General features: G+C 35.3%; 1 protein-coding gene and 1 pseudogene across 1 annotated transcript; one reads left to right on the forward strand and one right to left on the reverse strand.

The window, feature by feature from the left end:
- LOC141514470 (katanin p60 ATPase-containing subunit A-like 2 pseudogene) overlaps positions 1–1407 on the forward strand; it is a 1501-nt pseudogene extending 94 nt beyond the window's left edge.
- A 34883-nt stretch (positions 1408–36290) lies between these two features.
- LOC141514474 (L-threonine 3-dehydrogenase, mitochondrial-like) lies at positions 36291–50241 on the reverse strand. The gene is made up of 8 exons (XM_074225341.1): positions 50061–50241; positions 49035–49077; positions 44710–44780; positions 42629–42778; positions 42340–42512; positions 40112–40202; positions 38319–38588; positions 36291–36968 (listed from the first exon to the last, which is right to left on the reverse strand). Exons 1-8 carry the CDS (start codon positions 50239–50241, stop codon positions 36829–36831), a joined length of 1119 nt encoding a protein of 372 aa, XP_074081442.1. The 3' UTR covers positions 36291–36828.
- Positions 50242–60948: the final 10707 nt, after the last annotated feature.

The following is a 60948-nucleotide window of genomic DNA, read 5'->3' on the forward strand; positions in this document are numbered from 1 at the left end:
TCATTTTAATTTTGCATTATTTAACACAGGAAGGACACATTAGTGCTGCCAATGCTTTGGAACAAGAAACCCAACAAGGTTTACAGCATTTTGAAGTTTGTGACAATACTGATTTTGAAACTATTTTGAAGGAATATGAGAGCTATTATTTTGTAAAATTCCAGAAATACCCCCCAAATTGTCAGCAAGGCAATTGAAACTGAAGAAAACAAGATGCCGTTTTATAATGGAAAGTCCAGAAGGGTGGTGATACTTCTCAGAATCTTCCTAGCATCCCTCAGCACTGGCCACAGTCAAAGACAACATCAGGGAAGACATTGGAGCCTAAGCACCCCAATAAGGCTAACTCTAAACAGGAGATTGACAATATAGCTTCTGTAGAGATTCCTGACTTTGGTTTAAATATATCAACAAAAGCATGTGGTGTGAAAATGCCCAACCAAGAAGGGAATGGTTGCTAAAACCTCTTAGTACATTTGTTGGCATGAATAGTGAGATGAAGAGAACTAGCGGCTGTTGTGAGCAGGGACATTTATCTCCAAAATCCCAACATCAAATGGAATGACATTATTGTACTTGATGCAGCCAAGCAGTTAGTCAAAGAGGCTGTTATATCCTATAAGGTATTCACAAGTGTTTACTGGATATTTTTTCTCCTTGGAAAGGACTGTTACTTTATGGCCCTCCAGGTACCAGTAAGACTTTGTTGGCTAAAGCTGTGGATACCAAATGCAAAATATTAATATTTCGGCATCCACCATTGTCAGCAAATGGAGGGGTGATTCAGAAAAACTCATCCAGGTGTTATTTGAACTTGCTTGGTATCATGCCCCTTCAACAATCTTTCTGGATGAGCTAGAGTCAGTAATGAGTCAGAGAGGCACTTCTCTGAGGGGAGAACATGAATGTTTTCAGATGAAAACAGAATTGCTAATGCAGATGGATGGCTTGGCCCAATCTGAAGATCTTGTCTTTGTTCTAGCAGCTTCCAATCTGCCTTGGGAGTTAGACTATGCAATGTTATGCTGCCTGGAGAAAAGGATTCTGGTGGATCTCCCCAGCAAGGAGGTGGGACAGGCCATGATCTTCCATTGGCTGCCTGCTGTGAGCAGTAGTGGTGGCATAGAGCTCCATACTGAACTGGAGTATGGTCTGCTGGACCAGGAGACTGAGGGCTACTCTGGCTCAGACATCAAGCTAGTCTGCAAGGAAGCAGCCATGCAGTCCATGAGAAAAATATTCAAGACACTTGAGAATCTCTGATCAGGGAACAGCAATTTATATGCCATCTGGCTGGACACCATGACTACTGCAGACTTTCTGGATGTGATGTCTTACACCGAACCTTCTGTTAAGAATTTGATTCAGAAATATTCAGCCTGAGAAAGCAACTATGAATCTGTCTGAATTTACCCTTGCCCCTTCCCTGCCATCCTTAGGAGACACCATAGTGTTAAAGGACTATTACTACCTGTTTTATAAGTGTGATATACTGATCGACTACAAAAGTGAAAAGAATTCATTCGCTTGTTGGAAAAAGTCTTATTTCAGAAAACTAGAGTTTAGTATATTTTAATTGGAAATATGAGATGCCTTTTATATTTTATATGATAAATATCAATATATTGTATAATCCAATTACATGTGTGTAATATTGTTTATCTTCTACAATGGAGATCGAATTAAAAAAAAACACTACGGAAGTGTTCAGTCCATCTCTTGAGGTTCATGTCCCTATCATTAATCAATGTGGCTCCATCAGCACTGTGTAGTTGAAATGTATCATAGATTTTTGGCCCATAAGTAACCTTCAGGGCATAATAAAATCATGTTACAATCTGCATAAAACTGAATTTCATCTGCCTTCTTACTGAGCCAAGAATCCTGCATCTCTCTAAGCTTAACTTGTACTTTACTTTTGATAGAATTAAATGCTGCCATCTTAAAAATGGATGAACTATCCTCCTAGTAAACCCTGTGGAGTTCTTGGTTTTCATCACCTTCTGTATTTCCCTTTTATGTTCATCTTGATGTTTTCAAGTGTTCTGACTCAGATGGAAAAAATGTGTTGCCGTACACCAGATCTCTCAAAGCTGCCCACTCTATTTCTGCTTCACTGTTGCAAATTGTATGTTGGCTCAACTTTCTCTCCAAGTTAGCCTCAGACCGTTCCTACTCAGAGAGACATTCTAATCTCTTGACAATAATTCTTCTGGTAGTATTTTGCCTTGGGGCTGCGGCTTTGGTTGAATGTGAAGTTTAGTTTGAAGAAGATGAGTCTGTGATCAGTCCAGCTCTCTGCACCACACATTGCCTTCATTACTCTCACATCCTGTCTTTCTCTTCTCCTTACAATCACATAGTCTATTAGATGCCAATGTTTGCTACAAGGTTGTATCCAGGAAGTTTATTGCATTTAAGTAAACAGAAGATAGGTGATGATGTCATGAGATACACATGTCTTCAGGAGTAGATGACCATTGCTGTTGTTATTTCTAACTCCATTCCTCCCAAGGACTCCATGCCACATCTGGTAGTCTGTCTTTCAAATATTAAGGACACCCAGAATTATAAACTTGCCCTCTTTTGGTACATTAATGGTAAGAGTCTCCAAATCTTCATAAAAATTTTTTTTTTTACTTCATTAGGGTTCATCATGGAGGGAGAGCATAAGCACTGATGATAGTGGTATGTCATTTTCCTGCAAGTGGCAATCTCATTGTCATGAGCCTGTCTTTCATTTTTTTTTTGGTAGGCATTCAAGCTTGTTGACTAGATTAGTTTTGAATACAAATTTACCCCAGTTTCATGATACTCCCCTTCACTGCAGCCACTTCAAAAGAACTTGTATCCAGCTCCAACTTCAGTAAGCTGGCCTTCATTTACCAGCATGTTTAACTCAAGGCTGCTCTTTGGATATGATACCTATTGAGTTCTCTAGGAACAAGAGTTGTTCATCTTTCAGGTCTATTGGACCTTGTGCTGTCAATGAATGTGCTCACATTCCATATATAAGTGGAGTCTTCGTTGAATAAGTTTTTACAGATTTTTTTGTGTATTTGACCACAGGGTGGGATCCCTGCCTGCCACAGTAATCAGACCAGGGTTGAGTAAACAGACAGTTTTTAGAGAACCTTTTCTTGCCCCTTCCTCATACCAGGAAATGAGCTGTGAGATCCTTAAAAGGACTGCTCAGTCATTTATGTCAAATATGTCACTCAGTCAGTTTTTGCACTAATAAAACAATGCTGTCAAGATTAGAAAGAAAACAGAAAGCTGAGAAAAAAATTTCACAGCTAGAGGTTCTGATAAAGTTTTCATTTCTAAAATATATAGAGAATTGAATCAAATTTATAAGGTTTCATGTCATTCCCAAATGGTAAATGATCAAAGGATATGAATAGACAGTTTTCAAATGAAGAAATTAAAACTATATATAATTATATATATATATATAATATTTCATATAATTATATGAAAAAATTCTCCAAATAATTTTTGATTAGAGAAATGCAGAAAACATCTATGATGTACCACCTCACACCTATCAGATTAGCTGAGAAGACAAAAAGAGAAACCAATCAATGTTGGAAAGGTCATGGGGAGAATTGAGACATGAATGCATTGTTGGTGGAATTGTGAACTAATCCAAATATGGAACTATGCCCAAAGAGCAAGAAAACTGATCATACCCTTTGATCCAGCAATACTAATACTAGGCCTACATCCAGAAGAAATCATAAAAAATAGGAAAAGTCCCACATGACTGAAAATATTTGTAGCAGCTCTTTTTGTAGTGGTAAAGAATTGGACATTGAGGTGATACCCAATAATTGGGGAATAGCTGAGCAGATTATGGAATATGAATGTTAAAAATGTTACTATTGTTCTTTAAGAAACCATGAATGGTTGGACTCTAGAGAAGCAAGAAAGGCATTACAGAAAATTATGTGGAGTGAAGAGAGCAGAACCAAGAGAACATTGCATACATTAACAGAAAATATTGGGAACTGATGGATGTGGCTCCTCTCAATAGTTCAGAGAGCTATAACAACTACCTGTTATGGACAGCACCAACCATATCCAGATGAAACAAAAAACCCAAAACCAAAAAAACCCACTGAATATGAATAAACACTATGTTCCCTTTTTTTTTACAATTTCCTTTATGTTTTTCCTTCCTATTCCATGGTTTTCTTTCTTTTCCTTTAGTCCTAATTCCTCATACACAAAATGACCAATACATAAACATGTTAAATACAAATGAACATGTACAAAATTCATTAGTATTCACTGCTAAGGGAAGGGAATGGGAAGGGAGAGTGGAAGAAAATTATATAACATAAATATGAAGAAAATCAGCCTTTTACCAGAAATAAATAATAACAATTTTGAATTCCCTCAAGTTGACTTGAAAGCATTTAGCATTTAAAAACAAATAAAACATGTGAACGACTAGCTTGTCTTTAAAATCTAGTTTATATTTTTCTTTCAGATAAAGATAAGGTTTTCAGTTATGTATAAAAAGTTTGGAAATTTTTTAATATTATGATTTTTTTAATTAAAACTAGAATATCATTCTTTTAAAATCTTAACTAGTCTCTATTTGATATTTACCAAGCTATCTTAAATTTTTCTAAGGGTTATTTCATTTATTTATTATAACATAGTATATCTTAAACTTGCAAAATAAACCATATAAAAGAGGTGTTCACATAGGACTTTGGTTAAATTAAGTGCAGTCTTTTTTATTCTTTGCAGATGAAGTTATATGACTTTTTACATGTAACTAAGAAGAGACAGGATAGAACCAGAGTTAACTTGAAGAAAAAGTTGGCTTGTACACAAGAGGTTAGTGTTTCCCTCTATATATAAAGCAAGTTGCTACCAGGAAAATATGATTTTTCTAATCTGAAAACAAAAATATTTTTATTTCATTAGTTTTTTTCATATCACTACCATTTAAAAGTCATCAAGTGCAAATTCTATTGCTTCAGACCCAAAGCCCTTTATAGCTCAGTTTTTATTTGGTAGAAAGCCCAATAGAGGATGAAATGAGTTGAGATTATGATTGCTATATAATATTTAGGTTGAAAATATTTGTAGTTGCATTTATGAATAGAAAAGAATGATCTAAAAATCTGTGAAACAAGTTCTCCCATATGTAATTTTCTGCTGCCAAAATTTTAGTCAGTATGGAAGATATTGAAACTAGTCTTTGTCTTTTAGTCACTACTAGCACTAATCCAATATTAGTCATGTATTAATCTTGAGATGTTTTAGTTATTTTATACATACAAATAAAGCCTGAATAGCAATCTGTAACTTTTATACTCAAGTATACTCAAGCCTATTTCTAGGATATAAGCAATGAAAATAATCTTGTCCTCCTAAATTATTCCTTACTCTACTTCCCCTACTGGCTGCTAATGATACTATTCATTTTCTTAGCTGATCTGCTGGCTGGGCTCTGAAGACACTAATTCTGTTTGTGACTCAAAGACCACAAATATGGGGCATCTCTCTAGCAAACTCCTTGTGAATTTATGAACAAAGATTGCTCAGAAACTAGCTAAAGTGGAAGTCATATTTCATATTTCATCCTCACTTCCTTACTCTCATATCCTCTACCCACCCCCCACATCAGCATGCTCAGTAACCCTTTCTGTTTCTGGACCTCTTCTTCCATGGGTTACTGACATTGGAAACCTCACCTCTTTTCTTCTCATTTATCTCTTCCTCCTCAGACCAGGAAAGCCCCTACCTAACACTATATCTCTAGACCCATAGTCACCCTGTCTAGAGGTTCTCTAGGCCCTCCCACATAATATTATTGCAAAATAACTGTCTCAAATCAAAATTCTAACTTCTGTTCCCCACCATGTTTTCCTAGATCAAGTTGCAACTTCCTTTTGATCCGCAAGTCACACTGACCTTCCTGCACTCCCTATATCACCCCCTTCAATAGGAAGCAGCCACTGAAGACTGGCCCATTGTCCCAATTCCCATGAAGCATCCCCCCATTTTTTCCTATCCTCCTATCCCTTTTGCAGCTATAAACTCTCCTCATGGTGTGGTGTTAGAAACAGTAACTAGAAATCCTCCATACAAGATATGTGGCTAGCAATATTCTGTCTCCTTATTGTCCAGAGATGACAGTCAATATCTCATAGACTTTATAGGAAAGGGACTATCCTTAACCAGTGCGATTGCTATTGCTTTCCCACCTAATCAATCCTAATTCCTAACTCACCCAGGCCTGAATCCAACTTTAGGGAAAGAGCTCACCACTTTCTGTATGGAGGTTCTTTTCACTTATTTGTTATTCCATTTGATTAAATGCTTTTTTGCTTTGAATTAATGAGTCTTCTGGTTGGCCTAGTAAAAGAAAATATCAATAAGGAATAATTAGTTATAGTTTTGAGGACCTGCCAATTCATAAAGTGCATAAGAACTGAAATAGTGTCTATATGTGAGGGAGGTCCCTTATATCTGCAAGAGAAAAAAGCAAGAAGCAAAAGGGGCTGCTGCATCATCTTCAGGTAGGGTCAACCTAAAATCTTGTGGCATATGGACAGTCTAAGTTTTACCTCTCAGTTCAGGTTGTTTTGACCTAAGGTAATATAGAACATTCCACCAATCTACCCCACCAACCACTCACCACTTCCAGACCTAATCTAATCCAAATCTTAGACTTTTTGACCTAACAACCACTTATTTGCCTGTTGACAGAAAGTACAAATAGTTCTGTTTCTCTAACCTTATCTAAATAGGATAAAATTATGCAGGGATGGGGCTTCCTCTGAATTCCCAGGGCTATAAATAAAAAGTCCCCTTTCAACAGGTGGAGATTGGATCTAAGAGGGAAGTCATTTTGCCTTATACTTCAAGTCCCATTATTTAAATGAAATTGTGATCATATCATGGTAGGGAGGCTCTTCAAAGGAAGAGCTCAAAAGCTGTTCACATCATTTCTTCTGCAATTCTTTTTTCTCTTCATTTTATTTTTGTTTACCAAGTATCATTATTTTCTATATATTTAATTTTTTTCTCTTTTCCTAATCTGTTTCTCCCCAACACACCTCAACTGAACAATTTTTTAAAAAAGTAAAAATAAGAGGCAGCTAGGTGGCATAGTGGATGAAGCACCGGCCCTGAAGTCAGGAGTACCTGGGTTCAAATCTGGTCTCAGACACTTAATAATTACCTAGCTGTGTGGCCTTGGGCAAGCCACTTAACCCCATTTGCTCTACAAAAAACCTAAAAAAAAAGTAAAAATAAAGCCCTCAATACATAGTCTGGCATAAAAATTCCCACATTCCCAAAATATATCTATCTCTCTTTCTTAATCTTAAATTCAACCACTCTCTATCTAGAGGAGAATGGTATGTTTCATATTCACTCTTTTGAATTTGTGGCTTAATTATAAAGCACAATTATAGTGTTGATCAGGCTCTACAGTCTTTCAAAGTTGTTTTCTTCTATAATGATGTTATTATTGTCTAGATTGTTCTAGTTCTGTTCACTTTGCATCAGTTCATAAAGGTCTCAGTTTCCTCTGAAAATTTCCATTTTTGTCAATTTTTAATATTCCATTATATGCACATATCATAATTTATTTAATTATACCCTCATTTTTGGTCACCACAATTAGTATTTCTACACATGGAAGTTCTTTTCCTCTTTCTTTGATTTCTTGGGGGAATATAGGCCTAGTAATGATAAAACTGGGTCAAAAATTATGCATAATATAATTACCTTTAGCATTGTTCAAATTACTTTCCAATGTTACTATACTAATTCACCATTCCACCAAAAGCATGTTAGTGGATTCCTCAAGTACCTCCAACATTTAGCATTCTCTTCTTTTGTCATTTTGGTCAATTTGATAGGATGAACACAAGGACCAAAGGAAGAACCCCAAAATTGTTTTAATTTACTTTCTCTAATTATTAGTTATGAGAGCATTTTTTTCATATGCTTATAGATAGCTTGGATTTCTTCCTTTGAAAACTGCTTCTTTGTATTCTTTGATCATTTGTCAATTAGGGAATGACTCCTATTCTTATAAATTTGAATTAATTCCTTATATATCTTGGAAATAAGACCTTTGCCTGACATTTGCTACAAAGATTTTTTTCCTAGTTGGCTGTTTCACTTCTAATTTAGTTGCAGTGGATTTGCTTATGCAAAGTTTTTTTAATTTTATGGAATCAAAATTGTCCATTTTATCTAAGATGATTCTCTTTATTAATTATTTTGTCTTTAACTTTTCCCCTGTCCATAGGTCAATCTAATTTATTTTTTGTTCCTCTAATTTATTTATCATATGACTTTTAATATCTAGGTCATGTAGCCATTTGAAGTTTATCTTGATACATGATATGAAGAGTTATTCTAACTAATTTCTACCAATTTGCTATCCAATTTTCTCTGCAATTTTTGTTTCATAGCACCTGAGGTATTTGGATTTATCCAACATTATTCCTATACCTAATCCATTCTGTTCCCTGCCCCTCTATGTCTGCTTCTTCTCCCTCTACTCCTCCCTTTTAAGACCCATACTAAAGCATTTCACTGATTGCTAGTTTGCAGTACTTTTTGAGATCTGGTACAGATATATATATATATATATATATATATATATATATATATATATATATATATATATATATACATTCCTCACTCCCTGCACAGCAATGCAAAATGTTCATAATTTGGATATGAGATTGGCAAGATTAACAATTATCCCAACTTCTGTATATTTCTGTATGTTGCCTTCTACCTCTCTTTTTTTCTTCCCTCTTTCTTTTTTCCTCTTCTTTTCTTTTTTCTTTCATTCTGAGTCTCCCCATCTTACTCCACTTGCAGATTGGATCCCCCACTACTTGGCACTTTGACCTAATCCATTTCCCACTTGGGTTAATATGTCCCTCCTTTAGCATCCTGGTATCAATTCCCAATCTCAAAACATACCAATGGCATGTTTTTCATGATGTGAATTTAGTGCAGTCTTCAGATCTACAAAGCCCAGTATGGTTTAGGATTTCCATGCTTAAGAGATTCCTTTGCTCAGCTTTTCCCATATCTTTCACATTGGTCCATCTTCACTTTTCTTTTTTGTTGTTTTTTTGTTTTTGTTTTTGCAAGGCAATAAGGTTGCCCAAGGTCACATAGTCAGATACACCTTCACTTTTCAACAACTAATGCTACCTCTAGTGCTGTCCTTCTCCCCTAGTCTGACCATTCAGGAAAATGATAGTCCCTTTACATTCAACTACTCTTCACCCTTTAGCAACAAAATGGATTAAGCTTTAATCTTCCTGCTATTCATAGAGAAGCTTTGACTTTTTCTAAGACTAATCTTCCATCTATCCTTGAACCAGAATCACAGAATCTTATAATCAGGAAGGACCATGAGCTTTTCCAGTCCAACCTATACCACAATTTCCTCTTCTTCTTTTACCTGTTGAATAATGTCCCTTCATCTCTTTTATCTTTCCTACTGTAGATCAAAAAAAGTCTAATCTGTAAGAAAAACCACTGAGACAGAACTCTTAGTCAATAATAATTTATTAAAGGAACCTGGTCCAGTTTAATGAATAGTCCTCAGATATTCCTTATGACCTGAGATGTCTCCTTCTTCTAGGGCCTTACTTTTACAGGGCTTACTACCACAGAAATACAAGTGGAGCAGATCAAAAATACAATCTGAATAATGAATAAACCTTTCCCTTGACCCTTCGAATATAAACTCTCATTGGTTGACAAATGGACTTGCAAGCAAATCTTAACAGACCTATTTTGCCCATCTAGGAGATCCTACTAAAATCAAAGAGCAGGAGAGTGGAGCCAAGATGGTGGAGTGGAGACAGAAATTTCCAGAAGTTCTTCCCTGGAACATTCCAAATGCCTTAAAATTATGACTCTAATCAAATTCTAGAATGGTGGAATTCACAGAAAGACTAAAACAATTTTCCAACCCAAGACAACTTGGAAGATCCAAGGGAAGGATCTGTTCCACTGGAGTTGGAAAGAGCCACAGCCCAGCCTGTGTTGGCCACTGGAGTAAATGTTCCAGCCATCCAGGAACAGCCTGTGAGGTACCTGGGTCCCTAGGGGCACTTGGGTTTGTGTCAGCAGGGCCATTTCCAGAACTCTCAGCTCAGGGATTGCCAAGGACAACTGGGAGAGTCAGTAGGAAACCTCTGTTATGCCAGAGAGAGAGAGAGCAGAGCCCAGACCAGCACAGGCTTCAATGCAACTCCATCACCTGGTAGCTGCTTTTCAGAGTATTCAACACAGACAGTATGGGAGTCAGGGAAGATTGCAGAGGTCTCCTGCTAACCCCAGGGCAGGACTCTGATGCTTTGGCTATACTCAGATCCAGATCACAGTCTGCCCCCCCCCCCCCATACTACCATAGAGGAGCAGGGACTCTCCTCATAGCTCCAGGGCAGAGGGGAGAACTTGTGGTCATCCACAAAGCAGAATACAGACAGGAGAGCAGTCAGATACTTTCATAAGACATTGAAGGAATTGGGGTCCCAGGGGGTCCCAAAACCCCTCAAAAGCTTGGGAAAGCGCATTAAAACCAGGTCATAGGCTAGGGAAATGAGTAAACAACAGAAGAAAAAGACTCTGAATATAGACAATTACTTTGGTCCCATGGAGGATCAAAAATACAAATTCAGAAGATGACAAAGTCAAAGCTTCTCTATCTAAAGCCTCCAAGAAAAATAGGAATTGGTCTCAGGTTATGGAAAAGCTCAAAAAGGATTTTGAAAATCAAGTAAGGAAGCTAGAGGAAAAATTGGGAAGAGAAATGAAAGTGAACAGGAAAATCATGAAAACTAAGTCAGCAGCTTGTTGAAGGAAATACAAAAAAATACAGAAGAAAATAATTTGTTAAAAGGCCAAATGGAAAAAAACAATCCAAAAGCTCAATGAGGAGAAGAATACCTTAAAAAGTAGAATTGGCCCAATAGAAAAGGAAATAAAAAGACTCTCCGAAGAAAATAATTCCTTCAAATTTAGTATAGAGGTAAGGAAAGCTGATGACTTTGTGATAAGTCAAGAAACAATAAAACAAAAATAAAAGAATGAAATACTAGAAGAAAATGTGAAATATCTCATTGGAAAAGCAACTGACCTGGAAAATGGGAGAGATAATTTTAAAAATAATTGGGCTACCTGAAAGTCATGACCAGGAAAAGAGCCTAGACTTCATTTTTAAAGAAATTCTCCAGGAAAATTGCCCTGATATCCTAGAAGCAAAGGGTAAAATAGAAATTGAGAGAATCCACTGATCACCACCTGAAAGAAATCCCAAAATAAAATATTATAAGCAACCAAAAAGAAACAATTAAAATATTATAGAGTTACAGTCAGGATTATACAAGATTTAGTAATGTCTACATTAAGGGATTGTAGGGCTTGGAATATGATATTCCAGAAGGCAAAAGAGCTTGGATTACAACTAAGAATCAACCACCCAACAAAACTGAACATCCTCAGGGGTGGCTAGGTGGCGCAGTGGATAGAGCACCAGCCTTGAAGTCAGGAGTACCTGGGTTCAAATCCAACCTCAGACACTTAATAATTACCTAGCTATGTGGCCTTGGGCAAGCCACTTAACCCCATTGCCTTGAAAAATCTAAAAAAAAAAAACCTGAACATCCTCTTTCAGAGGAAAAGATAGATATCCAGTGAAATGGGGCATTTTCAAGATTTCCTGTTGAAATGACCAGAGCTGAACAGAAAATTTGCCCTTCAAATACAGGACTCAAATGAAGCATAGAGAGGGTGGATGGGAAGAGCAAATGATGAGGGATTTAATGATGTTGAACTGCCTTTATTCCTGCATGGAAAGATGAGACTGATAACTCATATGAAACTTCTCACTTATTAAAGCAGTTAGAAGTATATACAGAAAAGGCACAAGAGGAAGTTGAATAGGAAGGTATAATATAAAGAAGGTGTCAATGGGTGAGAAAGAAATGTACTTGGAGAAAAGACAAGGAAAGGTAGCTAAGATATTTCATGTTAAAGAGGTAAGAAAAAGCCTTTGCAATGGAGTGGAAGGGGGGGAGGGGAAGAGGAATGAGTGAGGCTTCATTCTCATGGAAAGTGCCTCAGAGAGGATATAACATACACACTCAATAGGGTATAGAAATCTATCTTACTCTTAAAGAAAAAGGAGAGGAAAGGGATTGGAGAAAGAGGATGGAGGAGGGGAGGGGGGCCAGGTAGGTGATAGAGGGAAGATCAAGGGAGAGGATGATCAGGTAGATGATACTTTTTTAGGAGGGACAGGGCAAAAGGAGAGAGAGAGTAGAATAAATTGGGGTGGGGAGGAATACAAAAGAGGGAAATACAACTAGCAATAGCAACTGTGGGGGAAAAACATTGAAGCAACTTTTCTGATGGATTTATGATAGGTCTCAATTTAACTGAGACAGTGTATTACGCAATATGGAGATAATGATGGGTGGAGGAAAAATGGAATGCCTGGGAGACTTTCCATGTAATTGAGTGATCATATCTGTCACATAAGGCTTAATCCCCTGATCAGCAAGAAGAAAGGGTGGAGGTCCTCTGGTTAGTTCTTATGATTAGGCAAGCAAACTACTTAATAAGGCACTTTCTGATTGCACAATATACAGTTTGGGGTTTTTCATAAAAGGTTTGAGGCTTTTTTATGAAAGTCTGGGGTCTTTTCAATAAGATAGGATCTATTCTTTTGATTATTTCTGATTAGTTGATTAGCTAAATATTTATATTGCTAAATATAGTGTTGATTAGCTATATGTTTATTGATAACAGGTATTATATATTGATTGATTGACTAAAACTAAACATAAGTTGATTGACAAATTTGATTGACAATGTATATTGATTGTAGGTATAATATATTGATTTACTACCAAACACCATTCCTATAAAATAACTAGCTAATTAATAATAATAATAATAATAACAATAGGGGTCCAATCATCTATTTCACCATACCTAGGCAGGATAATATAATCAAATATTCAAAACCTAAGAATCATAAATAAAATATTTGAATTCCATTTCTTGATACCCCTCTCTCCCAATGTCCTGACCCCAAAATGCAAATGAATATTAGAGTAATGGTGATCAAGAGACTTCCCCTAAAGAAAATTACTTTTCTTTAGTTCTTAAGTCATGAAAAGTAGAGGACGGTTGACCAAAGTAATGTGCTTCTTTGATACAAAGGTAGAAAATTAAGAAGAAAATTGTTGGGATTTAGTATCTACTCACCTGGCCAACTAGAGTCTCTCTCTAATGCCACTGCTGGGTTGTTTGCTATTTTTTTTTCTTTTTCTGAATCAATGAATAGAGGAAAAGATATGTCCTCTCTGATGGAGGGTTTTCATGTATAAATTTACTTCTGTTATGAGTAATATCCCAAAAGAGTTACCAGGCAATTAATTACCAACTTATTACTTAGGATAGCTAATAACCCAATAAATTAATGACCAGTGGTTTCTTATTATAACCAAAGACACTAAAGAAGACTCTGAAACATTTAAATCAGATGTGTACTTTCAGAAGTCAGAGGAATTCTTCTAAGAGGACCACCTCCCATCCCCATAAATGAAAGTCAATCTTGATTGGTGAGTAATGAGGACATGGGATAAAAGTCTTCAGCTCCTACTGATGAGGCCACTGAATCTCAGTGAAGTACATTGCCCCCCTGGCAAGGACTCATAAATCCCTACCCTTAGGAACAAGCATGCCCCTATTAGAAAAACAATAAATCCCTTTCCTAGCCTGAAAGGATTAACTCTTTACCCACTGCCTAATTCTAACCTAATTTCCCCTTACTGCTTCCCCAACAAGGACCCAATATAAATCCTGACCTTATCCTGCTAGTTGCTGCTATCAACCTAGTTTTGCCATTTTCTGAAGGAAGTTCATCAGTTTTCTTAAGAAATCTACCCAATTACAATAACCTTGCAACTTTCCCTAATTTCTCTTCTTTATGCTGCTCTCTCTATGACACTTATCCCCTGCTGACTGCTGCTTCTTTTGATCAGTCCAATATCGAGACCCTAACCCAAAATGACTATTCCGAGTCCTCTCAAGGTAACAGCAAAGAGTTAGAATTTATTTCAGTTCTCGCGAGAAGTAGGGTAGTCCCTGCTCTCCTTGGTGTTAGAGCAGAGAGCCAGATTACAGAAGCCAAGGCAAAGTTATAAAGGCAAAAATCACAAAAACCACAACCTCTCCTATCTTCTGTTGACCTTTACAGTTATTGGTCCTAGCTTGATGGTCTGAGGATAAGGAGAACTTTGCTTAGGCAAGCCAGTGTGTTGGTCAAGATAATTTGTCCTTGTTTATACCTTATATGGTAAACGTGGCATAATTGTAACTTGGAGTATTTCCAAAGATCTGCATTCCTTCTCATCACCTGATTTCTGAGAAATAAAGACTGGGGCCTATGGTTTGAATTAATCTAATACTATATCCCCTGAAAAATCAGCATTTCTACCTCTCACAATTATTCCTTCATTTTGTTACATTAACAGAATAAACTATATTTGTTTCTAAATACTTCCCAGTCAAGAGTTGGTTATTTAGGTGAATTCATTCACATTCTTAATCCTAGTCAAGACTACCCTAAAGCATTTTTCTGCCATCACTATTGTTTAGAACATGGCTTGATCATGAAACTCAGCAGACTCAAGGCATCTGAGCAGGAGAAGCCATTTCCATCCAGCCCTCTCTGGTTAGTTTTCTCCTTCTTTTCTCTGAGTTGCCCTAAATTCTAATGGAGATGATCAAAGACAAGGAGATATCTCCTGGGGAAAAGATCTAACTGAAACTGGATTTTGCTTACAAAACAGACAAAAAGGGTCCCAACTCATGTAGATGTCTTTGGGTTAGCAGAAGATTAGCTTACTGTTAACCCTTTTAAAACTTTTAAAGAGTTGGATCTTAATAGAAAGGGGCAGTCAAATTGAGACCTGTTAAAGACCTTTCCTTAAAAAGGCCAACATCTCCCACTGTATCCAGGGCCAGATTCATTGATCCATATTTGTCCATTCAACCAGGATAGCTCCTGAGGAGAAAGTGAGACTGGTGATTTTGCACAGTCCTCCCTCATTTAAATCCAATTCACTTGCACACCATGGTTTCACCTCCCTGATATCATGATCTTCTTCAAGAACAAAGGACAAACAACAATAGGAGAAAAAGAATGGATCACAAATTAACAATTGGTTATTAATTATATAGTATATTATTAATTTCTTTCACTTCTATTAAATCTTTTTTCCCCAGCTCACCTCAGGATATAGTTATTGTGCAACTTTGGATTCTTAATTTTATGTCAGGGAAAGGACTGAATCCTATTTCTAGGGAGGAGAAACTTCAAAGAGGGACAAAGATTTAGAACAGGAGGGAGGAAGAACAGGATAGTTTGTACGGGTCTATCCGCCTTTATTACCTTGAGTCCCATCCTTCAGAAATGTGAGAAACAAGCACCTTACCAAGAACTCAGAACCATCACAATTGGACTAAAGTGGATCCTTTTATTAAAACATCCTTAAGGACAGTTGTCCATAATAGAAATGGGCTCACATGGAATCCCCGTCTTCCTGTGGCCAGTCCATCCCCTTACTCTATATATATATATAGAGAGAGAGAGATAACCCTCATTCTCAGGAAGATGTAAATTAGCTTGATTTACATCTGTAAACCAATATTCCTTAGATTCTATCACTATAATTTCTTTCCTGATCTTCCCTAGTTGTTTCTCTGTAAAATATAAACTACTTTCCTCAATTTCCCATAAATAATGTAGAAATGAAGCCTAATCACTTATCACAAGAAACACAAAGGCTTTTAAAGATGTCCAACTCTTTAAACAGATTTAAAAAAATCATAGTTAATACAGCCAAATGTTTATACAGAACTGGCAAAATAAATTTGTGAATAATCAAGTGCTTTGCTTCTCTTCTTCCTCCCTCCTGTCTATTTTTGAGCATTTCACTGCTGACTAACCCCTAAATTAAAAATGAAAAGAAGGAAGAAATAAAATGCAAATCATTCAATCATACATTAACTAAATCAATAAAATTTGTACCTTGCTTTCAGGTATTGAGTACTTTTGTTGGGAAGGAAGATTTAAATGAGTCAGGGAAATGAGGTTAGATTTTTTTCCTGTGGTTTTATTTTTCATTGCTTCCATGGGCACCATTAATACAAATAATTGAAAATTATCCAAAAAAAAATTAAAAGTGGATATCTTTGATAGTTCCTGTCAAGATTTTCCTTTTCCTTAATATTTGAATTGGAAGTCTTCACATATTTGAGTTAGACATGTCCCAACTCACCAAAAACTTGTTTATCCTTAAACCTGTCTTAGCCCATCTGCGGATGGTTGACCAGGGAGTGGCCTCGCCAACTACAGTTGACTATAGAAACTATAGTTTCTTAAAGCCACAGGGAAGAGTTAGATGGATCAGGTGAACACCAAAGGTATCCTGAAAAGGGCTCAGGTAGCCCTCACACCAACATACTAGCCTTCCCTGACTGCTCCCTACACCCCATGTTGTCAAACACCTTTAGTGAGAATGAACCCAGCATCAACATCAGCTACCACACTGATAATAAATTCTTCAACTTAAAAAGACTTCAAACCAAGACAAAAGTAGAGGGAGTGGTGGTGCCATGATTTTCTATTTGAAGATGTTTGGGAACTCTATACAACCTCTGAGGCTTATATGTAATAGAGTATGGATCAGTTCTTTGCTGTTTGTACTACAATTGTCCAACAATTAAAACCAAGAAAACACAGATGTTCTATCAGCCAGCACCACACCATCTATATGTGGAAACATTTTTTTACATAAATGGGGAAGTTTTGAATACTGTGGATAAAAGTTCACTTACCTTGGCAGTACATTTTCCAAGGATATGTGTATATTTGGGAGATCCAAAAAAAACTGTAGGAGAGAAGTATTAGACCGATTACCAAACTGGAAGTCTACCATGGAGTCTGTAACCATTGTGCTGACCTCATTTTTGTATGCATATGAAACCTGGACAGTTTAACAGCATCATATGAGGAAATTCAATTGTTTCCATTTGAATTGTCTTACAAAGATACTAAAGAATACCTAGGAAAAGATACAGAGGTCCTTTTTTTTTTTTTTTTTTTTTTTTTTAGCATTTTGCAAGGCAAATGGGGTCAAGTGGCTTGCCCAAGGCCACTCAGCTAGGTAATTATTAAGTGTCTGAGGTCATATTTGAACTCAGGTCCTCCTGACTCCAGGGCTGGTGCTCTATCCACTGTGCCACCTAGCTGCCCCCCAAGGTCCTTTCTCAAACTAAACTGCCAAGAGTTCAAATTCTATTACAGAGAGTATAACTCTGACAGTCTGGTCATATGCCATTTGGTTCAAATGCCAAACATGCACTTGCCAAAATGACTATTTTATGGAAAACTCAGATGGGCAAGCATTCACAGGGAGGTCAGAAAAAGCAACATGAGGACACTCCCAAGGTCATACTTAAGAACTTTGGAATTGATTATATGACATGCAAGACACTGGCACAGGACTGCCCAGGATAGTGGCCCTCATCAGAGAAGGTATTTTATGAGCAAAGCATAAAGGAAATAATTGTGCAAATGAGATGTGCAAATGTAGAAAATCCACCTCAATTATCCACCTGATCTATTTGTTTCTGAACTATGAAAGAGCATTTGGAGTACCTGTTGTTCTGATCAGCCACAATCAGACACACTGTAACTTAACTCTAACAATGTGATGTTATTTTGGTCCTCTTCAAGAAGGAAAAACAATAACCAACCAACCATAATATTAATATCTTTCACTTCTATTACACTTTTTCCCCCAGTTCACCTCAGGATACAACTGAACCCATTTGGCAATTTTGAAGCCTAAATTTTATGTCAGGTGAGGAAATAAATCCTGTTTCTAGGGTGGAGAAGCTTCAAAGAGGGACAGAGATTTAGAATAGAGGGAGGAAGAACAGGAGAGGTTGTACAGGTCTTTCTGCCTTTATTATCTTGGATTCCATCCTTTAGAAATGCAAAAAAAAAACCACGATTTCATATACCTAATAAATAGTAGATTTTTCTTGCTTGGAAATAGCAGTCTTCAGTGTGGGGTTGTATGTGTGTTTAAATGTGTGTGTGTATGTGCATAGTGGGGAGTCCACCAACATAAAACTTGGGTCCCACTGAATGCTATCTCTGGTTTGAAACATATTATTTAATGCCCTTAAATAGGTGAATATCTATATAAAACCATAGCTCATAAGCTCCCACTATGTTTCTTTTACTGAACCAACAAGAAAGGACATATTTATTCAAAGTAAAATATATTTAATTAAATAGAACAGCTAGCTAAATGACTATTCATATCTCCTATCAGTTATCACACAGGGATTACACTTGAAGGGTATAAACAGTGAATTTTGTCCTTTAAAATACACATACACACACACACACACACAAACACAGAGTGGTACTTCAATACTCATAGTTAATTCATTCTAAAACTATTGGCATTCCCTAATGGAGTAGGGAATGAATTTTTTCCATAAGAAGTAATGTAATTAGAAATAATTTATGAAAGTTCCCCAGAACTTTTATTTTACTGGACTAATATTAATTAATATTAATGTGGATAAAAAAGCAATTAATTACATAAAAATAAAATGAAATTTAACTTTACCTGTATGTACTGAGAGGAGTTCTTGGTATAATGGGTTATTGTTTGTCCTTCCTCCTTGAAGAGGACCACTGATACAGGGAAATGATGTACAGAATTATGAATGTAGCAGAAACAAAATCTATAATCTTCAATGCTGTTAAAATCAGGGAATCTTGTTAAGGGTATGGAAAGATCTTTGCTCTTGAGATGTAAATTGACCCCTATTGTTTCACTGTCTAATGTAAAATTTGTATCCTGATCTCCTCATTTACAAACCCTAGTCTTTAACCCCTACCTGAATCTGTTTATTTTGTTATATTTTATAATAAAATCCTGAGCAGTTTTAACATCCCAGAGAGAGTGCACAAATTCTTTTGCTTTTCAATGGCCCCCAAAGTCCTATGCCCATCTGGTTACCCCAAATCCCATCATCAGCTATATTTTGGCGAACTTACAAAGGGACCACACTGAATCTCTCTGGTTCTGCTTGGACATTTCTAAGGTAAGAGAAACTCTGAACTAGGATATCTTTCTGGATCTGGTTAAATTGAATTCTCAGAAAAAAACCCTCTCCATTTTAGACCTCTCCCTTGCTTCCAGGAATTTGGTGGGTGGTGGGGAGAATTGGATTAAGAAGTCCAGCAGTGAGACCCTGAGTGAATTGTGTTTGAGTTGGGAGTTCAAATTCCAAGTAGGTTTGGCAGATTTAGCACAGCATGCTCTTGATGGATACATACTGTTTCTGAGCGAACACTTCCCTCTCAAGCACAACATGATTTCTGGGTCTGTGGATATGATAAGACTCAACCCTCCAAAACCATCCTCCATCATTAAAATGTGCTCTCACAGGGGGCAGCTAGCTGGCTCAGTGAATAGAGTACCAGCCCTGGAATCAGGTGGACCTGAGTTCAAATCCTGCCTCAGACACTTAATAATTGCCTAGCTGTATGGTCTTGGGCAGGTCATTCTTAACCCCATTGCCTTAAATAAAAACAAAAAATTAAAAAAAATAAATGTGTTCTAATATTTGGCCAGAAAATTCCTTGAAGAAACTGCTATCTTCGCCTGTTTCAGAATTGAGACCACAGTAATTTTCAGTCCTGTGGCAATTCTTCCATTATCAGACAACTTTTCAAAGATTCCCAAAAGCCACTAAGTAATCATATTTGTCACTTCTTTCATCAAAGCCTGATGACTTGAATTTATTAGAGATCAACTATGAATTCTTATCTACTTCTTACTGAGCTAGGTTATTCACCCTTTCCTTATTTATCTTGGATTTTAATTCTCTGCTCACCAAATTTATTATTTATTTCCCTGAGGAAAGTTCATTCTCTTTGATGGAGAAAATAGAAGCAAAAAGTTACTAAGTAGTCTTTTCTCAGGTCTATTATTATTTATTCTATTTTTTCTTATGCACTAGAATCATGTGGTGGATGATTTATAATGTTTGTCCTTCATTCTCAAAGAAGACCAAGATATCAGGGAGGTGATGGCATGACAAGCAATTGAATTGATTTGAGTGACAAGTGGCTGTGCTAAGTCACCAGCCTCACTTCTCCTCCAGGGTCATCTAGGTCCAGTGACCAGATATGAATCAGAATGACTAGAGATGACCTGGAGATGAGACAACTAGGGTTAAGTGGCTTGCCCAAGTCTCACAGCTAGTAATTGTTAAGTGTCTGAGGCAAGATTTGAACTCAGGTCCTCCTGATTCCAGGGCTAGTCCTCTAGCCACAACACAACCTGGCTGCCCCTGTTCACTTCAGAGGCACATATATGAATAAAACAAAGATTAGCATGGCCCTTGCACAAGGATATGCAAATTTGTGAAACTAGAATCATGTATAATTGTGTTGTCAGAATTCCATTGTGAGCATGCCATCAGTCACTTAGATCTACCTAATTTTTCTTTAGATTTTTTGAAATGTAATCCTCCAAAACCTGAGGGATATGTTGTAAGGTTTATATGTGATCAAAATTCATGTAAAAGAACCCCTGACCTCAGGAATGCCAGTAGGATGAGAGTTCCTCTAGGGAAAGTCATAGGACAAAACCAATCCTCTAGTAATTTTTAAAAGTTAAATCTTATTTTTTTTGCAAAGTACAAAAACCAATTTTCTATATTTCCTACCCTTCTCATCATTGAAAAAGAAAGAAAATATGCATAGTCAAACAAAACAAATTCCTGTTTTGGTCATATCCAGAAAAAGGTGCCTTTCCTGTAATAATCTTGATGTAGGCTCTCCGTATGTTTTGTGCTGTTTTGCATTGCAAAGTGTACTCATTTTACAAGGTCAAGGAACAGGACAATCTTTTTCAGCAAAAAAAAAAAAAATATGATAAATTGAAGTTATTAAACCAAAGGAAGAACAAGGGAGAAGGGGAAAAATGGAAAAATAATTTGCCATTTAGGAACACACACTAAATTGCAACTCAGAGACTTAAATTCTAGTTCAAACTCAATAATCATTTAATCTAAGCCTTATTTTCTCCTTCTGTAAAAATAAGCAAGTAGGACTTAAATAAGAGTTATTCAAAGATTATGTTGTTTTTCAGTCATGTCCAAGTCTTCTGTGACCCTATTTGGATTTTTCTCGGCAAAGATACTGAAGCAGTTGGCTATTTCCTTCTCCAGCTCATTTTACAGGAAACTGAGGCAAACAGGGTTAAGAGACTTACCCAGTTTCAGACACTTTTTTTTAAGTGTCTGAGGACAGATTTGAACTCATGGATGATAAATCTTTTTGACTCCACGTTCAGATCTCTATCTACTGTACTGCCTAATTGCCTTCAATTCAAGGATACAAATAAAAAAAGAATTTACTGTTCCATATTTATGGGAGAATGCTTCCATTCAGCAATGACTCAAGGACTGCTAGACTTCCTTTCTCTAGGATAGGGCAATTAATAAGTGTTTTGTTTCCTTTCCCTAATAGCTTAGAGATTAGCTGTAGTGGAAAAACTAGTCCCACTTCTTTTAGTTCTAAAGTTCACTCATCTGGCCATAGAAATCAATAAATGAGTTAGCTGCTTATACTAGACTACTTGAGTAAAGGTGGACAAGTGTCTGGACTCTTTCCTCTCACTCTCTTCAAAACACTCTGCATTCTGATTTCCAATCTCATTATTCAGGTGAAACTGCTCTCTCCACAGTTCCCAGTGATCTCCTAACTGCTAAATCTAATGATCTTTTCTCAAACCTCACTCTTACTTTAAACCTCTATTGATCATTCTTTTTTCCTACTCTCTCCTAATTTTCCTACCTTTCTGATGCAGAAAGGCTCAGAAGGTTATATATAGTCACATTATCTACCAACTAACACATAACCAATCCAGAACAGGAGTGGAACCCAGATCCAGCCAAAGTTTAAACCCTGACCCATTTAAATACTTGGTCCTCTATATCAGAGTTGTCACACACACACACACACACACACACACACACACACACACACACACACACACACAAACACCAGTGAATTTACGGGACCAGATGGGCCTTTTCTCTTCTCCCTTTATACTATTTGGTGATTTTATCAGCTATGGATTTAATTATTATCTCTGATATTTCTCATATTTAATTATTGATTACTAATCTCTCTACTGATTTTCAGTCTCACATCTCCAATTGCCTTTTCAAACATCTCAAACTGAATGTCCGTGTCTTAATATCAACAAATCCAAAACTGAACTCATCTATCCTAATTACAGATAGGTGGTACTGGGCCTGGAGTCAGGAAGACTAATCTTTCTGAGTTCAAATCTGTCCTAAGATGCTAGCAGTGTGACTGTGGGCAGATCACTTCACCTTGTTTGCCTCAATTTCCTCATCTATAAAATGAGCTGAAAAAAAAATGGCAAACCACTCCAGTAACTTTGCCAAAGAAAATCCCAAATGAGGTCGAAGTCAGACATGACTGAAATGGCCAAACAACAACATCCCACTAAATCTTCCACTTCCAAACTCTAGCACCACCTTCCCAGTCCCTTGATCACACAACCTAGGTATCAAACATGACTCCTTACTATCTCTTATCCACTATATCTAATCTGCTGCCAAGGCCTGTTGGTTTCTCCTTTACATCTCTTGAATAGTCCCCCTTCTTTCCTCTGATATTTTCACTATCCTGGCACCAGTCCTTATTACCTCATATCTGAATTATTTGCAATAACCTATTGGTTGACCTGCCTACCATAACTCCTTCCCTTCTGCAATCTATTCTCCATTTAGCTACCATTTAGTGGTTTTCCTAAATCTGTCAAACTATATAATCCCTAATAAACTCCAGTGGCTTCCTATCACCTCCAGATTCAAATATAAAATCTGTTTGGCATTCAAAACCCTAAATAACCTATTGCTTCCCCATCCCCTCAAATGTTCTGATATTCTTACACTTTATTCCTCAACATGCATTCTACAATCCAGTGACAAAGACCTCCTGGATCTCCTACATGCAAAGCATGCCCTATCTCAAATCTGGGAATTTTCTCTAATTGACCCATAGATCCGGAATTCTCTCTATCACATCTGCCTTCAGTTTAGGAATCAATAATTAAACTTTGATTCTTAACTAAAATTGTACCTTTTGCAAGAAACCTGTCCTAATTTCTCTTAATTCTTGAACTTCTCTCAATTATTTCTTATGTATCCTGGGTATAGCTTGTTGGTACATGTATGCTTTTTTGTTGTCTCCTCCATCAGATTGTAAGTTTCCTGAGGGTTAGGAACTCTTTTACCTTTCTTTGTAGCCTTAATGCTTAGCATACTACTTAGTAAGTACTTAATGCTTATTGATATACTAGGATGATCTCTAATCATCTTTTCAAGGTGTTAGGGTTTTTTGTCAAAGTGTAACATTTTAGCATTTTTTTAAATAAAAAGGATATAAAAGGAAGTCTTTGCAAACATAAGCATAAAGTTTGATTGTATAGGAGATAATGAATAATATTGTCTAAGAGATATAGAGAGTTTGGTAGTAGTAGAAGACAGAAGACTAAAAACCAGTCCATTCATTACCCAACAGGAATTCATATTTAACATTCATATTAAAGATGTACAAATCTCTAGTATACAAACATATTAAGATTTAGGAATAGAACCTATGTTTACCCTAATTCCCTGAGAAACAATACTACACACTCTTAAGAGTAGTAACATGAGAACAGTTAATTTCATGAGTGGAGATTATAAAGAAAATGTTTCAAGTCACTTTCTAATCCTGTATGGAGGTCAGATGCTTTTAAAAAGTTCATGAGCCATAATTTCTAAGTAATCAGTCATTTTATTAATAATGCTAGCCTTTTAATAAAAGAGGTCAGTGGAACTCTCAAATGCCAAAAAAATAATCATGCTGGTGGGCTCATGTTTATATGACCTTAGAAAAGTGGGTCCTTCAGATGATAGCAATCAACTCTGATTGGTTAACAAGTATTGAGAGAGAATGAATACTATAATGAAGGGCTAGACCTATTAAGATGAACTTTGATTATGTCATTTACTTCTAAATTACTTTCAACCTTGAGCAATCTAATTGAAGAATTTATCTCCACCCAAACCTGAACAGAATGGGCAGAAATGAGACTCCCTCTAAAGTTGGGTGAGTTCTGACCATAATTGAGGAGAAAGCTCAGAGAGCTTTTAATACAAGGACTTTAGAGAAAGAAGAAACTCTGGATCTCCTCAAATCATGTTATTAATATTCATTTCTCTCACATCTATTAACCTTCATTTAAGTACTGAATGACATATAGAACAGCGTCAGACTTCAGGTCCCTGATCCTTTTATCAACCAGTCCTGAGGTGGGGTTAAGAGGAACTGAACTTCAATTTTTTGAAAGAGTTTTCATTCTACTAACTTAGTAATAAGACTCATTCTGGAATGACATCTGTTTCTCAAAATGGGACAATTAAGAGACTGGATGTGGGGCAGGCTGACAGTAGAGAAAAGTAGGAATTGAGGCTCTTAGAGGAGGAATAAAGAGGGACACCAAACCTTTTTTCCCTTACCAAATATTGTTAGTTAGTTGAAAACATTCTTTGGGTCAACATTCCATGTATTGGGGGAGATGGAAATATCCATCTGGGTACATAATAATTGAGGTCCATGTAGAGAAAAGGAACTAAGAGAAAGAAAGATGTTATTGTTAAAGAAAGTAACATGAACAATCCATGAACTTGTTATTGCCTTGAAATTATATATAAGCAGATAGATATAATGTGGAATACAGGAATGATAAGAAATACATAGTGAGGCTAAGTCAAAACTTGATCAATCAAAAACAATCCTTTAGAGGTATTAAAGTATGTTTCAGTATCTGTAAGACATTTTGTAGAGGTCCTCATTTGGTGTCATGAGTGCATAAAAGTCACATGTGAACAGCTTCTTCATTATGATAAATATCTGAATTTAAAGCACAGGTGAGGGGAAGAACACTGACTTCTTGCCCAAGGAATGAAAACTGGAGGATTTCCCAGGATTGATGTCAATGTCAGATTTCTAAAACAATGAACTGCCAGAAAAAAATTAGTTAGTGGGTGTCCATTAATAGAAAGGCAAAAGAAAGGGGGGTGGGGAGGGAACCATGAATGCAGAAGAAATTGCATAACAATAAAACTAACTGACAGATCATGGTACTGGACAGGGACATTTCATTCTCAAATAATAATAATGAGAATGGAAACTCTCCTTTAAAATTGCATGAACTGGAACACTGGCCCCAAACCAATTTCTTTCTTTTTTTTTTTTTTTTTGGCAAAGCAATGGGGTTAAGTGGCTTGCCCCAGGCCACACAGCTAGGTAATTATTAAGTGTCTGAGGCCAGATTTGAACTCAGGTACTCCTGACTCCAGGGCCGGTGCTCTATCCACTGTGCCACCTAGCTGCCCCCAAGTTTCAATTTCAATCACAGTTTTGGGGCAATAGTAGCTCAATCTTTATTACTTCATCCCTCAAATCTATTAAAGCTGATCTTCCTATATTAGGAAATTCTAGCACTGATGGTATTAATCTGTAACACCAGACAAATATAGAAATTAAAATCTTAAGGTGTCTAATATATGCAAAACTCTTCACAAATCTTAAAGCACTATATATTAGATATATACAGAGAAGTACATATCACTTTTTAAAAAATATCACATAGTTTTTAGCTGTTGGAACTCAATATGAGATCATCTAATGATTGATGAGTTTGATTCACTCTTAGACTAGAGAAAGATCATACATACTGATATTCTTGATAAAAATGAAACCAGAAGACAAAGAAGAGGCAGTTAAAAGGAAGGATAGTTAATAGATAATCCTCAGAGCAAGAAATAAAAGATAGCAGAGTTGCTTTTATTGTATGCCCAAGAAAATAAACATTTCATTAGACACCTCTATAGGACACTACAATTATCTTGCCTGCAGTGTTTACAGGGAGCACAAAAGTTAATTACCACCATGAAGTTAATTATAGTTTTATGTACCATCTGATGCAGAAGAAGAAAACACAGAAAAATTTATGCAGAACTCCAATAAAGGATTGACCAGAGTTCAGATTCCACCACTGACATTAGTGATATGATCGCAAACAATTAACTTGACTTCAGTTTCTTCAATTGTAACATGGTTTTTATTGCTGTAGGACTTGTCAATGGTATTGAATACATAGAACTTTGCAAACATTAAGTTCTATGTAAAAGTCATTATAATTTTGACTACATGGTGAGGTGAAAATAAGGAGGAATGGCACCCCCAAATACATTGGAAAATATGGTATGGGATGGAAGAGATTAAAAGTAGACTACTTAGAGGTATCATGTGTTCATATCATATCATATCATGAACATTTTTATCAGAAGTCACTGAAGGGGTGGCTAGGTGGTGTAGTAGATAAAGCACCAGCCCTGGAGCCAGGAGTACCTGGGTTCAAATGCAGTCTCAGACACTCAATAATTACCTAGCTGTGTGGCCTTGGGCAAGCCATTTAACCCCGTCAGCCTTGAAAAAAACTAAAAAAAAAGATTCAGTTCAGAAGTCACTGAATATAAGTACGAAATGATGTCACAAAAAATAAAATTGATTGTGCTAAAACAGTTTGTATACTTGGTCAGTTTAGCAATTCAGGTAAAAGAAAAGAAAAATTTAAGATAGTATGAAATAGCTGCCATTGACATATTTAGGAAAAAGACAAGGTATTATCTGCAATTAAAGAAGCAAAAAGTTTACTTTTTTTAAAAATGGAAATGCGCAAAAAGACACTGATTACCATCATTTTTTTTTAGGTTTTTTTTTTTTTTTTTGCAAGGCAAATGGGGTTAAATGGCTTGCCCAAGGCCACACAGCTAGGTAATTATTAAATGTCTGAGACCGGATTTGAACCCAGGTACTCCTGACTCCAGGGCCTGTGCTTTATCCATTATGCCACCTAGCTACCCCTACCATCATTTCTTTAAAAAACCTTTAACTAAAGTTAAACTATAATAAAGGAGTAGGGAAGTCCCAAAAATTGTGACAATAATTTTAAAATTTGATTTCCTTGACAGGGATGAATAAACAATATATATCGTTATTAATTTTCTAAATTCAAGCACTGATCCACTTGAAAAATGTTCAAGCTGATATGTCCTGGGATATGACACCAGTTATTTTAAACTAACATTTATGGAAATCTTGAATAAAGTTTCATAGTATTAATATTACAAAGTATAAGGTTAACATTCTCTTCATCACATAGAATTTTTCAACTGCCAGGAATTTCCTTGAAGTAGCATCCTCCTAAAGCCATTAAGGCATCTCCCCAGTTCTTCTTCCCCTCTTCACTGGGTGATGTTTGTCCTTTATGTTCTAAGATCATCATGTTGTCCTACACATGACAACACGACTTGAACATTACAATTATTATAATGAGGGGTATTGTGTAAAGATATTCTTCTCACTTACCTTTTCCAGAACCATTTCACCTCTTAGCCTGATTGATAGGAAACAACACTTTTTGGTGATTATTTGGATGCCTGGCATTATTGATCTGGTTTCCCTCTCGTATCAGTGAGGTTCTATGGTGTTTCAAAAACTGGACAAAGTCATAATATGATTTTCTGATGACAACCCCAGCACATTCAAACCATCTCTAGTAGCTGGACATAATTAAAAACCCTATCCCATCCCTTCAGAGAATGAGGAAAAAACTGTTAGGGGGGAAATAATTTAGTAGATAGCTATTAATAGAAAAGGCAAAAGAGGCAAATAAAATGAATACAGAGGGAGTTGCACAAAAATAAAATCAACTGAAGAGGAAAAACATTGGCATTCTCCATCCAGATTGATATTTTTGTGATGATAAATTGGACCATCTTTTATTTCAATTATGATCTAGTCCTAATCATTGAATAGGCATAACCTCAGATAAAGTGAGACTAGAAAACAGCTTAATTTACAAAAAACCGAGGTCACCCGCAGCATCCATGACTAGTTGTCTTGACTTTGATATTGTCCTTGGACTTCAATGACTCTGGAGAAGAAAGTGAGACTGATGACTTTGTACAGTTCTGCCTCCCTTAAATACAATTCACATGATGGCATTGATCCTCTTTCACAGAACAACAGCAGCAAAAATTTTCAAATATTTAAAATCAGTAGATCATTACCCTGAATCAGTGGTTCCCATTTAGGGTTATGCAAATCAATTGGAGGTTTTTGAAGATAGTCAAAGTGCAGAGGAAAGGTTCCCAACACTTTAGCTCATTCTCTATGGAGGATTTACAGGGAAAAAATGTAATAAGAATTGCATGGTAAGGCTCTGATTAAGAAAATATAATAAATTTTAGTTCTCATCCAGATCTAGCCCATAATTATCAGCTAAGTTCTGAAATTACCTAATGCCATACATCATACCTTTATAAAGCACTCAAAAGACCAGTGATAATTAGACATACTTCCTGTTATAATAAATTGAAAAGTTATAGTTCTCAAAAAATATCCAAGTGGAAATCTGGAAATATACCTTGAATAGAAGGCATACATAAATTCATATTCATATTCATATTCATATTCTTTGAATCTCTTGGCTTTATCATTCACTAGCAGATAAAGATGGCATAGCTGAACTTTAGATTCAATACTGGATAAAATATATTCACTTATAAAAAGAGAGAACAGCACAAAATTGGGTTTAGAGATGTTAAAAATTTAAAGAGATTTGATAAATAGAAACAATTTTTTGTTTATACATATGCTGCAGTAGCTGATAAGCAAGTGTAGAAGGTAAAAAATTTTTTATTTAATACACATGGAACCCTTAAAAAACAAAAACATTTTCACATTGCTCCAAATTTTAGTAGGGGGGGTGAACTTTTTTTAAAGGGAAAAAGGGGAAAATGTGAAACCTTAGACCAGGTTCCTATCAAGTCTAAAATAAGACATGATACAAGATAAATGGTGGTAGCATATTATTACCAAAATAGTCACTATATGATGAACTACTCTTTAGCACTGTTAACTTGAAATCTTTACAAAATTATGTAAGTACTTTTAATTAAATAGAAGCACCACTCTCAGTTTAAAAAGCTATATTATTATTATTATAGAAATCTATAATCTCAAGAACAAGATGAACAACCAAAACAACTTTTAGAGCTCTATTAAAAATACTTTATAGGGGCAGAGCCAAGATGGCAACAAGAGAGCATCGTCTCTTAGGCGCTTTCTGATAAAACTTATAAACTAAGGACTCTAAATTTTTGAGAGACAGAACCCACAGAGGGACCCAATGAGGTAGTTCTCCTACTCAAGGTAACCTAGAAAGAAGCAGAAAGGCTCTGCTCCCTGGGGTTGGAGGGGCGGCCCCCAGGGAAAGAACTTCAGCCTCCTGGAGGCAGCCTCAGGAAGCTGGGAGCCAGACTCACAGCAGTGGGGGAGTTTCCTGATCTATGCCCCAGGGAGCAGCAGGCACAACTTGGGGGAACAGCAGGGGACCTCTGCCAGAACAAGCACATGAGGCCCAGCCCTCAGGGTGTGGCCAAGGCAGTCCAGATCCAGGAAACAGAAGCAGGCAGAGCCAGTGAGCAGGAGCCCCCAGGGCATGAGCCCATTGAGCTGAGGTTAGGGGAGTGAAGAGAGACACTGCAGAGCTCTGTCCTCTGCCCCTGGAACAGAACTCTGGGGCTCTGACCACATTCAGATCCTGATAGCAGTCTAGGCCCCCCCATAGAACAGCAGGGCCCCCACCACCTCAGCCCTGTGGCAGAGTGGGGTGCTTATGGTCATTCACAGACCAGGAGAGAGGACACAGCCTCACACACTGAGATCCTTGTGGGAGTGTCCCAAAAGCTCAGGAAGCACCCCCCAAAACAAGCTTAGGCTGGGAAAATGAGCAAGCAGAGAAAAAAGGGGAACACCATTGAGAAATATTTTGCCTATGAGCCCAAGAAGGATCAAAATACTCAGTCTGAAGATGAGGAAGCACAAGCTCCTGCATCTAAAGACTCCAAGAAAAACAGAAATTGGGCTCAGGCTATGACAGAGCTCAAAAAAGACTTTGAAAATCAAATGAGGGAGTTAGAAGAAAAACTGGGAAAAGAAGTGAGAGAGATGCAGGAAAAACATAAAAATGAAGTTAGCAGCTTAGTCAAGGAAATCCAAAAAAATTCTGAAGAAAATAGCATGCTAAAAACCAGCTTAGGTCAAATGGATAAAACAGTTCAAAAAGTTATTGAGAAGAATGCTTTAAAAAGCAGAATTGGCCAGATGGAAAAAGAGATAAGAAAACTCTCTGAGGGAAACAAATCCTTCAGACAAAGAGTAGAACTCAGGGAGATTGCTGAATTTACAAGAAATCAGGACTCAATACTTCAAAACCAAAAGAATGAAAAAATTAGAAGAAAATGTGAAACCTCTCATTGAAAAAACAACTGATATGGAAAACAGACTTAGGAAAGATAATTTAAAAATTATTGGAATGCCTGAAAGTCATGATCAGGAAAAGAGCCTTGACATCATTTTCAAAGAATTACTACAGGAAAATTGCCCTGATATCTTAGAAGCAGAGGGCAAAATAGAAATGGAGAGAATCCACCGATCCCCCCAAGAAAGAGACCCCAAAAAACCAACCCCTAGGAATATTATAGCCAAGTTCCAGAACTCCCAAGTCAAAGAGAAAATATTACAAGCAGCCAGAAGGACACAATTCAAATACCGTGGAGCTGCAATCAGGACAGGACTTAGCAGCAACTACATTAAAAGCTCGTAGAGCTTGGGATATAATATACCAGAAGGCAAAAGAGCTTAGAATGCAACTGAGAATCAACTACCCAGCAAAACTGAATGTCCTCTTCCAGGGAAAAAGATGGACTTTCAATGAACCAGGGGAATTTCAGATGTTCCTGTTGGAATGGCCAGAGCTGAACAGAAGGTTTGATCTTCAAATACAGGACTCAGGTGAAGCATGGAGATTGGAGGCGAAAGAGAAAATATGAGGGACTTAATGATGATGAACTGCATGTATTCCTGTATAGAAAAATGACACTGATAATACTCATATGAACCTTCTCAATCAACAGAGCAGGTAGAAGGAGATTTTATAGATGAAGTACAAGAGAAAGTTGAATTTGAAGATAAAATATGGTGTAAAAATGGAGTCTATAGAAAAAAGGGAAATGTAATGGGAGAAAGAAAAAGGAGAGGGGGAATAGGCTAAAATATTTCATGTAAGATTTTTCTTTATTACAATGAGCTATTGCAATGATATGGAAGGGGGAAGGCAAGGGGGAATGAGGGAATCTTTGCTCTCATCAGAGGTGTTTAGGAGAGGAAACAGCATATATATACTCAATGGGGTATAGACATCTGGAGTAAGAAGAAGAGAGAGGGGGGACAGGGGGAATGGGTGGGGATGTGAATGAAGGAGGAGAGGATGGACCATGGGGGAAGAATGGTCAGATATAACACATTTTCTTTTTTACTTCTTTCAAGGGGCTGGGATTAGATGGCCTGTCCGGGACCATGGGACCAGGTGGATGCTGGGTCTAAGGGGTGGTTATGGGGGCTTGGGGCCTCTTGGCTGCTTCACCACTCAGATACCCTACATCAGAGTCAGAGTGAAAGGAGAGAGAAAATATAGTACATGGTAATAAAGAAATACGAAAGGAGGGAGTTGCGATCAGCAATGGCAATGGTGGAAAAATATGGAAGTAACTTTTGTGATGGACTTATCCTAAAGAATGTGATCCACCCGTGATGGAGCTGGAGATGTTGGAACACAGACTGAAGCACATTTTTTATTATTATTATTTGGGGGGGGGGGGCTGCAGGGCAAATGGGGCTGGGTGACCTGCCTGGGGCCGCATAGCAGGGTGATCGTTCGGTGTCTGAGGCCGGATTTAGACCCAGGTGCTTCTTGGCTCAAGGGCCAGTGTTCTGTCTGCCACCCAGCTGCCCCTACTATTATTACTATTTTATTTTATTTTAAATCTTTTTTTTCCTTTTTTTGGTTTTTGCAGGGTAGTGGGGTTAGGGTGGTTTGCATGTCACACAGCTGGGTGATTGTTGGGTGTCTGGGGCCAGATATGGGCTCAGGTAATCCTGGCTCCAGGGCTGGTGCTCCATCCACTGCGCCACCTGGCACAATTATTACTACTATTTTTTTTATTTTAATTTTAATTTTTTTCTCTCCCCTTTACTTTATTGCTCAAGCGAGTCTATATTTTTTGGGGGGGGAGGGAGTATTTTGTTTACTTTTAAACAAGAATATTTTATTAATGTATAAAAACATTTGTACAAAATGAGAATAAATATTAAACAAAAAATAATAAAATAAAATAAAAAAGCAAAAAAAACCTTTATAGATATAAAAAATATTAACTTTACCCCTTTTCCCCAATTATTTAAAATCTGTAAAAGCAAAGTCACTCATTTCCAAAATCAGCATTTGAGAAATATTTTCTAAATATCAAAGGAAAAAATGGTTTGATATTCCAGTTTCATCTGGCATGTCACAGAAGGAAAATATTTAATTAAAATAATATTTCTCAAAAGAAAATTCATATAAATATCTACCCAATTGGGTTGGTTTGAGGAAAATATACTGTAAACCTTATAGCACTCTGCAAATATCAGTTATTATCATAAAACATTAAGCAAGGATCTCAAAATATATATTTAATGAAGATATATATTGCTACACTTTGTCTAAAACCCCAGAAATGATTAATTGCCAACCAATCTTACATAGAACATAATTTATAAAGTACTTTCAATACTTTCTATCATTTGATCTTCCCAAAAGTCCTGTGATTGCTAAAGAAGGGAACAATAAAATGAGGACAGTTTATTAATAAAGAAAATATTGCCCAAAAATGTTTTATTGAAGAAGTAAACATGGAAATCTAACCTCAGAAATTTCTCAGAAAAGAAAAATAAGTTTCCATGCTCTCCTTTCTCCCTAGCCCTTAAAAAAAAAAAAAGCTAGAGTCATAACAATGCCATGACATTTTTGCACCACTTTGACTTGATTAAACTTTAATATGAATATTTTTCCTTCCTGGAAGTACAAAGAGAAACATAATGGTGCATTTTTAGTTTCCAGAAAAATATGGGGCAGAAATTGTAAGTGCCTCAGCAAAGGAAAAAAATCATCCCATAACTTTAGCTGATCACTTTGTATATTTTATGTTGAAAAAAAATGAAAATAAAACAGACTATAAACTAACTGGAATGATATAATTCATGTTGCTAGAAGAGGTAAGTACTTTAAATCAACCATTATACTGGAATGTTTTAATTGTGTAAACAATTACAAAATAATGACTATAGTAAAATTTCATTATTTTGGAACTGCTTCATATACAGGCCTAATCTGAAATCCACTACTTTCTTAAATTCAGATTTTATAACCAAAAAAAAAAAATTAAAAAGGTATAAAAAGATTCTCTGAGAGAAGAGATTCACTAATGGCATCATTTGCAGACATTATTCTAATTGAATTGAATGAATGAATCTAAATGAATTGAAAATCCAATTTATGCTCATAAGGGACTGAGAGACTGCATAACTTTAGTTCAGTCTTCAATATTACTTCACTAGTTTATTTTGAAATTAGTTCACAGAGCATAATATAAGCCAAAACAAATTATAATATCAAATATGATTGATTTTGGAATGAACTACCATTCCCCATCATCAACAGAGGTGGAAATGTGGAAATCGAGCTTTGGCTCCATTTCTTCTTTTGGGAAATAAATGTACTTACATATAAGTAACCCTTAAAAATATACACTTGAAAAAAGTATAATTTATTTCTTAGAAACTCCATGAATGAATAGCACCTTAATATTTAATCTTAATATTAACATATTTGGATATATGAAAATATTTTTAAATGCTTAACAATTTTATATCTGACATAACAGAGCTTCAATATATCATGTTATTTCTATTAGAAAAACTTCAACTTATATATTCTTGAAGATAATTCACATAACTGTTTTAAGAAAATTAACCAAAACACTACAACTCAAGGAAACATTAAAGATCTGATCTTAAGGAGGTTCTCAGGTTTGGAAGGGTTAAACTAATGGGAATCAAAATTCAATCAATTCAAAAGATTTCATTTTTAAAAAGTGACTGGAATTTATACCAGGATGCATTTGAGAGCAATGAAGCTTTGAGTCAGCATTAGGTTCTTCTGTAGGAATATAATTACTTTCCTTAAACTGATTCATTCTCACTTGGGAAATCCTTTGAAAACAAGTTAGGGGTGGGAGGAGAGGAGAGAAGGGAGGATTTTTTAAGAGAGTTTGAAAATTAAAGATAAGCAAAAAGGTAATTCGGATGATTTGAATAACTCAATATTAAGTTCTTCAATTTAACTAGATTGAAAGTCTTCTGTTTTGTTGTTCAAAAATTTTTACATGTACCCAAGAAAATTTAAAGATAAAATAAAATTTTAAGATTTTCGTTTTCCTCAATATTATAATCTTTCTTCACATTCATATGTATGATTTGTCACAGCATGGGCCTAGGACCATGACAATAGTATAAAAAGTACTGAATTTACAATTGAAGATCTGTGTTGCAATGTACATGTTACCTACATGTTACCTCTGTGATCTTGGTCAAAACCTAGTTTTCGCAAAAGTAAAATTAGAGTGGTCTGACTTCCATCTTTGTCCAAAGAACAGACTGGCTCATTGAATCAAACACCACTTTGGCAGAACATCCATCTTTTCTTGGCCCCCAGAGTTGCTAGTGCCTTCTCACTACATAACCTTGTGGGTTGTGCATACACTTAGGATACTGTGTGTTGTCTCCCTTAATAGAATGAAGTTTTTTGAGAACAAGATGCATTTCATTACCATCTCATCCCGAGTCCTTGGCAAAGTGCTCACACATAAAGACTTGAGGCTTGCTAATTGATCTGAGCCTTGATTTGTAGAGGCAACATGAAGAGACAGGAAAGTCAAACCACCGCCTTGATCACTGTCTCCTCTCAGAAGCTGAGGAAAACAGCACAGGATCCTTGAATCCAAGACCTTGGGAACATTTAATGCTTCCAGCTCAGTGACTTCAACTATCATCCTGGGAAGTAACCCCTGAGTAGCCTGGCACTTGATCTTGCAGGGGTACCAGGAAAAAAAGTTCTTGCCCTCAAAATCTTTGGCATTTTTTCAATGACTTAATCAGTGGAAAGTCATTTTTAAAGAGTCAGTGTTTCATTCCAAGTATTTTTTTTCCTAATAAAGTTGAAAATAGCAGCCAAAATAATTCAAGGGCAATACTTTACTGCGGGGATGATTTTTTCCCCCTAGATAATGGAAATTAAAATACATATTTCCACAAAAAATGAAATTATGTTTTAGAAATAATTTTTAAAGTAGCATATGATTAAGACATCTTCTCTTTGTTTTGTTTTTAATTTATTAAGACAATGGGGGCGGGGTTTAAGTGACTTGCCCAAGGTCACACAGCTAGGTAATTATTAAGTTTGGGCTGGATTTGAACTCAGGTCCTCCTGACTCCAGAGCTGGTGTTCTATCCACTGCACCACCTAGCTGCCCCTTTTTAGTTTTTTGGTTTTATTTTGTTTTATTTTTAACTGCGTCTTCTCTTTCACATGAAATTAATTAAACATGGACTTAATACAAATCTTCTTTTCTCATTTTTTTGAAAGTAGAGGATTATTGACTTTGGAACCATGAGATCTAAATTGGCCACAGACATGCCATTTAATCTCTTAGAGCTTCAGTTTCCAAACATGGAGATAATAGTACTTGCACTATGAAAATCTTAAAGTGATATTTAAAATTTAATCTACTCTTACTACTGTCATAAAATTATTGCAGAGCTTTTAAACTGTTGACCTAAATCACTGTATTATTTTAAACTAATAGTCTTTAATATTTCTAGTCCAAAACAAAATACTATTTCATTACTTGAAGTTTTTTGTTTTAAAACATAAATGAAATAAACAATCCCACATTTTAAAGTAACACTCCAATTTCCTATTAATCAGAATTATTTGCCTCAAGAATGATGAAAACCACATAAAGTTATCCATATATTTTTATTTTTTGCTGAGAGTTTTATAGAGGCAAGTTTGAGTAAACAGGAAAGATCCAATGGTCCCTTAAAACAATAAAGATTTTCTTATGTGTTAAAATGCTTAATTCTCAAGAACCATTTCTCCATTTAAAGCAGGGAATCTTCATATGGGATCCACACATCTCTAAAAGGTTTATGGATAGATTTCAGTCCATGAATTTGAATATAAAAAAGTAAACATCTTAATTTCATTATTATTGGTTTCCTTTTAATTCCTATCTATTTTATTTTAGACATTTAAAACATGATTCTGACAAGTGGGTGATATGATCTGCCAGAATGACTGCCAGAGAAGTTTGTGACACACATAAAGATTAATAACCTCTGTTTTTTTTTTTATAACCTCTGTTTTTAAAGAACTGTGAGACTGGTTTAGAAGTCTCTTCCCAAATATGTGAGCAATTGTTAAACCCAAGAGCCAGCTATAATCCTTCAGGCCAAATAACGCACAAGTTACAGGGCTTGCAACATGGTAAACAAATTTCAGAAAGTCTCTTTCACTTTTCTGGGGGACTTTGGAACAATTACTCTGATTAACTGGCATGAGCAATTCTGGACTCAGAGGTGTAGAAATTGAACATTGTTGTCACCAGTTCAGAAAGATCATAGTCATGTTTCCATCCCCAATCCTTTCGAGCATTGCTATCATCAAAATTCATTGGCCAGCTATCAGCTAGAAAGAAAAAAAAACACAAAAGACAATAAGACATGTGTAAGATACTCATATTTATGTGTTGCCATAGCATATTAATAAAATAAGATGCTGCCGCCATCCAGAATTCCTTCTAGATAGGAACCCTTCAGATACTTAAATCTGAAGTGTGCCCCCTCAACCTTCTTTTCTCCAGGGTAGATGTTCTTAGGTTTCTTCAAATAAGGTTAATATGGCATAAGCTTGGTGCCCTGAACCATCTCTTCTGGACGCTCTCCAGTTTGTCCATATGGTCCTTCCCAAAATATATCATCTAGAATTAATCACAGTTATCTAGATGTGGTCTAACCAGACTGTAATAAAGTAGAATTATTACTTTTCTGTATTAGACATGTTTCTCTTAATAGAGTCTAAGATCATGGTCCCTTTAGATTTCATTTCCAAGAGCTAACTCATCTTGACTCTAGAGCTTTTTCAAACCAACTAATGTCCAGTTATAATTTTCTATCATGTAATGGGCAAATTGATTTTTTTTAACCTGTGTAAATCTTAAATATATATATATATATATATATATATATATATATATATTTCCTTTGTACTAAGGAAAGGTAAACTACAAAAATGCAAAGTTATATGCAATGTCAAAAATCATAATCTGCACACATATGTCTAGGTGTATTTTGTATTCACTTTCCTCTTATTATCTTTATGCTAATATTCCATTCTAACATTGTTTTTGGATTATGACTCTCCTATTCTCTTCTAGCTACTCCTCCCAACACTGCTTAGAATAGCTACTCAAAACATGAAACATTTTTATTTGTTTTATGTACAAATTAAAGATAATTCTCATAGGTGGTAAAATACAAATAAGTTGCTTGAAATAGCACTACAGGAAAAATATAATTTTAACTTCAATTTATTTCATTCATCTACCTTATATTTTAAAAATTTTAGTAGGAAATACCACAGCTGTTTTCTCTGACAGCCTCTATTACAAAACTGGTTATCTTCTTCCATCAGCATCTTTGGGGCTAGCTACAACCATCTTGAGAGGAAGAACAATGATTTCTACAACTCTCCACTAACTTAAACTTACGGTACTGCCTAAAACCATATGAGCTCCATGTAAGGTACTGGCAGACAAGCACCGAAAGTAGATTATAGGGTTTTTTGGGGGGGGTTGTTTTGGGGTTTTTTTTGGCAAGGCAATGGGGTTAAGTGGCTTGCCCAAGGCCACACAGCTAGGTAATTATTAAGTGTCTGAGGCTGAATTTGTACTCCTGACTTCAGGGCCAGTGCTCTATCCTCTGCATCACCTAGCCACCCAGAAGATTAGTTTTGATTATTTTATAGCAGTGAACTCACCTATGGCCTGGCGAACTGTATCAACCTTGTATGTGACCTGGAGCTCAGGAACATGCTTGCCAACTTCCTGTGCCAACTCTTCAGGGGTAAAACTCATAGCATTGATGTTGTAAGTTCTCATGGAGAGAGAATTTGCAGGAGCTTCCATGAATTCCAGTGTGGCTCTAAGGCAATCATCAATGTACATCATGGGAAGTCGGGTGTCTGGTTTCAAGTTACACTGAAACTTGCTACTTTTTATAGCATCATGGAAAATCTGAACAGCATAATCTTAAGAGAGAGTTATATTAGTTAATTTTTTGTTTTAGGAGATAAAGGGAACCTTGCCTTCTAAAAAAGTTCATGCTATTATTTATATTTAATAAGGCTAATATTAAAATTAAAATTTCACAGAACAACTTTATGAAATATTCGAATAAGATTCCTGCGAGACTGATCATATACATTATTAAATAGTTTAAGGGAGTACATAAAACAAAACTCTTAATAAACAAACTTCTTGAAATATTATGTAAAGCCCATGATAATGCAACAAAGCTATAATGATAAGCATAATAATGGATTAATTCAAATGGAGTTATAACAATATCTTTCACACCAGATCCCATATATTCGCAACAAGTGTGGCTAACTTGAGATATTTTGGGCAGAATTTGCAATGCTCTATAGTTACTCATACATTTATGTTAAATGGGTTCCATCAGACTCTCATGTCAAGAAAGGGAAGTCATCTTAAGGGATGACAAATGCGGGGGTAAAATGGCAGATTATTTGATACTGCTTGAAAAATAGCATAGATCAATGGAATAGACTAAAAAAATGACCTAGAATCAATAAGAACTGCTATTTTTTAAAAAAGGCAGAAAATAGGTTAAGACCAACACCTTATAAATCAAAAAAGAAGATTTGAAGGTCACATCATACCAAATTAGAGTATAGAAGGAGTGTGATTTTTCATATTTTTCTGTCTATGAAAATTCATAAAATAGGATGGAGAAAAATTATAAATGACAAAATGGAACATTGTGATTATACTTAATCCCTAAAGGAAAAATAAGTTAAAACAACACTGAAATACCACCTCATGTTCATCCAACTGTACCACAAATGATAATGAGAGTAGAAGTATATTAATTAATATCATTAGTGTAATTAATATAATTACAAGACAGGTATGTTAATATAACATATTGCTGGGGGAACTATGAACATTTTTCATCAACTAGTAAATAACTCAACAAACTAGACAATAATAGTATATTACTGTACTATAAGAAAAATTAACATGAACAATTCTGAGAAATATAAAATTTGAATGAACTTATGCAGCATAAAGAGCAAAGAACCCAAGGAATATACAGAATGATAATCATAATGTAAATGAAGTCACATTAAATGACAATATAACTCAGGCTAAACACAAGGGCTAATGTTGGCTCCGGGTGTCTTGAGGTTGAAACATAATTCCTTTGTACTAAGGAAAGGTAAACTACAAAAATGCAAAGTTACATGCAATATCAAAAATTATATCATAATCACATTAGACTGTTTTATTTAACTGTTTTTAAAGTGAAGAAATTTAATGTGAAACAGGATGTTGTTTGCTGGGAAGTAGCTATTATATGAAAACAAAATATTTCAATATAATATAAAATCCACTCTATCTTATAGAGAGATGAGAATATTACATTTCCTATTAAAGCTCTGATCCCAAGATAACTTTAACTCTTTAAATCAAAGCTATTTTTTAAAAAAATCTATTTTGGACATTAAGAACAGAGGCAAACACTTACCAGTTGTTCCTCCACCAGGCTGGGAGTCAGCAGAAATGATTCCTGGATACCTCAAACACCGGAAGTCTAAGCCATACCGGTAGTGATAATACTAACAAAGAAAAATAAGAATTTTAAAAACTAAAATCTTTCAGCAAAAACTGACATAACTTGCTTTTCCTAAGATGATTCATAAGATTCTATACTACTATCCTTAAAATTATTCTAGGTCAATCTTCCTTTTCTGTTGTTCTTTATATATTGAAATATTATGTCAAATCCTTATAAAGAAAAACATGTGAGAGCAGTTAGAATTCTTTAAAAGACTTGATTCTTTTCTGTGATACTGAAGTTAAAGCAGTCTGCTTTTATGTTACATCTTTTTTATCATCACAAAGTATTATGATTTCTATGGGAAATAAAAAAAAAGCAAAAGACTGCAAGCACCCTGAAACAGAAGAAAAAAGTTTTATGGTAGGAATCCAAAACCTTTTATGAGAAAGAACTAATACTGATTTTCCAGAAACGTTATAATTTATTATGGGAAACTGAAGGAATACTGAAAAGGAAAGGTTGTAAACAGATGTAGCAATGGTAATTCAGAATCTAAGTTTTTCTAGAAACTTAATCTACAACATTTTAGCTATCAAGGGCTCAGTTTTTTCATATGTAAAATGAGAATATTAGACTGAATGATCTCTGAGATCATCTACCTCCAAGGTCTTCCACCTCTAAAATCCTGAAACTAATACATAGTATCAGATGTACTCTAAAGAAAATTATTTGATCTTTCTTGAAAAATACTAAAATATACCTATGGAATAAATTAGATAAGGGACTTAGAACCAAGAGACCTATACTGAGGGTATGCATTTAAATCTTCACACAAGCTTATCTTATTGTTAATTAACATTAGTTAATTTTACTACTTTATTATTTTCTTCTTTTAAAGATGAATCATTAGTTATTCAAACTTAAAGGTTCTGTGATTTATTTCACCAGCGTATTTCCTCTACTTACACATATCACAATCCAAGAGTTGCTACAATGATTATGATGGAATGCAATTCTTCTACAAAAAATGATAATCAGGATGTTTACAATAAAACCTGGAAATACTTAAGGAATGAGCAGATGCACTGTGAATGGACTATAAACAAAGTAACAGCAATACTGATGTGTGATCATCTGTGAATGATTTAACTTTTCTCAGCAATGCTGTGACCCAAGGACTTATGACAAAGAATACATTTCATCTCCAGTGAAAAAGAGCTGATGGTGTCTGAATACAGATTGAAGTACACTTTTTACTTTATTTTTCTTAAGGTTTCTTTGGGAGGGAGGAATCTGTTTTCTTTTTCAACATGATATTATGGAAATGTTTTACATCACTACACATTTTTTGATCTATATCAAAAATTGCTTGCTTTCTCAATAAGGAGGCATGGAGTGGGAAGGAAAGAGAGAATTTGAAATCCAAAGTTTTAAAAATGAATATCAAAACTTGTTTTTACAGGTAACTATGGAATACTAAATAAATAAAATTTATTATAAATACATAATAACTATAAAATAACTAAAATAAATGATAATTTAAAATTACAAATAATTTTTTTTTTTTAGTTTTTACAAGGCAATGGGGTTAAGTGGCTTGCCCAAGGCCACACAGCTAGGTAATTATTATGTCTGAGGCCGCATTTGAACTCAGGTACTCCCCTCTCCAAGGCCGGTGCTCTATCCACTGCGCCACCTAGCCACCCCGACAAATAAATTTTTAAAAAAGAGTTGCTCTGATCCCTCAAAAAGAAATCACCCATTTCATCAAACAATTTAGTGATAACATTTCTGAATTTGCTTTATTAGGTTTTGGACAACAGACAAACATGTTCTCATACCTTTGAAGCTTTTCCAACTTGTCAAAGCTTATGTATATGTTTCAAGGAACCAAAGTCATCTCCAAAATATAAGTGATTTTTTAGGTTTTGGGGGGTTAAGGCAAATATGTCTTGTTTTTGGGTTTTGGGGGGTTAAGGCAAAGGGGTTAAGTGACTTGCCCAAGGTCATACAGCCAGGTAATTATTAAGTGTCTGAGGCCACATTTGAACTCAGGTTCTCCTGACTCTAGGTCCAGTGTTCTATCCACTGTGCCACCTAGCTGCCTCAATTTAAAATATAAGTGAAAAAAAAAAAAGACAGAAGAGAGCTCCAGAGTATTTTACCCATAGAATATTTGGTCAGGCATTGCTTACTTCTCCTATGAGCTCTGCATGAACCTTGGACAGTCCATAGATAGTTCTAGGTCTCTGAATACAGATATCAGGGGTTGGGTTCCGAGGGGAAGAAGGTCCAAAAGCACCAATAGTACTGGGCACAAAGAGTCGCAGACGGTGCTCTGCTGCAATGTCCAGAACATTATGCAAACCTGAAACAAACAACATTTATCAGGATCTAAAGACACCTCAACTGATCAAAGAATTTAAAAAATAATTTTTTAAAAAAAAGGTCAAATCAGATTTAATAAAACCCAAGCCATCTTACCAGTAATATTTACATCTCTTGCCAATGGCACATTTGCTTCTCCAACAGCACTTAAAAGGGCACTATAGTGAATGAGCCATGTAATTCGATTGTTCACCACTATTTCCCGAAGATTCTTATAATCCAAAATATCAGAATAAATAAATGGTCCTAGAATGGAAGCAGAATTTAAATGTCATGACTGAATCACAAATATAAAAAAAGACCCCAAAACACATCTTGCCTTTTTTCTGATTTTTTATTTTTATTGAGAACCCTTTCATAACCCACAAGTTTCCCACTGCTAGTTAGTTATGTATTAACTCATAACCATAGATAGCTTATTAAAACATCATTAAGCAATTCATGGTTAACCAAGTAGGTGTTTGTGTGGGGGAGGGGGGTTCAACTATGACTTTTATGCATATGAATCCCAAATTTCTTATCATTAACCTAGACCTCTCTTTCCAGTGCCAGAATCACACGTTGACTGCCTATGTGGTACCTCCTTCTCATGTTTCAAAAAACCTCATCAAAAAACCCTGCTTGTCCTCCTGGCCTTTCTATTTGTGGCAGAAACAACATTTACTCAGTCTTCCAGATTCAAAGTCCTGACTCTTCCCCTTTCTTTATTTCTCATATCCAAGTCCTATTAGATCAGTTCAATAAACATCTATTGACTCTCTTAGTTCTACCCCTGAAATACTGTGAATTCCCTCCTCTCTATGTTGTCATTCCATTAAAGGAGTCATTATTGTCTGGACTTCTGCAATAGACTTTTTTTTTTGCAATAGACTTCTAATACACCTTCCCATTTCACATCATCCCTTTATTTTTTCTTCCCTCCCATTCCATACAGCATTTTATCCACACTTCTCTAATGAACTTATGTACTGTATTTTTAATCATAATAATTTATCATATCTCTGTACCTACTTGTAAGTCATGATCATTTGTAGCTTCCCTAGAACTTAGCAGTACTCAACATACAGAATTTAATATTTAATAAATAACTATTGAATTTAATTTAAAAGGAAACAAATTAGAAATGTATTTCAAGTATCTCAGTCCAAAGGTCTACTTCAAATACTAAAATTCTTAGGAAAAAATACACAATAGGAGAAAACTATATACTTAAGTGCAAAAATACATATCTGGAGTAAACAGTCATTCAAAAGCTACATTACTCAGAGGTATAAAGCCTTTTAAAAATTAAGATGGTTGAGCTTTGTCCCCAAGTGGAGAAATGCATCTCCTCCTTTCTCTCTTGGCTGAAATTGGAGACTAGGAATATGGAATATTTGATTTTAGGAGGTGATTTTTGTTTGATTTTTTTACTCACTTTCTCAATCTTTATTACAAGGAATGATCCCTGGGTAGCAAGAGAGAAGGAAAGACATATTTGGAAAAATGGGTAATGTGAAACAAAAGATATTCAGAAAACTAAGGCTATTAAAAATCAAAGACTATAAACAGTTACTTAGTTCATGAAATGTTAAATATTTTCACAGAATAAAAGACAATAATAAATTTACATAAAAGCAAAGAAGATTCGGGTAATAGTAGATGTAAAAATTTCTGTGAAGTTTAAGAATGTAGTCAATATAGAAGGGAAGATCCTTAGAAATTTTAACACCAAGCAGATAAAAGTTTATGTTGCACAGTTTAGGAACCATCCTGTCTAGGAACACACAGATTAAATCCTCTGGGCTCTGTTTCTTTTGCTATTACTTTATATAAGAAATTACTTCCTTTTTTTTACTTTATTTTTGCTATTTTGCTCAGATCCTTCAAGATAATTTTAATATTATCAATTACAGGAATCTAAAGGGCATAAAATCCATAAAATTTTCATCTTAAAACTTTACTGTGATTGGACATCAGCCAAATTCAAAAGAACTATCTGATTCTTATACCTCTTGAACAAGCAGCAGGAGCACTAATAGGATTTTGTAGAACACATGATAAAATTCCTCATATTCATTCATTCTTAAAAACCAAGTTTAAATTACTTAAAGTTATTAGTTCTATATATTTTTAATCATATTGAGAACATGAAACAGGCTTCCCCCCCTTCCAAAATAGGCTTGCCAATTTTTTACCACTGTAGAAAACGTGATCAGGAGGTTTCCTAATGTCAGACAAGATCACATTGTCCTTTCCAAATCGTTGCCTGGAAGGAAAACCAATTAATTAAAACTGTGAGCATTAAAGTTCATCTGCCACCCACTAGCAAACTCAAACGACCTATCATTCTTTCTTCCCTTGCATAACTTAATCACTGGTTACCTAGATGGAGCAAGAAAACCATGGCAATGATGGGAGATGGTGCCATGACAATCAAGTGATATGAATGAGGGAAGCTGTGCTAAGTTACCATCTTTACTTTCTTCTTTGGAGTCATCTGGGTCTCCAGTGAACAGATATGAATCAGGACAACTTGAGATGGCCCTGGATGTGAGGCAATGGGGTTGTGTGACTTGCCCAAAGTCACACAGCTAGTTAAGAAACAAGTATCTGAGGTCACATTTGAACTCAGGTCCTCCTGACTCTAGGACTGGTGTTCTCTCTACTATACTATTATCTATCAGCACCCTAGTCATTTTCTCTTTTTTCAAGAAGTTTAACACCTGACTCATTGTCTTCCTCCTCTCTACAACTTATATTAAAGGATTTCAATTTTCATGAAAATGCTCTTTAATTCCCTAATCTCCCAGTGCCTCAATTTGCTCAAATCCTATTGCCTAATCCTACATTTCACCTTAGGAATATTCATACCCTGAATATCCTAGTTATTCACAAATATTCTATTTTTTTGTTTTTGTTTTTGTTTTTGCAAGGCAAGGGGTTCAAGTGACTTACCCGAAGTCACATAAGTATTAAGTGTCTGAGGCTGGATTTGAACACAGGTCCTCCTGACTTCAGGACCTGTGCTCTATCCATTGCACTATCTAGCTGCCCCATGTTCTACTTTCTTAATCAAAAACTGACATTCTTCTATCTCATCATAAGTTCCTATCATCATCTCTCCTATACTTCATTCCTCCTAAATCTGTTCTTTGCCCTGATCACTTCTACTTCCTCCAATTCCTGCTGGACATTCTCAGACCAATGCTCTGATTTCACTTTCTTCCTTTGCCAGTCTCAACCCCATGGTTAACTAATTCAATGCTATTGTTCTCTTCTCCAGAATCTCTCTTGCCTTTATCCTATTGCCCCCCACTCATTGTCAAACCCCAGCCTTGCACTACTCCTTCCATCTGCCTCTACTTCTCCTACTCAGATGTTACTGAATGAAGCTGGAAGAAACCACCCAATCAAGCTTACAGGGTATATAATAATAAATTTGTACCCAATTTCAACTGTATCCTCACTGCAGTAAAAAACTTTTTTAAAATTCTTCGCCAATGATTCGCCATCTCATTCACAAAAGATATAATTCTCTTTCTTCAAGCCATTCTCTCCCCTTATCTACTTAGCTGAGAACCTTACTCTACAGGGAGAACTAAGGCCAATCCACAATGGGATCTTCCTTTTCTCCATTTTACCTAAAAGTCCTTGACATTATTCTCAACTCTCCTTTTCTCCTTTTCCAAGAAGTCATTCTTCTTGTGCAAGGCCAACCCTTCTACGTGTGCCCTTGATCACACCATCTCCCATCTTTTCCAGTACTGTTCCATTCCAATCATTCCCTCTGCCTTTTTTCCATTACCTTCAAACATGCCAACTCTCCCATCCTTTAAACACATTCACTAGGACTCTTATTCTTTCAAACTACCTACCTATATTTCCCCTCTTTCTAGGTAAAACTCCTTCAATAAGCTAACTACTCTTTCTAGCTCTACTTCCTCTCCTAAAATTCATTCCTCCAACTCTTTGAAATCTGGCTTCTGATCTCATCACTCAAATGAAACTGCTGTCTCCAAAGTTATCCACTATCTCTTAACTACTATATCTAAAGGTTATTTCTTAGTTATCTTTCTTCTTGCCACTTTTCCCCTCCCGTCACTCTCTCCTCTTTGGATTTTTGTGTCATCTTTTTTTCTGGTTCTCCTAGTCTTATTACTCCATCTCAGTCTCTTTTTCTGGCTCATAATAGATGTTTTGCCCATGTATGCAGTCAGTTGCCAAATATTGCCTTTTTCTAGCTCTGTGTGTCCCATTCTCTCCATTCACACTGCCATTAACCTTAGTGCAGGCTTTCATCACCTCTTGCCTTCTGAGTATAAGAATAAGATTTTAGTTTGTTTTCCTATCTTAAATTTTTCATTATTCCAGTGCATCCATTATACTGCTACTAAATTTAAACACATGAGTAGGTTCTGATTGCCTTTAGAATAAAATATAAATTTTTTTCTTTTCTTTTGGGGGAGGGAGGGGAGAAACTTTTAAAGCCCTTTATGACCTGGGGCAAAGCAGTGCTAGACCACCAAGTCTAGAGTCAAGAAGACCTGTTTTCAAATCTGACCTCAGACACTTCCTTAGCTGTGTGACTCTGGGAAAGTCATGGAATCCTACTTGCCTCAGTTTCCTCAATTGTAAAATGAGCTGGAAAAGGAAATGCCAAGCCACTCCTTCATCTTTATGCATATTTTCTTCACCTCTGGGTCACAGAAGTGCTTTCCTTCAAGATTCAACTCAGATATCATCACTACTACACCAAGTCTTTCCTAATCTCAATTGCTAGACTACTGTCTCTCTCCCTATAACTTTTAAACAACTTTATTTTTATGTATTCTATATATGCTTCTACATGAACATATTATATCCCCAGTAGAATGCAAGATACTTGGGAATGGGGCAGCTAGGTGGCACAATGGATAGAGCACCAGCCCTGAAGTCAGGAGTACCTGAGTTCAAATCCGGCCTCAGACACTTAATAATTACCTAGCTGTGTGGCCTTGGGCAAGCCACTTAACCCCATTTACCTTGCAAAAAAAAAAAGATACTTGGGAATAGGATTTTTTTTCATTCACTTAAGAAACGTTTGGTGATTATCTAATATACATTGTTTAAATATATTTTATTTATTTGTTTGTTTATTTTTGAAGGCAATTGAGGTTAAGTGATTTGTCCAGGGTCACAAAACTAGGAAGTATTTGAGGTCAGATTTAAACTCAAGTAATATATTCATTTTAATAAGACCATGAATTTTAGGAGAATCCTGAAATCCCCCCCCCCCCCAAAAAAAAACCATCTTTAACAAAAATAGCTATCATTAGGGGAACTTAGGTGGTATAGCAGATAGAGCACCATCCCTGGAATCAGGAGGACTTGAGTTCAAATCCAGCCTCAGATACTTGATACTTTCTAGCTGTGTGATCTGGGGCAAATCATTTAACCCTATTGTCTCACAAAGAGCAAAAGCATTTATATAGTGTTTTAAGATTTGCAACTGCTTTAAGATTTATACATATCTCATTTAACCTTCATAAAAACTCTAAGGAAGATATAATTATTATCCTTAATTTACATATAGGAAAATTGAGGCTTAAAGGGGTTAAGTGAGCTGCCCAGAGTCACTTAGCTAAGGATCAGAAGAGATTTGAACTTGAATCTTCCTGATTTCAAGACCATCACTCTCTGTCCTTTTTGCTACCAAGTAGACTTCATCCAAAATGACTTTATCCAAAAATACCCCATTCCCACCATGATAAACAAAACCCCCAAGAGGCAGTTTCTATATAATTAGTAACCAATTTGTTAATTAGCAAACCTCTCTAATCAATACATTGATAGTCAGTGGTTTCTGACAAGAGAGATCCTGAATCACCTTAAATCAGGTATGTACCTTCTGAAATAGAACTTCTTTGACAAAGAAAAATCAACCCTAATAAAGTGAACATTTAATCATCAGCTCCTCCTGCTGACTCAGCATCCTCAAGGCATCTGGATAAGGGAAACCTTTTCCATCAGGATCTTCCTAACTAAATTTCTTCTTCATGATTTTGATTACCCTAAATTCTAATGGAAGGGATCAAGGACAGGGGGTTCCTCCCCCAGGTAAAGGCTCACCCAGACTGGTTTCTCTGCATTCTCTAAACAGAAATCAGGTTTCCCTGATGGGTGAGCTATAAGTGATCTTATCACTCAGTCATGCCCTTCAGAGACTGATTGATCTTATCAGGAGTTGGATCTTAATAGAAATAGGGAGAAAAGGGTGGTCACAAATTAATAATTAATTATTAATACACCAATTTATCTTACTACACATAATTATCTAATTCTACCCCAAATAATACATTTTTTCTTCTTATTCATTGCTCCTTTTCTGCATTTTCTTCAGTCAAGTCTCTACACTTTCCTTTTCTTTCCTTTAATTTAGATATAGGCAAACTGAAATAACAATATTAAATGATTTATCTTGGACAATAGACAAGAGAAAAAAATGTCGCTTAACCCAAGTTAATTTCTTAGGTTTCTTTACCTCAAAAGTTTAGCAAGTCCCACGCCAAGTTGTCCAAGACCCCCTGAAATGAAGAAGGAAAAGAGAATGAAAAATGAAATTCAAACTAAATCAGCTTTTAATTACCCTTTTGTGAAATATCTACATTAAAATTTTTATGACAAAATTATAATTTAATTTTTAGGATCCACAGTGGATCAACTTAGATAGCTCTCTCTTTTTCTTCTGTAGTCTTTCAGTTCTTAAATACTTCAATATTCTTAGATGTAGAATTTGCCACAACAGAGCCTCTTTATATCAAATTGAACTTCGAGTGAATAGAATCATAATTCAATGTAGTCTCTAATTTTATTTTTTTAAGACAATGGGGATAACTGACTTGCCCAAGGTCACAAAGCTAGGCCATTATATTAAGTGTCTGGGGGCCATAATTGGACTCAGGTCCATCCTGACTCCAGGCCCAATGCTCTATCCACCTAGTCACCTAGCTGCCCAAATTCAATGTAGTCTCAAATGGTATTGAGGTAGAAATACAGAATTTGGGAATTAAAGGAACTGTGATTTAAGTTCCAGCTGGGTTTTTTCCTAACAGTGTGATACTTACCCTTGAATTTCAAGTTTCCTTATCTAACAAATGCCTTGTCTTCTTTATAAGGTGACTAAGAAAATTAAATGAGATCATGTAAATGTAAATGTTTTGTAAAGGATGAAGAATATGTTAGTTTTGTTAATGTTGTTGAGTCATGTCTAACATTTCATGACCCCATTTGGGGTTTTCTTGGCAAAGATACTAAACTGGTTTGCCATTTCCTTCTCTAGTCCATTTTACAGAAGAAGAAATTGAGGTAAATAGGGTTAAGGGATTTACTCAAGATCACACAGCTATTAAGTGTCCGATGTCATTTTTGAACTCAGAAAGATGAACCTTCCAGACTCCAGGTCCAGTACCTAGCTGTCCATTATGAAGAATGTGATGGAAAATTAAGTAAATAGATAGTAATAAACAAATATCTGGAAGTTAATTAAACAAAAGATCTGAAAACCAACCTGTGATCAGTATTCGTGGATGCTCTGTATCAGAAAAAGATACAGAATGAAAATTGGCATCATATGGAACTTGGCGAGGTGAAATACCCAGAAACTGAACTGGCACAATGTGAGTCGGACACCCACAAGCAGGTCTTTGAAGCACATGGTGGACAACTCGATTCAGTAATCGAGCTGCCATTTTTCTCTTTCAAGTATCCCTGTGATGAGAAGCAGAGTTGATAAGTATTATAGACCCTTTCAACAAACACTGTGCTACTGGCACAGGCTGGTCTGTTCTATCACTGCCCAGAAGCTAAAAACTAAACTAGTAAGTCTTGTTTAAGGGACTATCAATTTAAAAAATGGATTTTAAAAAAGGATCAAGGTGTCATAGGGTCACTATATGAGGAGTTAGCAGACATTAGTTACACACTGGGGAGCACATAGAGCTCTTGACTTGAAATTTATTTGTCCAATTTGCCCATTCATCCAAACATTTAATCTGGGTTAATAAATGTCAGATAGTCACAAAAATATGTTTCCCAATATGGAATCCTATCTCAAACATACTACCTCTAAAATTAATCAAACAAGAAACTTGCTTAAAACACAAATACTAGTCCTTTAATGGAAAAATGGGCTTAAAAACAATGCAAGCAGATGGGCTAATGAAAAAACTCATGTTCAGGGAACATGTGAATATCTTTACTATTTACATCCTAGAAATAGGGCTCTGCATGCTATAAACATTTCTCATCTCTTCCAATATGTATACTTGTGTATAAGCAGTTTTAGACTGCTATTCAGACAGTATTGGTATGTATAAAATAACAAACACCTTGACTAATCCAATAATATAAGGCGTTTTTAATTATTAGGGCTAGTAGTAACATAAAAACAAAGACTAGCTTCAATATCTTCTATAATGACTAAGATTTTGGCAGTAGTATATTACATATGGAAAAGATTGTTTCACAGATTTTTGGATCATTATTTTCTATTCATAAATGTAACTATAAATGTAAATAATATAATATGATATGATATGATGTGATATGATATGATATAATATAATATAATTAATATAATGATCCACATCATTGCATCCACAATTAGGCTTTCTACCAAATAATGAATTATTTATATAACATTTGATCTGAAGCCACAGAATTTGCACTCCATGGCTTTTAACATGGTAGTGATATGAAAAAAACTAATGAGATAAAAATCTTTTTATTTCAGATTAGAAAAATCCCATTTTCCTGATGGCAACTTACTGTATATAGAGAGGGAAACACCACCCTCTAATGTACAAGCTAACTCTGATTCCACCCAGCCTTTTCTTCCTATAGCCTTTCTTAAAAAGTTATAGGTAAAAAAATCATATAACTCAATCAAGAATAAACAAGGCTGCACATAATTTAACCAGAGTCCTATATGAATACTTCTTTCATACAAAGTCTGTTTTATAAGTTCAAGATTTACTATGATATAATACATAATCCTTAGGAAAAAAAACTTAAATAATTTGGTAAATATCAGATGGGGCACATTCAAAGCATAAAAATGATACTCTTGTTTTAATTAGAAAAACACAATATTAAAAAATTTCTAAAATTTTTTTACATATTTGTAAGTCTTTAGCTGAAAGAAAAATATAATTCTATATTTTAAAAGACAAAATAGCCATTCACAATTGTTTTGCTTGCTTTTTTTTTAACATTGAATGCTTTCAGGTCAAATTAAAGTCAATCCAAATTGTCATTAGGGTTTTTTTTTTTTTGGTTTGTTTTGCTTTTGCTTTTAATATTTTATTTATTTGTTTTTTCAACTATATGCAATGGTAGTTTTTAACCAATCATTTTTTTTGCAGGGTTTTGAGTTTTAAGTTTTTCTCCCTCTCTCCTTTCCCTACCTCCTACCCCTGACAGAAAGCAATCTGATATAGGCTCTACATTTAAAAACATGCTAAACATAGATCCATATTGATCATGTGAGACAAGAATTAGTTCCAAATGGAAGAAAGAAAACATTAGGGAGAGGCAGAAAAAGGTCATAAGGTTTTTAAAATTTCTCCAAAGGTTTTTGACCTTGAAACAATTTTTTATTTATTCACTTTAGCAAACAGATTAACTAGACCAACCAAAGTAAGGAAAGATAGGAACCTATTTTACATAAAGCAAAGTACAATAACAATAATTAGAATTACTGTAAGTTTTTACATCTATTTTTTTCTGGTCAAGGGTTGATTTTCTTAAGCTATGTGAGGAAGGGAATATGTCCTCCTTTAGACTTTGAAAAGAAGACTTGTTCTGTTCTCCTGATACTTAAACTCATTTAAAAAAAAGTTAACTCCCTCAGGCAAGATGGCATTGTAAGAAGGATGATTCTCTTTGATATCAATGATGATGATAATGATGATGGTGATTTTTTGTCCTTCATTCTGGAAGGAGACCATGACATTAGAGAAGTGATGCCATGACAAGCCCTTGAATGGGATTTGGGCGCAATGGGAACTATGCTAAGTCACCAATCTCACTTTCTCCTCTAGATCTATTTAGGTCCAGTGGCCTGCTATGAATCAGGATGACAGAGATGGCCCTGTATTCAAGGTAATCAGGGTTAAGTGACTTGCCTAGAGTCACACAGCTAGTATGTGTCAAGTGTTTGAGGCTGGATTTAAACTCCCATCCTCCTAACTTCACAGCTAGTGTTCTATCTATTGTACCAGTAAAATGGTCTCCAGGGAAGCTTAAGGTTTTGTTTTCTCTAGTTATATATATATATTCTGTTCTCCTTCCCTAGTTGCTGTGTAAGTTTTCTGATCTTCCTCAGCTTAGGGTGGTCATTACCAGAATAGCCTTCAACTATAGGTTATTGGTAAATCCCAGAAAATAAAACTTCATGTCTAACCTGTCATTTTATTTTAACAATACATTTTTAAGGTTTATAGTTTTAGGGTTGATATACATATATATATATATATATATATATATATATATATATATATATATATATATATATATATATATATATATATACATGGTTTGAAAATGATTGATCATACAGCTATCCACTCTCTAATTTTCAATTTAAAATAAGAGTACTTTTCTTCCCTGCATCCTTTAATCTTATTCACTTCATTAGTATAGTTGTATAAAATTGAAGAAAATATAGAAAAAGATTTTAAGAAGATCCCCTCTATCTCTCTGGCAACCAAGAAGCCTCTTCTGTGGCTCAACCACATCTGCAGGTAGAATTCAAGAAAATAAAGGAGAGAGGGGAAAGGAAGAAGATTAGGGAAATAAACATGAGATGGGGGATCTAATTCAACTTAAGCTTTGGTTTTAAAATAAAAGGAGTCATAATTTCTAGATAAAAATCACAAATTAAAAAAATTTTAGAAATTACAAGTATTCTTTTGAAAATAAGGAAATGTAATCTATATAATTTCCTCTTTAGTAGAAAATCTAATTTATTCAACCAGCTGGCACTTAAGAAAATATAAAATATTCAAATAACTTTTTATTCATTTCATTTCTCTAGCATATCTGTGCAAAATAATATCATATACATTGTCCAGTAGAGCACCATTTATCATCTCTAATATTTTAGTTGTCTATTACATTTTAATCAGATAATATATTAAATTTCTTTGCAGAATTACCTAAATAACTATTACCCTATTTTGACCCACATATAAAAAATAAAATATATTTCCTGAAAATCTTTTCTAAAAATCTTCGCATTATTAAAATATGTTTAGGGCAGTATGATTTGTCACAGTTTTAACAATTCTGTCTGACATTTATTTCTTCTGGAATCTCGACAATACTGACAATAGGGAGAGGTTTATGTAACTGATGCCTAAAAGCTAGACCAGAAATGGCCTGTACAAAAGGGGGAAAAGGATCTGAATACTAAACATTTAATTAGAATTCTATCTATAATTAGAATTATCTGCAGAAAATGTAACTATAATTAAGTAAAATCTATTTTTCATGAGAAAGGGCAAATTATTTAATATTTTCATACAAAGTTTTTAATATTAACATGGGCAATTCTTGAAACACTGAGTTAAAAATATTTAATAAAAAATTAATTTGGTTAAAGAAAAGCAAAAAAGACCAAGGCTTTCTATAGTCAAATAAAAGTGTCCTATAATATCAAATGCGTATATATGAAAGTCATAAATTCTCAACTTGTATTAATTCCTTTTAGAATATAGTGTTATAATAGTGATACTAATTTTAAATCTTTTTATTACCTTGTACATTATAGACAGGTATTTTGAAACTCAAAACATGAGTATACTCACATATGCTAGAAAGTCAACTGCCCCTTCTTTATTTCCTAATGAATCTGCTTTCTTTTTTTTCCCCTGAGTTGAGAAAACATAGCAGTTATTCTTTTTTGTCTCATAAGATCTTCTATTTCCCATCTCTGAGTCTTTGCACAGGCTGTATCCCATGCCTAAATGCACTCTCCCTTTCCATCTGCTGCATAGAATTCCTTCTTTTCTTTTAAAATGCTGCTGAAGTTTCACTTTCAACACAAAATTTTTCTTGAGCCTTCCAACTACAAGTACCTTTTCTAATCTTCTATAAGTAATCTTATATTTGTGCTTATAAAATTTATTCTGTAAATACTTATACATGATGACTGCTCTAAAAGAATTTATGATTGAGGGGCGGCTAGGTGGCGTAGTGGATAAAGCACCAGCCCTGGAACCAGAAGTACCTGGGTTCAAATCTGGTCTCAGACAATAATTACCTAGCTGTGTGACCTTGGGCAAGTCACTTAACCCCATTAGCCTTGCAAAAAAACCTAAAAAAAAGAATTTATGATTGACAGTATGGATTGTTTGATTTTGTTAGTATTTGTATCCCCAATATTTACCAATGACTGACAGCAGATACTTAATGATTGGTTCTTGTCTTTCATTATGAAAGAAGGCCAAAAAACAACATCAGTATACTAGAGACAAGTTATGATGCGTCCCACTGTAGCTGATCAGCCCAATTTGAGCTCAGAATGCTCTCCCACAGATGGGGCATAAATAGTTCATGTGAACACCTGGAGTGGATACTCTAAACATATGTATTTCATATTTCCTTTGAGTAGCTTCAATTCTGTCCTCTTATAGTGGAGCACCCTCACTGATGAGGACATGCCATGCTGGGCTATCCTCTGCCAGTGTGTCTCATTCTTCAACATGAATTCCAAAGTTCTTAAGAGAGACCCTTAGGGTATTTCCAGTATCACTTTTTTTTTCATGGAAAAATACATAGAATTTATTGGTGTCAGAAAAACACTTTGTGAAGTCTCAGAATCCCATTATAAATTTGAGTTACTTAAGAGTTAAGTTTTTCCATTCAATTATTGACCATTTATTAAGTATTTATTAAATTAGGTGATTAAGAAGATAAAAATTACAATTAAGGAATAGTTATTCTCATAGAGCTTAAAATCATTTAGGAGATATAAAATATAGAAATTGACAGTGTGATGAATCAATATCCAGAACTCCAGTGCAAAATAGAATACATAAAAAAATAGGATAAGTACAAAAGGGCTATTCAAGACCCAAGGAAAGAAAAGTAATTTCTTATTGGAGGATTTTAAGTCAAGCTTCCTGAAAGAGTCTACATTCTTAGAAAAGTTGTTAAATCTTCAAGAGATGAAAGGGTACAGAAAATAGTGAGAGTAAAGGCCTGAGCTAATTTTTATTCTATCTTCTTGCTGTTGTGACACCACAAAATGAATCAAATCCTTTTCAATGACAGGGAAATTACTGTCCCATAAAGAGCTCAACACACTTCTAGTGCAACTCCTATGGCATACTATTACTTTCTACACACTTGCTGATAATTAAGCCTTCTTTGGTCCTGAAAGTCACTTAGATACTCTTGGGTCCCTTAGTAGGGTTCCAATTTTTTTAGTTCTATCAGAGACCTAAGTCATGGTATTAAGAGATACAAAAGAGTAATGAGCCTATCTTGTTTTAATTCCACCCTCTTTAACAGATACCCTAATGTTGTCTTTTCTCCTATTACTATAAAGAAATTATAGTTGGGTGCTGAACTAGAAAAGAGAAATGCAGAAAAAATGATCTCAAATCAGAACTTTTGTCCTGGCAAAGAGAAAAAGCAAATGTGAATGGCAAATTGTATAAAGCAACTGTCTGGGTGGTGGTAAAAACTGACATTATAACAAAGGCTGGGTAAAATTAAGCAAGAAAGCCATAGACATCCTGATATCAAAATAAAACCATTTCTTTCTTTTAATATCTGACTGGAAAAGTATGATTTTATAGAAAGGGATGAGAGGCTTTGGCTAGGAAACAGGCGCACCTCAATAGCACTTCTGGCTTGTCATAAGTAAGCATGAGGGTACTAGTTGCCCTGGGGGTAAGGTTCATCAGGAATAGGGAAAATCCTGCAGAAAAGTAGAAGGGTGCCAGACTAGTTTTAAAATTTTGCCCTGGTTGAACATTTTGGCCATCTGGGAAACAAAAAACAATTACTTCCTTTGTTTCAGCTATAGCCACAATGTCAAACATATTGGAGAACTCTAGTTCCTTTGTTGAATTAACTCTGAAGTGAATTGTTTCTCTACTTCCTGACCACTAGTTTATCAAAACTCCTATGATCTAATGACTGCTACTCATATCAGTCTTGTGTAAACTATTCTCTGAAGTTACCACTGACCTCCTAATTGCCAAACCAAGTGAACTTTTCTGTCCTCTTCCCTTGCCTTTTATGCAAAATCTGACTCTTTTGACATCCTCTTTACTCTTTGGTTACAGGGGCTTCATTCTCCTATCACCCCTTAAATGCAAAAACTCTCCCTTGACCCATCCTCTGCTCCTTCCTTTCTTGGACTTATCTACTCCCAGAACCAGCCCCTATGCCAATAATTCACAAATCTCCTGTTGTAAGATACAATATTTGTTTACTGCACAGCTCCAACTAGACATCATAGACCAAATTAAACTCAACTCATTCCTTTTCCCCCATAAAATTCACCATCTTCCCAATTATTTCTTCCTAATAGCACCATCATATTTCACTTTCCCAAGACTGGAATCTTGGGATCATTTTTGACTCTCCCCTAACCTCCCAAGTAAATTGCTATGTCTTACAAATTCTATTTCTGACATCTCTTGAGTGATCAATATTGTCACCAACTAAATTCAGGGTCTAGGTTTTTAAACTCATCTTGAAAATTGTTTCTTGGTCCTAATTTATAGAGCTAATAGTCAGTTTCTTAATGTATAGGCACATTACTCATATTTCTCCCTTGCTGAAAATTTAATAATCTCATTTTTTCTGGATTAAAACCCAGATTCCTCAGTCAGGCATTGGATATTTTTTAGCCTTATCCAAATAATCCTCCTTGAGGAGCCTTGAGAAAGGGATACTTCACTGGTCCTTGAATTTTTCTATGTTCTTTGTTCTATGTTTTCTATGTTCTATGTTCTTGCAAGTTTCTATAGCTGGAATGCTAACTGACTAGGTGACTTTGAAATCCTCCTTCTGTTTCCTCATTTGTAAAATGAGGGATTAGATTTAGTGAACTCCCAATTCTTTCCTGGCTCTAAAATGTTGTTCTATATTCTATTGGGGTATACTTATATCTCATATGCCCTTACCATACCAAATGCCCTTTGATAATAGGATCTTATCTTTTATTTATCTCTCTGACAATACCAAATAGTTCCTTGCACACACTGGCACTTAAATATATGTTTAATTGAACTGAATTAAAGCAGCCTAAGTTAAAGAAAACATTGCTCCCTGACTTCGTTGTTGGAAGGCCCTGCACACAATTTACTGAGATACACCTATTGAAATATCCATTCCTTATTTATCTAAGTAGCCTGTACACATTTTGTGAGATCATCATACATATTATATGGATTCTCACAACATAAACTGTACTCCACCAAGCCAAGTGTTCTGCACAGGAAAGCAGAAACATTGCTGTCTGTCTTTTTATTCCCACATGGTACTAAATTTGTAACACATACTGGTCTGAACCACAAAGGGCCAGTCAAAAAGAATGGCAGAGTGAGACCTCAGGGAATGTATCAGTAGTCTTCAAAATATTAGCAGCAGCCTTAGTGCAAAATGCATGAAGGGTGTTGACTGTGGGTAGAAGCTGTAGTGGAATGATCAGCTTTCCATGGCAGGGAAGGAATCAGTAGAGTAAAAGAGAATTCAGTACCATTAGGAAGGAGATGAAAGGATAAGTAGATATTCTCTAGTATTTCTCATTTGTTCGCCACAACCTCAGGGCAGAAAACTAAATGGCTCAAACAAGAAGGCAAAGTTGGCCACTGAATGGAATTCAAAGTGGACAGCAGGAAAAAGAGAAGCCAGGTGGCCTGTGGATCAAAAAGTGTTCTTAGATGGTGGCTGCATGCTTTCCCAGTATTACCTCTTCTGATCCCCTTTGTGAACCTTTGTCCCATATGAGTTATCCATAAATTAGTCTTTTGGAAAGCATATTGTTTGGCATTCTCACAGCATAATCAGACATGTCTGAAAGTATAATATTATTATTAGTGAAATCTTGATTTCTATTGATAGATCATCATCTATCCACAGATGCTTAATAAATACATGTTGAACAATTTTTTCAACAGTCAGCTTATGACTTATGATGGAGGAGGTTGTGAAGCAAACTATATAGTTTACTAAAGAAGTTATACAAAAATCTTGTTTCATCTAAGAATGCCACTGATAAAAATAGAAAAAACTGCCAAATGAGTGAAAAATGCTAATAACAAATGCACACAACTTTTATTTGTACAATAAAATTGTTTTAGAAGTCAGCTTAAATGCTAGTCTATTCATTCCTCTTACAACACCATCTCATCATTAAAATCAGTAATTAAAATACTTGATTTATACAATATGAACTTTCCATTAAAAATCCTATATTTCTGAGTTTCTAGGTAAGAAAATTGAAACGTGACTGAGATGTATCTGTATCCACCTTGCTCAGCCAACAAATTCAACACTTAGTAATGAGCAAAGGATGATCTATGCTGCCCCTTGGTGGATAGACAATAGACATGTGGGTTTAAAAAACTATACACACATATAATTATACATTATTATTATTGTTATTGTTATTACTATTGTATATTTTATCAGATATATATGTACTTGCAAGTTGTTTTTTAATTTATTTAAAGTTAACAAAATTTTCTTTAATACAACTTATTTTAAAACTGGGATTTAAGCCATAAAATTACCAAATCCCATGAAGTTAAAATGCACTCCTAATATCCTTCTAAGTAGTATTCTTCAGCATTTATAAGATCTCCAAAAATCAGAATGTCATAAACTACATTAGTAAATCTACCCCAGCATGATGTGACAAAATTCTACCCTTCAAAAATCTCATACTTTTAAAGCATAAGAAGTAATTCTTCATTCTTTAAATATTTTAAAGCTCAGCAGCTTTTTTAAAAGTTTTTTTGCAAGGCAAACGGGGTTAAATGGCTTGCCCAAGGCCACACAGCTAGGTAAAGTATAGGCACATTACTCATATTTCTCCCTTACTGAAAATTTAATAATCTTATTTTTTTCTGGATTAAAATCCAGATTCCTCAGCCAGGCATTTAATATTTTTTAGCCTTATCCAAATAATCCTCCTTGAGGAACCCCGAGAAAGGGATACTTCACTGGTCCTTCACAGGTACTCCTGACTCCAGGGCCAGTGCTTTATCCACCTAGCCACCCCTGAGCTCAGCAGCTTTTAACCAAGGCTCTTGGAACTTTTAAAACTCTTATTTCATCATAATTGGCTCTTTTATAATACTATAGATTTTATTTTATGCAACTAAACACATTATTCTGAGTTTAGCTTCATCTGACTGCCAAAGAGGTGGAAGCAAAAAAGAACAACTGTTTGATTTGGGGGATTTTTTAACTACTTTTTTTTTTTGGAGGTATTTGGTATTGAGTGAGTTGCCCCAAGTTGCACAACTGGTAGCTCAGGTTGGATTTGGACTCTTACAGCTGGTTGCTCTTGTTTCATCTAGCTGTTCCAAGCTCCTTTTAAATCAATTCCCAAAGCAGAGATTACAGAGAAATGATAAAAGTTTTCTTATCTCCACTCTTTTTCTCTGCAATTTTTTAAATTTCCAGGATATATTTCACTGCAATCTGTCTTAACATAATTGAATGTCTCTTCAAATGAGAAACTAATATTAGAATAGAAATTTTGAGTCACAAGTCATTTTCTCTGTTCTAGTACTATGGACAAATTCAAATTATTGAAATTTTGTGGTCCAACAGGTTAGAGGACTTGGAAAATATAAGAGTACACTTACATTGAAAATTTTTAACATTTATCTTTTCCTTTTAAACATGTTCAAATAAGATACTTCTGGTTTGGAAAGTTACCATGCAAATGAAATTTAGAGAGAATTAACAATTGAAATTTTGAAATATTAAGGAAAAACTGCATGATAATTTGCTTTTTTTCCTGTCTTATTTTTCCTTAGCAAAGAGTAATAAAAAAGGACAATTTATTAAAGTCATGACAAGAGGAATTTTTTTAAAATATAGGGTGCAGAAAAATTATACCTTCAAATTTTGTCACTTATCTCAAATTTTTGTTTTAATCATTATAATGAAAAGACAACTCTATGGAGCACCCACAATTTACTTAAACAATGAACTGATTAGGCATTCAGCTGTAAAATCCAAGATATCTAGAGTAAAACAAAAATGCAAATTTCAAAAATTGGTTTTGAATTCAAATTAACATTTATTAACTTATATTACAATTCAGATAATAAACATAATAAAATATACTTATATCTGCTTTCTGGTTACTTTCAACCTTCCAAATCTCTAATATTTTGTGATTCCTCTAGATGCATTTC

This window comes from Macrotis lagotis, chromosome 1 (assembly GCF_037893015.1).
Source record: "Macrotis lagotis isolate mMagLag1 chromosome 1, bilby.v1.9.chrom.fasta, whole genome shotgun sequence".
Classification (NCBI taxonomy): domain Eukaryota; kingdom Metazoa; phylum Chordata; class Mammalia; order Peramelemorphia; family Peramelidae; genus Macrotis; species Macrotis lagotis.

What these genes read in the sequence shown, in the direction of transcription:
- LOC141514474 (XM_074225341.1), bottom strand. Translation starts at nt 50,241, where the DNA reads ATGGCAGCTCGATTACTGAATCGAGTTGTCCACCATGTGCTTCAAAGA. An exon ending in TGATCACGTTTTCTACAGTG is followed by an intron (nt 42,779 to 44,709) that starts GTAAAAAATTGG and finishes CTTCCATTCTAG; the next exon opens with GACCATTTATTTATTCTGAT. An exon ending in TACAGTTCGCCAGGCCATAG is followed by an intron (nt 36,969 to 38,318) that starts GTGAGTTCACTG and finishes TTTTCTTTCTAG; the next exon opens with CTGATAGCTGGCCAATGAAT.